At 40.2% G+C, this 72,089-nt stretch overlaps 1 protein-coding gene across 5 annotated transcripts; it reads left to right on the plus strand.

Annotated features, from left to right (window-relative positions):
• Positions 1 to 33,152: 33,152 nt before the first annotated feature.
• Positions 33,153 to 54,702, plus strand: LOC110795842 (uncharacterized). Of its 5 annotated transcripts, none has more exons than XM_056836693.1 (5): positions 33,153 to 33,674; positions 34,155 to 34,229; positions 34,710 to 34,813; positions 36,549 to 36,695; positions 37,092 to 45,399. In XM_056836693.1, exon 5 carries the CDS (start codon positions 42,044 to 42,046, stop codon positions 44,051 to 44,053), a length of 2,010 nt encoding a protein of 669 aa, XP_056692671.1. In that variant the 5' UTR covers positions 33,153 to 33,674; positions 34,155 to 34,229; positions 34,710 to 34,813; positions 36,549 to 36,695; positions 37,092 to 42,043; the 3' UTR covers positions 44,054 to 45,399. The 5 variants fall into 5 exon arrangements, 4 of the variants coding, with proteins under 4 accessions (XP_056692671.1, XP_056692673.1, XP_056692670.1 ...); XM_056836695.1 differs by having other exon boundaries at positions 33,153 to 33,411; XR_002535439.2 differs by lacking the exon at positions 34,155 to 34,229 and adding an exon at positions 54,423 to 54,702 and having other exon boundaries at positions 33,168 to 33,674; positions 37,092 to 37,247.
• Positions 54,703 to 72,089: the final 17,387 nt, after the last annotated feature.

The following is a 72,089-nucleotide window of genomic DNA, read 5'->3' on the forward strand; positions in this document are numbered from 1 at the left end:
GTCAAAGGTTTCCCTTAGATCAGTGAGGTGATTCTCACGCTGCTTGATTTTTACAATCATGTCATCAATATATGCTTCAATGTTGCGACCCAGCTGATTGGTAAAACAGTGTTCACTAATCGTTGAAAAGTTGTCAGTGCATTTTTCAGGCCTAATGGCATAACCTTGTAACAGTATAAACCTTGCTCAGTGACGAATGATGTTTTCTCTTGGTCATCCGGCCAGAGAGGGATTTGATGGAAACCCGAGTAAGCGTCCATAAATAACATCATGGCATGACCAGCAGTCGAGTCTACCAGTCGGTCTATCTTCGGCAATGGAAAATTGTCCTTAGGGCACGCCTTATTCAGATCTGTGTAGCCTACACACATTCTCCAAGAGCCGTTTGGTTTTGGAACTAACACCACATTTTCTACCCAGTCAGGGTATTGACTTAGGCGAATAAAATCAGCATCTAATCATTTCTTGACTTCTTCAGCCGCAGCCTTGTTTCTTTCCTCACCATGATTTCGTTTCTTCTAACGGACAGGTTTTTAGGTGTCATCTACATTGAGTTTGTGCGCGACCACATTTGGGTCTATGCCCAGCATTTCTTCTACAGTAAAAGCAAAGATGTCATGAAATTCTCTGAGGAGGAGGACTAGCTCTTCCCCAAGCTGATCGTCAGGAGAAACTCCTACAGGCACCGCCCTATCTGGACGTGATTCGTCGAGGAAAATCTCATAATGTCCTCCGACCGGCTCAGGCCGCCTAGTTCCATGTGAGCTGTAGCAATAGTGAATATTTCCTTTTTGATTTTGGCCTTTGTGTCGTCTATTTTCCTTTTGGAACCGGCCTTTCCTTCGTGGGAATTACCAGATCCCCATGCTTTTAGATTTAAGGTAGTCAAGTAGCAATCTCTTGGTTGCTTCTGATCACCATAAATAGTGCCAACCATCCCTTTATCACAAGCATATTTCATCAACATGAGATGAGTGACGACGATTGCCTTTGCCTGATTCAATGTAGGCCGTCCCAAGATAATGTTGTATGCTGTCAAGTCTTTTACAATCAAAAACCGGACGTTCAAGTTCCTGCTCCGGTGTCGTCCACCCACTCAAAGTGTAAGGGAAATAATGCCCTGGGGATGGATTATGCTGCCTCCAAACCCGATGATAGGATAATCAATTTTTTCAATCGTCTTAGGATCATGTTCAAGACGGTTTAGACATGCTAAACTAATAATGTCGGACGAACTTCCAATGTCCACTAGTATGCGCCTCACTTTTAGGTTTGCCACTTTCAATTCTATCACCTAGGGATCGTCATCCGGGGTTGCAATCTTTCCCCTGTAGGCTTCGCAAATATCTACTTTTAGAAAATGGTCCATGGGGGCCTTTCCAGATAACATAACCTGCCCCAGCCGGCTTGCATAATCCTTCTGCCCTCTCCTGGTCGGGCCGTCAGCGGCTAGACCACTAGAAGTAACTGCCACACACTCTGGATCAGTGTCATTGCGTTCACGACGGTATGAAGCTGACTTGCTCTTCTTGTAGAATTTCTTTCCAGATCCTCCGTCATTTGTACCGAGGTAGGCTTTTGGAAAACCTTTGGCAGCTAGCCCATCCAGTGCTCTACGCAAGCTCTTGCAATCCTTTGTGTCATGACCCACATCATAGTGAAATTCGCAATAGAGGGTACTGTCACGGGTCTCAACATGCGACTTCATATGAAATGGACAATCTAACAATATTGTATAAAGGTCGGTGTTATACTCAAATTTCTCCTTATCATAGGGTCATCCCCTCTTCTGCCCTGGTGACGAATTGGAACGATACCCTTTGCCTTCAATGGTCTAGGTCCCATTTGGACGAGCACTCTTTTTGTCAGATTTGTCTTTACGGTGATGGTTATCAGACGCTTTTGTTCCCTTTAACTCCTTTGGGGGGGAACAGATTTCCGTGGGATGGATAAAGAGCTCAGCCTCGTCCAGCGCATCAACCATGGTCCTTAAACTCTTCTTGACCAAATCAAATTTGAAGGAACCCTTCTTGAGACCTCGAAAGAAATTATCAAAAGCTACTCCATCCTGAAGATTTGGTATCTTCCCTGATTATAGGTTGAAACGTCACACATAGCTGCGAAGGGACTCATCCTTGCCCTGCTGGATGCGTCCCAGATGCATACTCGTCTTCTTTTCCTCTTTATAGGCCATGAACCTTGTCGAAAACAACATTTTTTCAACTCAGCGAAAGTATTAATGGTACCGGCTGACAACTTTTCAAACCATTTCGAGGCCACCCCTTTCGGAGTAGCAGGGAAATACTTACACTAGGTTGCTTCAGTGCTTCCTTTAACATACATGTGATGACGGTATGCAAGAAGATGCACATCAGGATCCGAGGTAACGTCATAAGCATCAATAGCCGGTGGCAACTTGGGTTCTTTTGGAGCATTCATAATATCAGCACAGAAGGGAGTAGTGTAATCTAGTATCAAACCAGCTACCCCTTGTTGAATGTGACAGATAGGATCCTGCCTTCTTGTTTGAGATGGTCTACGCTGTCCATTATCCACCTGGCTCAAGGTGGTTCTTGACGGCCGTCGAGAAAGTGAAGCCAATGGTGCATCATCCATGACGGAGTTGAACCTGTTTCTGAAAGTTCTGTCTATAGGGGGCGGTCAGACTGAGCTACGATGCCCTCCTGGACGGTCCGAGGTCAGGACGAGCAGGGACCAGGATGCGGCGCGGAGCCATAGGTAAATTCGAAGACCTTGTCCATTCAAAGCGCCTGTCTCGCTAGTCATTACGAGGCTGGTCCTGTCGCCAGACATTTGATCTGGTGACTCCATTCTGAAATGCAGTTCCCGTCTCGTAAGACTGAAAATGAACGGTTCGTATTTCTTCCTGGAGAGTTTCCATTTGAGCCTTGAATCCAGCCAACATATCCTTGAGTTGTCCAGCTGACACTGGAAAATCTTTGTTTTCTTCCATTACAGTGTCGACATCTTCTCTTAAATGTCCCCCCGGCGGAGTTTTAATCTGGCCGGCATCTTCATCTTCAATTATTACCGGCTCTGAGTGTTGTTGCTCAACCAGTGGACTATGATGAGCGCCTTGTCCTGCAGAATACGTGTTTCTATCGTCTCTCCCCCGAGGAGGACGTTCGTCAGTCGTTGATGCCTTATCCGTCTCGTCATGATTGGCATTCGGTGAGTTACCAGAGTGTTGGACGTCTACCATGATTCCTTACCTCCCCAAAGACAGCGCCAAATACTAGAGGGAAAAACCTCAAGTGAGGGCTCATTTTAAGGGGTTTAGTGCGGGCTTTTACATGTGCAGCACATGGCCTGCCCGCACTTGATGTTTCTCAAGTGCTGCCAAAATATGGAGTTTTTCCTTATGTTGCCGACGAGGAGGTATGCGGTCCAGGTAGAACGCGATCCACGTCATGTCCGGCCGAACTACCTGCAAAACTAGAATATTCTCGTAGGAATATTCCCTCCGATGCTTAAGTAAGATTGGGGTTTTTAGAAGAATAAGACAGTATTAAATTGAGAGAGAGAGTTTATGTAATAAATGATGAGGTATTTTCTGTGTTGAAACTTGTGCCACCTTTTCTTGGGAAATGGGGGTATTTATACTTGGTGTATTTATGGGTTTAACCCTAAATAGGTGGATCTTGATTGGCTAATTAATGAGAAGAGGACAAGTGTCTCTATCAGCGTATTCCTCTTTTGGGCCATGGGCCAAAGGAATTTATTGGGCATATTGCTTAATATTTGTCCCGTAAAGAGGGGAAAGGGAGCCAAGTGGCTTGCTGACATGTTTAAGTAGTGCCACGTGGCACTTAAGGGTTGGGCCACGTAGGCTGGGAAGATTTACCCACAACAGGTGCCATTAAAAAATAACGCCTACTTGGATAACCTTGACATAAATCTAGTAATAGTTTTCCGCCATAGCGAGGTGTTACTTATTGATTCTAAAGGGGTAAGGTACACAATAGTTGTGAGTACATGTTAGTTTTGGTAAAACTCAATGATATAAGTAAGGAGTCCTTTTATGTCGTGGCAAATGGGATAGGTTTACCTAATAAGTTCTTAGACGTACCTATCAACTAAGAGTAGTTTATAGACTATTAGCAAAGATTTGCTTACCTAAAATATTTTAGAATTAAGTCGAATCGTGCTTAATTTTTCAAGGATTTTGGGATTCATTTTATTCACACCTGCCGGAACTAAATATTTCGAATAAAATGCCAATGACTTGTTTAAATTGCATGATTGCTTTAATTTTCAAGTTATTACTCATGATAAATGTTTAGACTTTGCATGCTTCAATGTATGTTTTAATTATTGTTTATAATTAAATATCTTGCACTGCAGTAAATCCTTTTAGAAAGGTAACAGTAAATTTCCTCGATTGGTAGTGAATCCGTGAACGATTCACGGAAATGAGAGAAAATGAGCAATTTAAATGTACGTTTCTTATAGCAACTTTTATGGTTGTTTTCGAGTATCAAAGTCGAATGGCAAACCGATTGGTGCTTATGAATTCAAAATACAATGTATTTTTGAGATCATAAAACATTGAGTTTAATGCTCACCTTTACCAATGGTTAATAGCCTAATATCTTTTATCCATTTAATTCTCGAATGAGTCTAGCTACTATACATTCGAATAGATCGACGCTTAAAGAACTTTAGAAGCTTCTGGTAAGATCATCTAGTTGAAGCAAAATATTCAACATAAATAAAATGGTAAGAACTTTGTTGGAGTGACATTGGACATGTCTAACAAAGTATAAAAGTCAACACTGAAGAATTCAATTCTTAAGGCTATAAGAATGGGTACAAGAAATAGGAAAACAAGGAACAAGTGAAAGGAATTTACGATTTCGTTTCTACCTATAAGTTTATGTTTAAAGAGAAGTCACCTAGAAATCAAACTTCATTGGTATCATATACCGCTTGAGGTTCTTACTTCGGTAATAACTCAAACAATGGAAGCTAGGCTATACCAATGATCTACAAGTGGGAAATGAAGCATGGCATTGCTACATTAGTTGCAGGGTCATCTAGTTTGTTTTAAGCTAGTCCTTTTAAGGCTAGAACTTAATGGCTATTTTGTTCCATAATCAGCATACCTAAATTTCTGTTTTCAAACACAGAAAAACTCACATTCAATAAAAACAAAAACAATTTTTGTTTGTTTATTTGAATGAAATGGTCATTTAAGGGTTGAGTCAATATGCTTGATTAAAACAAAAACTCTTTAACAATAAAGAACTTTACTAGGTTCAAATCAATCTCTTGATTTGAGTTCCACTAATCTTTCGCATTATTACTTGGACCATATCAACAAGGTAACATTCTAAAGCTCTATTTTGATAGAATTTTAAAAGTTGATTGATTTCTAGATCATTCAATACAAGCTAGTCTTACTTGTTGAAAGTAACAAAAGATATGAACTATTGTTAGAACACCTAGACAATAAAGTTCAAAGCTAAAGAAATATTTTATGACCTTATTATATCACCTAGATTTGAGTGAATATTGGTTTATTTACTCAATGTGATATAAGTTTGAATCTTTTTGGCTAGTTCAAAGATTCAGAAGTATAAAATACACTTGGCAAGAAATCATAAAGATCTAGGTTAGATCATGTTGATGATTACTTATACCAAGAACGATCATCAATGATTGTGTGTTGTAATTTCACAATCTAACTCCATAAGATATGGTTTGTCTAAATTGGAATGATCGAAGTCAATTAGTACTTGATTCGATCAATGATGAATCATAGAGATTTTTTCCTATAATTTCTAAAGAAAATGCTCAACTACCACCAAACTAAACCAAATTCGTCAAAGATATTGAATAATTTCAGAATATCTTTTCAATAATATATATATCTAAAGAGATTCTAAACTCAGTGGGAGCTTAGTGTTTGTTATTCGACAAACTAAGGCCCAAGTATAGATATATGTTTCATTGTGATTTATTCAAATGAGACACAAGGGTATTGTTTCTACCATGAATTTTTGAAAACATAATGTTTGTTTGCTTGAAATAGTGTCCTTTTGGAGATTCGTTTCCAAAATGACAAGTGGGAGAAAATAGACCTCGAAAGTATTTGAGGCGAACAGCAAACATAAACGGACATTCCGAAGGATTTTAGAAGTTCTTTAGAAAATCCGAACACTTATTCTTTAAGGACTTTAGAAGTGGCTTTAAAGAATACACATCTCTTAGAAGACTTTACAAGTGCTTAAAGGAGAACAGAATATTCAAAGGACTTTCAAGTGTCTGTTGATATTCTATTGTTTGATGTTCTATACCCAAGTAGGCATAGAGTTCAGGTCACTGAAACTATGAGATTCTTATATTAGATAGTGAAGAAATCTACAACTTACAGTCAAACTATTATCATGTAGATTAATGAGTTTGTCACTTGTAAGAAAGCTATGATGAAACCCAGATTCCACAAAATGGTTAGAGGCCATATATAGACTCAATGTTTTAAATGGTGAAAGGCCATAAAATAGAATCAATGTTTTGATGACAAAATTGACATTTTGTTGATTTGCAAAAATGATTTACACCTATTGGTTGCAAATTGGTTTTAAGAATAAAAACCATCAAAACATGAAATTGTGTTCACATACAAAGCTAGATTAGTTGTTAGGTTATGATACATATGACAATTCATAAATCATGCGGAAAAACCATTTAGCCAGGAATACATATTATTTACACATAATCATATAGCATAGTTTAGATGCATACTCTTTGTTGCGTGCCTTCCCTAGCTGCGCCCGAACCGAACAAGAACAAGTCTTTAGGACTCCAAGTGTCGTCCCTCCGTAGATAGTCCACAGCACGTCCGGATCCGCCTTAAGATTGACCAACTAGAATCGCCCTTAAGGTACTAAAAATTTCGGCACTTTTGAGCAAGGAATGTGTCTGAATTTTTCTCTCAAAAACTCACTTTGAATACTTGAAAACTCGTTATAAATTGTGAACCCAGGCCACATATTTATAGGGGTATGGAAAGAGAATCGGAATCCTATTAGGATACGAATTAATTAAATTAGAATCCTAATGAAACTCTTATTTAATTAATTTATCAAATAGAATTAGGAATTTAATCATTAAACGAATCCTGTACGTTTTAGGTTTCGTATGTGAACACAAACACCCACGCACGCACATCAGCCCACGAGGGGCGCCATGCGCGCGCGCGCACAGCCCGAGCATCGCAGCCCACGACTGCCGCAGCCTTGGACGCGCGCTGGGCCTGCCTTGCGGTGGGCCTGGCGCAGCCTTGGGCTGGCGTGTTGTGGCGCGCGTTTCCCTTGCTGGACGTGGGCCTGGCTTCGTGCTGGGCCTTCGTCTAGTAAGCTCGTCCGATGCTAATTCGTACGACACGCTTCCGATTAATTTTCCGATTCCGGAATTCATTTCCGATACGAACAATATTTAACATTTCCGATTCCGGAATTAATTTCCGTTTCGAACAAATATTTAATATTTCCGTTTCCGGAATTATTTTCCGATTCCGATAATATTTCCGATTCAGACAATATTTCCGTTTCCGGCAATGTTTCCGATTCCGGCAATATTTCCATTTCCTATAATATTTTCCGATACGTACCATGTTTCCGTTTCCGGCAACATCTACGACTTGGATAATATTTATATTTCCGATACGATCCATATTTCCGTTTCCGGCAATATCATCGTTTCCGGAGTATTCATTTCTTGCCTGTGACGATCTCAGCTCCCACTGAAACCAAGATCCGTCGATTCCGAATATCCATAGATGGAGTAATTAATGCCATTAAATACTTGATCCGTTTACGTACTATTTGTGTGACCCTACGGGTTCAGTCAAGAGTAAGCTGTGGATTAATATCATTAATTCCACTTGAACTGAAGCGGCCTCTAGCTAGGCATTCAGCTCACTTGATCTCACTGAATTATTAACTTGTTAATTAATACTGAACCGCATTTATTAGACTTAACATTGAATGCATACTTGGACCAAGGGCATTATTTCCTTCAGTCTCCCACTTGTCCTTAGGGACAAGTGTGCATTTCCTAATTCCTTTGTCGCTCGATGCTTGCTCTTGAACATAAGGTAAGAGTTGTCATCCTTATTATGTCCAGAGGTGTTCCTCGGTTTCAGAGTTCAACTGATCAAATAAACAGATAATCATAGCCTATGATTCATCCGAGCACGGCCATGCATTTTACAGTTTCTAGCTCTCCGAGTGGCCTTGTACAACTTTTAAGCATCTCATCCCGATTTATGGGAGGACAATCCCAATCTTGCGATCTTGAGATTAGACTTCGTTTGATAGGTGATTACCTGAGCGTTGCCTTTATAGCCTCCTTTTACGGTGCGACGGTTGGTCAACGTCAAAGCAACCAGTTCTCAAACAAGTAATCTCAAATCACTCAGGTATTGAGGATTTAGTGTCTAATAATTTTAATGAAATTTACTTATGACAGATTTTCATCTCTTACAGTAAAGTTTCATAGGTCTTGTCCGATACTAGTCTTCACAAAGTAAGTATCTATGCAAATGATTATGACATTGCCATGTCCTCATAGTTCAAGAAACAGAACTACTAGTCATCTTGCATTCTAATCGTCTAACGTTTTCTATGCGTCCAATTTTATAGAAAACTCCGACTAGGGACCATTTTCAACCTTTGACATTCAAGTTCACTTGATAGACATTTCTTAGTCACAGGACTGGTCCTGACAGTCTATCTTGAATATATCGTCAAATTGAAGGGACCCATCATTTAATAAACCACAAATTAAATGGAAAAATGAGTTCTTTTCATTTATTGTGAATGATTAACCAATAATGTTTTACAAAGATTTAAACTCTAAAACTTTAAAACATTAAACAGAGATATCAAAGCCATTCTCTAATATGCTTGATTCCCATAGCTGCAGTGTGCGAGTTGTGCTTCGCCTGCGGCAGAGGTTTAGTCAATGGATCTGATATGTTGTCATCAGTTCCAATTTTGCTTATCTCGACTTCTTTTCTTTCAACGAACTCTCGTAGAAGGTGAAATCTACGAAGTACATGCTTGACTCTCTGGTGGTGTCTAGGCTCCTTTGCCTGTGCAATAGCTCCGTTATTATCACAATACAGAGCAATTGGTCCTTTAATGGAGGGGACTACACCAAGTTCACCAATGAACTTCCTTAGCCATATAGCTTCCTTTGCTGCTTCATGTGCAGCAATGTACTCCGCTTCAGTTGTAGAATCCGCAATGGTGCTTTGCTTAGCACTTTTCCAGCTTACTGCTCCTCCGTTGAGGCAGAAGACAAACCCAGATTGTGATCAGAAATCATCTTTGTCGGTTTGGAAACTTGCGTCCGTATAGCCTTTAACAATTAATTCATCATCTCCACCATAGACCAGGAAGTCATCTTTGTGCCTTTTCAGGTACTTCAGAATATTCTTGGCAGCAGTCCAATGCGCCTCTCCTGGGTCTGACTGGTATCTGCTCGTAGCACTGAGTGCGTACGCAACATCCGGGCGTGTACATATCATAGCATACATTATTGAACCAATCAATGATGCATATGGAATCCCATTCATTCGTCTACGCTCATCAAGTGTTTTTGGGCACTGAGTCTTGCTTAGAGTCATTCCATGAGACATGGGTAGGTAGCCTCGCTTGGAGTCCGCCATCTTGAACCTATCAAGCACCTTATTGATATAAGTGCTTTGACTAAGTCCAATCATCCTTTTAGATCTATCTCTGTAAATCTTGATGCCCAATATGTACTGTGCTTCTCCTAGATCTTTCATCGAAAAACATTTCCCAAGCCAAATCTTGACAGAGTTCAACATAGGAATGTCATTTCCGATAAGTAATATGTCGTCGACATATAATACTAGGAAAGCAATTTTGCTCCCACTGATCTTCTTGTATACACAAGATTCGTCTGCGTTCTTGATGAAACCAAAGTCACTGACTGCTTCATCAAAACGTATATTCCAGCTCCTGGATGCCTGCTTCAATCCGTAGATTGACTTCTTTAGCTTGCATACCTTTTTAGCATTCTTTGGATCCTCAAAACCTTCAGGCTGTGTCATAAACACAGTTTCTGTTAAAACGCCGTTTAAGAAAGCAGTTTTGACATCCATCTGCCATATTTCGTAATCGTAATATGCAGCGATTGCTAACATTATCCGAATAGACTTTAGCATTGCAACTGGTGAAAAGGTTTCATCGTAATCCACACCGTGGACTTGCCTGTAACCTTTTGCAACCAATCTAGCTTTGAAAACTTCAAGTTTCCCATCTTTGTCCTTTTTCAGTTTGAAAACCCATTTGCTTCCAATGGCTTGGTACCCATCTGGCAAATCGACCAAATCCCATACTTGGTTTTCAGACATGGAGTCTAATTCAGATTGCATGGCTTCTTGCCATTGCTTGGAGCTAGGGCTCGTCATAGCTTGTTTGTAAGTCGCAGGTTCATCACTTTCAAGTAATAGAACGTCATAGCTCTCGTTCGACAAAATACCTAAGTACCTTTCCGGTTGAGATCTATATCTTTGCGATCTACGCGGGGTAACATTTCTAGATTGACCATGATTCTCACCAGATTCTTCTAAAGATCTCTGAGTTTCATCCTGAATGTCATCTTGAGCATTCTCTAGAGTTTGTTGTTCGACTCGAATTTCTTCGAGGTCTACTTTTCTCCCACTTGTCATTTTGGAAATGTGATCTTTCTCCAAAAAGACACCATCTCGAGCAACAAACACCTTGTTCTCAGATGTATTGTAGAAGTAATACCCCTTTGTTTCCTTTGGATAGCCCACAAGGATACATTTGTCAGATTTTGGATGAAGTTTGTCTGAAATTAATCGTTTGACGTATACTTCACATCCCCAAATCTTAAGAAAAGACACATTTGGAGGCTTTCCAAACCATAATTCGTATGGAGTCTTTTCGACAGCTTTAGACGGAGCTCTATTTATAGTGAGTGCAGCTGTATTTAGTGCATGTCCCCAAAATTCTAATGGAAGATTGGCCTGACCCATCATTGACCTGACCATGTCTAGCAAGGTTCTGTTCCTCCGTTCCGACACACCGTTCCATTGTGGTGTTCCAGGAGGAGTCAATTCTGATAGAATTCCACATTCTTTCAGATGGTCATCAAATTCATAGCTCAGATATTCACTGCCTCTATCAGACCGCAGTGCCTTAATCTTCTTGCCTAATTGATTCTCTACTTCACTCTGAAATTCCTTGAATTTGTCAAAGGATTCAGACTTATGCTTCATTAGGTAGACATAACCATACCTACTGAAGTCATCAGTGAAAGTGATAAAGTAGCTGAAACCACCTCTAGCATTTGTACTAATTGGTCCACATACATCTGTATGGATTAAACCCAATAGTTCATTTGCTCTTTCTCCAACTTTAGAGAAAGGTTGCTTTGTCATTTTGCCAAGTAAACATGATTCGCATTTACCATAATCCTCTAAGTCAAATGGTTCTAGAATTCCTTCCTTTTGAAGTCTTTCTAAGCGTTTCAAGTTTATATGGCCTAATCGACAATGCCACAGATAGGTGAGATCTGAATCATCCTTTTTGGCCTTTTTGGTATTTATGTTATATACTTGTTTGTCGTGATCTAATAAATAAAGTCCATTGACTAATCTAGCAGATCCATAAAACATCTCTTTAAAATAAAACGAACAACTATTGTCTTTTATTAAAAAGGAAAATCCCTTAGCATCTAAGCAAGAAACTGAAATGATGTTTTTAGTAAGACTTGGAACATGGAAACATTCTTCCAGTTCCAAAACTAGCCCGGAGGGCAACGACAAATAGTAAGTTCCTACAGCTAATGCAGCAATCCGTGCTCCATTTCCCACTCGTAGGTCGACTTCACCCTTGCTTAACTTTCTACTTCTTCTTAGTCCCTGTGGATTGGAACATAAGTGTGAGCCACAACCTGTATCTAATACCCATGAAGTTGAATTAGCAAGTATACAGTCTATAACGAAAATACCTGAAGATGGAACGACTGTTCCGTTCTTCTGATCTTCTTTTAGCTTCAACCAATCTCTCTTCCAATGCCCCTTTTTCTTGCAGTAGAAGCATTCGGATTCAGAAGTGGGTTGACTGACCTTCCTCTTTACAGATTTGGCGCCAGTTTGCTTAGTTGGGCTGGCCTTGTTGCCACCTTTCTTAGCATTCCTCTTCTTTCCAGATTTCTTGAACTTGCCCCCACGCACCATAAGCACATCCTGCTTATCACTTTTGAGCGTCTTTTCAGCGGTCTTCAGCATACCGTGAAGCTCAGTGAGCGTTTTGTCCAGACTATTCATACTGTAGTTCAGTTTGAACTGATCATACCCGTTATGAAGAGAATGGAGATGGTGTCTATAGCCATTTCCTGAGAAAATTGCTGATCCAGCCGACTCATATTCTCAATGAGTCCAATCATTTTGAGAACATGTGGACTTACGGGCTCGCCTTTCTTAAGCTTGGTCTCAAGAATTTGCCTATGAGTCTCGAATCTTTCGACTCGAGCCAGATCTTGGAACATGTTCTTCAACTCACTGATGATTGTGAAAGCATCTGAGTTGATGAACGTTTTCTGCAGATCCGCACTCATGGTGGCGAGCATTAGACATTTCACATCCTTGTTGGCATCAATCCAACGATTGAGGGCTGCCTGAGTGACCCCGTCGCCTGCGGCTTCGGGCATCGCCTCTTCTAGGACATACTCCTTTTCTTCCTGCATAAGAACTATTTGCAAGTTCCTTTGCCAGTCAAGGAAGTTTTTCCCGTTCAACTTCTCCTTTTCGAGAATTGATCGAATGTTGAATGAATTGTTGTTTGCCATATTAAAAACTACAATTGAAAAGAATAAACAAATAAATAACCATTCACAGTTTCTCTTAATAAACTCAAATTCTAGCATACATGCATAATTCAATGTTTATTAAGCATTTTATTCAAGTTATGTGTTCCGGCAGGTGTGAATAAAATGATTCCAAGATCCTAAAATCATTGAAGAACTAAGCACAGTTTGTCGACTTAATCCTAAAACATCTTAGGTAAGCAAAAGCCTTTTGCTAATAGTCTAGAAACTATTCTTGGTTGATAGGTACGTCTAAGAACTTATTAGGTAAACCTATCGATTTTGCCACGACATAAAAGGACTCCTTACTTATATCGTTGAGTTTCACCAAAACTAACATGTACTCACAATTATTTGTGTACCTTGCCCCTTTAGGACCAATAAGTAACACCTCGCTGAGCGAAAACTATTACTAGATTGATGTAAAGGATATCCAAGCAAGTGTATATTTTGGCATGGCACCTTTTAACTCAATTTTTAAGTTTGGAACTTAAGGCTCTTACTATGTTGGTTAGATTTTAAGTGAACTAAAATCCTTAATCATGCAACATAATCAAGCTTTGATCTCATGCATTTTAAGACATATTTAAAAGCAATAAATAACTTAAAACATGCATAAGATAAATGTGATCTAGTATGGCCCGACTTCATCTTGAAGCTTTAACTTCAAAGTCCGTCTTGAAAATCTCCGTGGGAGGCACCATTTTCTTCAAATAGGATAAGCTATAATTAAAACTAATTACAACTATTTGATGGTATGCAGACCATATTTGAATTGAAAAACAACTTTGGTACTTTAGACCAATTACATTCAAATTAATGGTACGCAGACCATATTTTCTATCCTATTTGGGCCATACTAGTCACTTCATAACCTGCAAAACAGTACATATACAATATATACCATTCACCCATTCATTATCATGAATGGCCCACATAGCTGGTTAGTAAAACACATTATGCATCACGTAAACATTTGCAGCAATTAATCAAGGGCACCAATAATCTACCAATTATTCAGTCCTTATTAATTCTAATCAAGTTGTTTTAACCTTAAGGATTTGTAGACCTAATCAAGAGTTTATGACTAAAAGGGGCTCCCACTCAAACCAATAAATTCATATGCTTTACTAATTTTAAAACATAAAAATGTATTTCTAGTCTAACCGGAAACATACAAATTTAATTAAAATTTAAAGCTCATATAAATTTATAATTGAATCCAAAAAGTTTAATTTAATTTCAGTCGTATTTAAATTCATTCATGATTTTAATTTTAGTAAAATAATTAGAATAAATAAAATTTATTATAATTACAATATTCAAAATTAAAATCCAAGAAAATAATTTAAATTATTAATTTTAAAATTAATTAAAATTACGTAAACTGAAAATTCCAAATTAAACATTCAAAACGATCTAATCGCAACACAAACACCCTACGCATCGCACGCCCATGGGCCACACGCACAAAGCCATCGCTGGCCATGTGCGCGCAGCCCATGCGCTCGTCGCATAGCTGCTGCTTCTACCCTTCGCAAGCCATCGCACGAGTTGGTGCTCGCTGCGCGCGCGCCAGCGCTCGATGCACGCGAGCCATTGCTCGCTGTGCGCGCTCGCCAGCGCTCGCTTGATGCGAGCCAGCGCTCGCTGCGCGCGGCATCGACGCTGGGCGCAGCACTCGTGGCACGCGAGCTTGCGCTAGCTGCGCGCGAGGCTGCGCGCGCTTGCGCGAGGCAGTGCGCGTTGTGGCGCAGCTCGCTTGCTGCCCACACGCGACTGCCGTGCCTTGCCTTCGCCCATGCCCATTCGTCCATTGCTCGTAGCCCACGACACAAGGCAGGGCTGCTGCCTTGTGCTCGTGCACCATGCCCTTGCTCATTGCATACGTGCCGCATGGGCGACGAGCTCCCTTGCTCGTCGTCGCATGCCCGCACTATACAACACCCCTTAAGGGTAACACGTAGCGTCCATTGCTTTGTGCGTGCAAGTTATATGAACGAATCGCATAAAATTTAAAAAATTTATATTTAAAATTAATGACAAATTAATAAATTAATATTAATTTCATAATTTTAGGGCGAAAAATCGAAATTTTATTATTCAATTGATTTCCGATTATCATGGATTCAAGCCTAGGTCATAAAAATTTAAAATTTATCATAAATTTACAATTTTTATGGTGGTTTTTAATCATAGGTTTCTAATTAAATTATAATTAATTATGAAAATCAAATTAATTCTAAATTATTCTAATTTTCAACTAATTAATCATAATTACAAATTAGATTGCATAATTAACAAGGCTAGGCATTCAAACTTGTTAAACATATACAGTAGGTCAATCAAAAATTCAAGATTTATCAACAAGAATCGCAAATATTTAATTTATCATCTTAAATTTACGAAATTTTGCATTCGAAAAACTAAAACCCTCGAAAAGTCATAGTTAGGCTTCGAATTTGAGAATTCTGGGTTCGGCAGAAAATTACTATTTTTGTCAAAATTTTAGAATGCCTTTTACATGCGGAATTGACACAAAAATCACTCGATTTGGATGAGTAACGAAGAAACTGCCGAAAAACTGCGTACGTAAAATTAAATAAACGCAATTTGCAATTAATTAACAATTACGAAAATTAATCACCCCTTTTAATTCTTGCAAATTTGTAATATTTAACCATGTTCATGCAATTTAGATTATGAAAATAATAAGAGGCTCGTGATACCACTGTTAGGTTATGATACATATGACAATTCATAAATCATGCGGAAAAACCATTTAGCCAGGAATACATATTATTTACACATAATCATATAGCATAGTTTAGATGCATACTCTTTGTTGCGTGCCTTCCCTAGCTGCGCCCGAACCGAACAAGAACAAGTCTTTAGGACTGCAAGTGTCGTCCCTCCGTAGATAGTCCACGGCACGTCCGGATCCGCCTTAAGATTGACCAACTAGAATCGCCCTTAAGGTACTAAAAATTTCGGCACTTTTGAGCAAGGAATGTGTCTGAATTTTTCTCTCAAAAACTCACTTTGAATACTTGAAAACTCGTTATAAATTGTGAACCCAGGCCACATATTTATAGGGGTATGGAAAGAGAATCGGAATCCTATTAGGATACGAATTAATTAAATTAGAATCCTAATGAAACTCTTATTTAATTAATTTATCAAATAGAATTAGGAATTTAATCATTAAACGAATCCTGTACGTTTTAGGTTTCGTATGTGAACACAAACACCCACGCACGCACAGCAGCCCTCGAGGGGCGCCATGCGCGCGCGCGCACAGCCCGAGCATCGCAGCCCACGACTGCCGCAGCCTTGGGCGCGCGCTGGGCCTGCCTTGCGGTGGGCCTGGCGCAGCCTTGGGCTGGCGTGTTGTGGCGCGCGTTTCCCTTGCTGGACGTGGGCCTGGCTTCGTGCTGGGCCTTCGTCTAGTAAGCTCGTCCGATGCTAATTCGTACGACGCGCTTCCGATTAATTTTCCGATTCCGGAATTCATTTCCGATACGAACAATATTTAACATTTCCGATTCCGGAATTAATTTCCGTTTCGAACAAATATTTAATATTTCCGTTTCCGGAATTATTTTCTGATTCCGATAATATTTCCGATTCAGACAATATTTCCGATTCCGGCAATATTTCCATTTCCGGTAATATTTTCCGATACGTATCATGTTTCCGTTTCCGGCAACATCTACGACTTGGATAATATTTATATTTCCGATACGATCCATATTTCCGTTTCCGGCAATGTCATCGTTTCCGGAGTATTCATTTCTTGCCTGTGACGATCTCAGCTCCCACTGAAACCAAGATCCGTCGATTCCGAATATCCATAGATGGAGTATTTAATGTCATTAAATACTTGATCCGTTTACGTACTATTTGTGTGACCCTACGGGTTCAGTCAAGAGTAAGCTGTGGATTAATATCATTAATTCCACTTGAACTGAAGCGGCCTCTAGCTAGGCATTCAGCTCACTTGATCTCACTGAATTATTAACTCGTTAATTAATACTGAACCGCATTTATTAGACTTAACATTGAATGCATACTTGGACCAAGGGCATTATTTCCTTCATTAGTTGCTAAGGGTTACAAGGACATTCATGGTGTGGATTGTGTTGAAACCTCATGCATAATCGTAATGCTCAAGTCTATAAATCAAGCAATGAGGGCATATTGGTACATATGGCAGTTGGATGACAAAACATCTTCCTCAATCAAATGTTGGAAGAAACTATGTCATGGCATGTCATAGGATTTGTGGATCCAAATAAATACTTGAAAAGGAAAGCTAGATTATGAAATCTAAGTACAGATTTAAGCAAGCAATTGGGAATTGGAGCTGTATTTTAGTGAAGCTAATAAGTATTTTAGTTTCATAAAATGTACATGATTCTTATAGATATATAAGAAGTTTAGTGGGAGTAAAAACTTAATTGGTCCTATGTGTATCACACACATATCTCTCTATTGTGAAATAACATTCAAATGCTAATGACTTAGATTTGAAATTATTCATTAATGATGGACAAAGGCGAAACTTAGTACATACAGGGTATTAAGATCTATTTACAAAGATCTTATAATATTGATTTAGATTAAGTAATGGCATTTACTAAATCAAACACGAAAGACTCCATTGGAGACATTGGACTCATATGAATAAATCTAAGTAATAGATGTTTCAAACGGAAACATGGTTCGTATCGGAAAATATTATCGGAAATAGGAATAATGCCGGAATCGGAAATATTGCCGGAAACGGAAATATTACCATAATCGGAAATATTGTTGGAATAGGAAATTATTTCCGGAATCGGAAATATTTTGGGAAACGTAAATATTTGTTCGAGCAGAAATAGATTCCGGAATCGGACAACGAATCGGAAGCTCAACGAGCGACAAGCCGGCAAGCGAGCCGGCCCATCGCTCGACAAGCAAAAGGCCGAGCGCACAACACTGGGCGCGAAGCCCAGCACCAAACTCCCAGCCTTGTGCGATGGGCAGGGCAGAGAAATGAGCCGCGGCATGCCGTGGGTGAGCAGCAATCTAGCCGCACCAAGCAACGGGACAAAGGCCAACTGCAAGGCGCGCTTGGGCATGGTCAGGCGCGCGCCAAACGTGGGCCTTGTGGCTGCGTATGGGCGTGCGTCTTAGCCTTGTCCGATTTCTTAGTCGCCAAGAAACTTGGGTGTTAAGTTTAGTTTTCCTAGTCCTACTAGAATTGTTTTATTAGGAGTTTAATTATTCCTATAACTCTCATTGGTTAAGAATTACAATCCTAATAAGATTGGTAATTGTTTTCCTAGTGGGATTCAAATCCTTTTTCCTACCCTATAAATATGAGACTAGCCTCATAATTTAACAACCCCTATCATATTCTTTACTTAGATTGTGTTCAAGGGAGAACATAGTTTATAGCCTAACCCGAGTGCATAAAACCTTAGTGAATATCCTAGTTGGTTGAACCTAAGGCGGATTGACACTTGGAGCTCTAAAGACTTGTTCTTGTTCCGTTCGGGAGCATCTAGGGAAGGCACGCATCACATTTTATGTAACCTAAATTATGCTAATTGACTATGTGGCAATTAATTTGGACTCCTGGCTTTATGGTTTTTCCGCATGAATTATATTATTTGTATTATTCATAACCTTACAATAAAGCTATACTCGTAGCTAAGGGATACAATCAGAAGCATGGGATCGACTACATGGAGACCTTTTCCCCTGTTGTAAAAATACCAACAGTAAGATGTCTCTTGGCATTAGTTGCAAGTAGGGGCTAGAAACTCTTTCAATTATATGTAAATAATGCCTTCTTGCATGGTGAACTTGATGAAGAAGTTTTTATGAAACTTCCTGAAGGCTTTCCTAACCCAGGAAACAAAGTTTGCGAACTCACGAAATCACTATATGGTTTAAAACAAGTATCTTGGCAGTGGTTCGCGAAATTGGTCCAAGAACTTGCCGTTCAAGGGTTTGCCCAATCAAAGAACGACTACTCTCTGTTTATCAAGAAGCAGAATTCAAATATCACACTGGCAGTTGTATATGTTGGCGATATGATAGTTACAGGAGATGATATTGACAACATTGATCAGTTAAAGAATCACTTAGACAGTGTCGTTAGTATCAAAGACTTGGGAAAACTTGGTTTTTTCTTAGGGATTAAAGTGAGCCATTTGTCTACTGGGATTTGCAATGACACAAAAGAAGTTTACTAAAGAGTTGCTTGAAAGATCGGGTTTGTCCACATTTAAATCTACTGTAACACCCTTGCTTGTTAACTTGAAACTTCATGCTGATGAGGGCGACTTGCTAGATGATCCATCTTACTATAGATGCTTGGTAGGCAAGCTCAATTTCTTGACAAACACAAGGCCTGACTTATCATACACGATGCAAACTTTAAGTCAATACATACACGCACCAAGATCTTCTCATTTGTCGGCCTTACATCATGCTTTATGTTATGTACATCATACTATTGGCCATGGAATATTATTAAAGGCAACGGATCATTTAAAACTTCAAGCTTACTCAGATTCTGATTGGGCCTCTTTTTCGGATTCAGAGAGATTCATATCTGGGTATGTTCTACTTCTGGGTGACTCCCCTGTTAGTTGGAAGAGCAAGAAACAGGCAACCGTCTTTAGGTCTTGCTCGGAGGCCGAATATAGAGCCATGGCTGGTGTAGCCTCTGAAGTTACCTAGATGGTCAGAATTCTCAACGAAATCGGCGTTTTAAAAATGAAACCAGTCACACTTCATTGTGACAACCAATCAGCTTCACATATTTCCGGAAATCCTGTTTTTGCAGATGTGTTTACCAAGGTGCTTCCTTCAACTCAATTCAATTTGCTTTTGTCCAAGCTTGGCATGTGTTCCCCAATGCCGAGCTTGAGGGGGGATGTTGAAGATAGTGTTGCTGATGCACCGGCTACCAAAATGATATTTTTAGCAACTACAAAAGACAGTCTGGACAATAACAACTTCCCTTAATTCTAGGTTTTTAAGTTCTAATTATTATATTGTATTTAGGACACCTTCACAATATAAAAAGGATTTTGGTTGTTGTATTATTATTCAATTATTCTGATATAGAAATAAAGAAAGCTTTGAAGGAAATAATGCCCTTGGTCCAAGTATGCATTCTATGTTAAGTCTAATAAATGCGGTTCAGTATTAATTAACAAGTTAATAATTCAGTGAGATCAAGTGAGCTGAATGCCTAGCTAGAGGCCGCTTCAGTTCAAGTGGAATTAATGATATTAATCCACAGCTTACTCTTGACTGAACCCGTAGGGTCACACAAATAGTACGTAAACGGATCAAGTATTTAATGGCATTAAATACTCCATCTATGAATATTCGGAACCGACGGATCTTGGTTTCAGTGGGAGCTAAGATCGTCACAGGCAAGAAATGAATACTCCGGAAACGATGATATTGCCGGAAACGGAAATATGGATCGTATCGGAAATATGAATATTATCCAAGTCGTAGATGTTGCCGGAAACGGAAACATGGTACGTATCGGAAAATATTGTTGGAAATGGAAATATTACCAGAATCGGAAATATTGCCGGAAACGGAAATATTGTCAGAATCGGAAATATTACCGGAATCGGAAAATAATTCCGGAAACGGAAATATTAAATATTTGTTCGAAACGGAAATTAATTCCGGAATCGGAAATATTGAATATTGTTCGTATCGGAAATAGATTCCGGAAATGGAATTTTAATCGGAAGCGTATCGTACGAATTAGCATCGGACGAGGCCTGCCGGACGAAGGCCCAGCACGAAGCCAGGCCATCGCCCAGCAAGCACGCACGCCACAGCCCAGCGCGCACAAGGCCACGCATGCGTGGGCCGCGCTGCGTGGGCTGCTGCTCGCATGCGTGGGCAGCCCTTGTGGCTGCCGTGTGTGTGTGAGTTTGAGCTCATGCGAGATTCCTGAATCTGCAAGAGTCAGTGTATGATTAAATGTCTATTCCTATTGGATAAATTGATTAAGTAGAATTCATGTAGAATTCTAATTCCAATTAATTCGCATCCTACTAGGATTACGATTCCTTTTCCATAACTCTATAAATAAAGGCCTAGGGGTCATAATTTAAAAACAAGTTTTCAAAGTATTCAAAAGTGAGTTTTTTTGAGAGAAAATTCAAACACCCATCTTGCCCCAAAAGTGCCGAATTTTCTGAGTACCTTAAGGGCGATTCTAGTTGGTCAATCTTAAGGCGGATCCGGACGTGCTGTGGACTTTCTACGGAGGGACGACACTTGGAGTCCTAAAAGACTTGTTCTTGTTCGGTTCGGGCGCAGCTAGGGAAGGCACGCAACAAAGAGTATGCATCTAAACTATGCTAAATGATTATGTGTAAATAATATGTTTCCTGGGTTAATGGTTGTTTCCGCATGATCTATGTAATGTCATATGTATCATAACCTAACAGTGGTATCACGAGCCCCTTATTATTTTCATAATCTAAATTGCATGAACATGGTTAAATATTACAAATTTGCAAGAATTAAAAGGGGTGATTAATTTTCGTAATTGTTAATTAGTTGCAAATTGCGTTTATTTAATTATACGTACGCAGTTTTTCGGCAGTTTCTTCATTACTCATCCGAATTGAGTGATTTTTGTGTCAATTCCGCATGTAAAAGGCATTCTAAAATTTTGACAAAAATAGTATTTTTCTGCCGAACCCAGAATTCTCAAATTCGAAGCCTAACTATGACTTTTCGAAGGTTTTAGTTTTTCGAATGCAAAATTTCGTAAATTTAAGATGTTAAATTAAATATTTGCGATTCTTGTTGATAAATCTTGAATTTTTTATTGACCTATTGCATATGTTTAACAAGTTTGAATGCCTAGTCTTGTTAATTATGCAATCTAATTTGTAATTATGATTAATTTGTTGAAAATTAGAATAATTTAGAATTAATTTGATTTTCATAATTAATTGTAATTTAATTAGAAACCTATGATTAAAAACCACCATAAAAATTGTAAATTTACGATAAATTTTAAATTTTTATGACCTAGACTTGAATCCATATCAATCGGAAATCAATTGGATAATAAATTTTCGATTTTTTCGCCCTAAAATTATGAAATTAATATTATTTATTAATTTGTCATTAATTTTAAATATAAATTTTAAATTTTATGCGATTCGTTCAAATAACTTGCACGCGCGAAGCAATGGACGCTTCGTGTTACCCTTAAGGGGTGTTGTATAATGCGGGCATGCGACGACGAGCAAGGGAGCTCGTCGCCCGTGCGGCACGAATGCAATGAGCAAGGCCGTAGTGCACGAGCACAAGGCAGCAGCCCTGCCTTGTGTCGTGTGCCACGAGCAATGAACGTATGGGCATGGGCGAGGGGCGAGCCAAGGCAGTCGCGTGTGGGCAGCAAGCGAGCTGCGCCACAGCGCGCGCTGCCTCGCACAACAGCGCGCAGCCTCGTGCGCAGCGAGCGCAAGCTCGCGTGCCACGAGCGCTGCGCCCAGCATCACTCGCGCGCACCAGCGAGCGATCTCGCGCGCCAGCGCGCGATCTCGCGCGCCAGCGAGCGATGCAGCGCCCCAGCGAGCGATGGCTCGCGCGCACCAGCGAGTGATCTCGCGCGCCAGCGCGCGATCTCGCGCGCCAGCGAGCGATGCAGCGCCCCAGCGAGCGATGGCTCGCGCGCACCAGCGAGCGATCTCGCGCACCAGCGAGCGCGGTAACGCGCGCGCGCTGCGAGCGATAGCTCGCGTGCGGTGGGCGCTGTGCGGAGGCTTGCGTATGGGACAGCAGCAGCTATGCAACGAGCGCATGGGCTGCGCGCACATGGCCAGCAATGGCTGTGTGCGTACAGCCCATGGGCGTGCAACGCGTAGGGTGTTTGCGTTACGATTAGATCGTTTTGAATGTTTAATTTGAAAATTTCAGTTCACGTAATTTTTAATTGATTTTAAAATTAATAATTTGAATTAATTTCTTGGATTTTAATTTTGAATATTATAATTATAATAAATGGCATTTATTCTAATTATTTTACTAAAATTAAAATCATAAATTAATTTAAATGTGACTGAAATTAAAATTAAGTTTTTGGATTCAATTATAAATTTATATGAGCTTTAAATTTTAATTAAATTTGTATGTTTCCGGTTAGACTAGAAATACAATTTTATGTTTAAAATTAGTAAAGCATATGAATTTATTGGTTTGAGTGGGAGTGCTTTTAGTCATAAACTCTTGATTAGGTCTACAAATCCTTAAGGTTAAAACAACTCGATTAGAATTAATAAGGACTGAATAATTGGTAGATTATTGGTGCCCTTGATTAATTGCTGCAAATGTTTACGTGATGCATAATGTGTTTTACTAACCAGCTATGTGGGCCATTCATGATAATGAATGGGTGAATGGTATATATTGTATATGTACTGTTTTGCAGGTTATGAAGTGACTAGTATGGCCCAAATAGGATAGAAAATATGGTCTGCGTACCATTAATTTGAATGTAATTGGTCTAAAGCACCAAAGTTATTTTTCAATTCAAATATGGTCTGCGTACCATCAAATAGTTGTAATTAGTTATAGCTTATCCTATTTGAAGAAAATGGTGCCTCCCGCGGAGATTTTCAAGACGGACTTTGAAGTCAAAGCTTCAAGATGAAGTCGGGCCATACTAGATCACAAATATCTTATGCATGTTTTAAGTTATTTATTGCTTTAAATATGTCTTAAAATGCATGAGATCAAAAGCTTGATTATGTTGCATGATTAAGGATTTTAGTTCACTTAAAATCTAACCAACATAGTAAGAGCCTTAAGTTCCAAACTTAAAAATTGAGTTAAAAGGTGCCATGCCAAAATATACACTTGCTTGGATATCCTTTACATCAATCTAGTAATAGTTTTCGCTCAGCGAGGTGTTACTTATTGGTCCTAAAGGGGCAAGGTACACAAATAATTGTGAGTACATGTTAGTTTTGGTGAAACTCAACGATATAAGTAAGGAGTCCTTTTATGTCGTGGCAAAATCGATAGGTTTACCTAACAAGTTCTTAGACGTACCTATCAACCAAGAGTAGTTTCTAGACTATTAGCAAAAGGCTTTTGCTTACCTAAGATGTTTTAGGATTAAGTCGACAAACTGTGCTTAGTTCTTCAATGATTTTAGGATCTTGGAATCATTTTATTCACACCTGCCGGAACAATAAAATCGAATAAAATGCTAATAACTTGTTTGAATTGCATGGTTGCTTTAATTTCAAGTTATTATTCATGATAAATGTTTAGACTTTGCATGCTTCAATATATGTTTTAATTATTGTTTATAATTAAATATCTTGCACTGCAATAAATCCTTTTAGAAAGGTAACAGTAAATTTCCTCGATTGGTAGTGAATCCAAGAACGATTCACGGAAATGAGAGAAAGTGAGCAATTTAAAATGTACGTTTCTTATATCGACTTTTATGGTTGTTTTCGAGTATCAAAGTCGAATGGCAAACCGATTGGTGCTTGTGAATTCAAAATACAATGTGGTTTTGAGATCATAAAGCATTGAGTTTAAACGCTCAGCTTTACCAATGGTTAACAACCTAAAATCCTTTTTCCATTTAATTCTCGAATGAGTCTAGTTCCTAGACATTCGAATAGATCGATGCTTAGAGAACTTTAGAAGCTTCTGGTAAGATCATCTAGTTGAAACAGAATATTCAACATAAATTAAAATGGTAAAGAACCTTGTTGGTGACATTGGACATGTCTAACAAAGTATAAAAGTCAACACTAAAGAATTCAATTCTTAAGACTATAAGAAAGGGTACAAGAAATAGGAAAACGAGGAACAAATGAAAGGAATTTACGATTCCGTTTCTACCTATAAATTTATGTTTAAAGAGAAGTGACCTAGCAATCAAACTTCCTTGGTATCATATACCGCTTGAGGTTCTTACTTCGGTAATAACTCAAATAATGGAAGCTAGGATACACTAATGACCTACAAGTGGGAAATGAAGCATGGCAATGCTACATTAGTTGTAGGGTCATCTAGTTTGTTTTAAGTCCTTTCAAAGGCTGGAACTTAATGGCTATTTTGTTCCATAATCAGCATACCTAAATTTCTGCTTCAAACACAGAAAGACTCACATTCAGAAGAACAAAAACAATGCTTGTTTGTTTGTTTATTTGAATGAAATGGTCAATTACAGGTTGAGTCAATATGCTTGATTAAAACAAACAACTCTTTAAAGAACTTTACTAGGTTCAAATCAACCCCTTGATTTGAGTTCCACAAATCTTTGGCATTGTTGCTTAGACCATATCAACAAGTTAACATTCATAAGCTCTATTTTGATGGACTTCTGAAAGTTGGTTGATTTCTAGATCAACTTAAGACAAGCTAGTCTTACTTGTTGAAAGTAACAAAAAAAAATGAACTATTGTTAGAACGCCTAGACGATAGAGTTCAAAGCTAAAGAAAGGTTTTATGACTTTATTATTTCACATGGATTTGAGTGAATATAGGTTTATTTACTCAAATGTGATATAAGTTGAATCTGTTTGGCTAGTTCAAAGATTCAGAAGTATAAAATCCACTTGGCAAGAAATCATAAAGATCTAGGTTAGATCATGTTGATGATTACTTGAGACCAAATATGATCATCAATGATTGTGTGTTGTAATTTCACAATCTAGGTCCTTAAGATATGGCATATCTTAGTTGGAATAATCGAAGTCAATTAGTACTTGATTCGATCAATGATGGATCATAAAGACTATTCCTATAATTTCTAAAACAAAATGCTCAACTACCACCAAACTAAACCAAATTCGTCAAAGCTATTGAAAAGTAATTTCAGAATAACTTTTCATAAAATATATCTAGAGAGTTACTACACTCAGTGGGAGCTTAGTGTTTGTCATTCAACAAACTAAGGCCCAAGCATAGATATATGTTTCATTGTGATTTATTCAAATGAGACACAAGGGTATTGTTTCTACCACGAATTTTTGAGAACATAATGTTTGTTTGCTCGAAATAATGTCCTTTTGGAGATTCGTTTCCAAAATGACAAGTGGGAGAAAATAGACCTCGAAAGTTTTCGAGGCGAACAACAAACATAAACGGACATTCCGGAGGCTTTTCGAAGTGCTTCAGAAAATCCGAACTTATTCTGAAAGGACTTTAGAAGTAGCTTTTAAAGAATAGACATCTCTTAGAAGACTTTACAAGTGCTTCAAGGAGAACAGAATATTCAAAGGACTTTCAAGTGGCTATTGATATTCTATTGTTTGATGTTCTATACCCAAGTAGGCATAGAATTCAAGTCACTGGAACTATGAGATTCTTCTATTAGATAGTGAAGAAACATGGAGTTCAGGTCATTGAAGCTATGCGATTCTTCCACTAGATAGTGAAGAAACCTACAACTTGCAGTCAAACTATTATCATGTAGATTAATGAGTTTGTGACTTGTAAGAAAGCTATGACGAAACCCAGATTCCCTAAAAAGGTTAGAGGCCATATATAGACTCAAATGTTTTAAATGGTTAGAGGCCATAAAACATACTCAATGTTTTGATGACAAAATTGAAATTTTGTTGATTTGCAAGAATAGGTTCACACCTATTTGTTGCAAGTTTGTTTTAAGGATAAAAACCATCAAACATTGAATTGTGTTCACACGCAAAGCTAGATTAGTTGCTAAAGGTTACAAGCAAATTCATGACATGGATTGTGTTGAAACCTCATGCATAATCGTAATGCTCAAGTCTATAAATCAAGCAATGATTGCATATTGGTACATATGGCAATTGGATGACAAAACATTTTCCTCAATCAAATGTTGGAAGAAAACTATGTACATGGTATGTCATAGGATTTGTGGATCCAAATAAATGCTTGAAAAGAAAAGCTAGTTTATAAAATCTAAGTACAGATTTAAGCAAGCAATTGGGAATTGGAATTGTATTTCAGTGAAGCTAATAAGTATTTTAGTTTCATAAAATATACATGATTCTTATAGATATATAAGAAGTTTAGTGGGAGTACATAAAACTTAATTGGTCCTATGTGTATCACACACATATCTCTCTATTGTGAAATAACATTCAAATGCTAATGACTTAGATTTGAAATTATTCATCAATGATGGACCATGGCGAAACTTAGTACATACTGGGTATTAAGATCTATTTACAAAGATCTTATGATATTGTTTTGGATTAAGTAATGGCATTTACTAAATCAAACACGAAAGACTCCATTGGAGACATTCGACCCATATGAATAAATCTAAGTAAAGGATGTTTGAACTATGTATAAGCATTTACTAAGTTAAACATCAAAGAGTCTAAATGAGATTCTTAACCTATATTATATGTCAAAGAATTTAGCTGAATTTAGTATCTACTGAAACTAGATAAGCTAAAGTTACATGGATAGAATTCAATTGGGAATTATTCTGCAAAAGAATTTATCATGTATGATATAATATGAGGATCGCCAAAAACGTATCGTATGACTTTAGGCATGACGAACATATACCAATCTCTATTGACCTAAGTGAAGATCAACTAGATTGAGATCGAGAATACTTATGGTACTTGAAAAGGTACATAGGAATAGTTCTTGATTCAAGGAAATAAAGATACGCTAAATATTGATGCTACACGCATAAACACTGGCAAAGGATCAAGCAAGACCCTTTGGAGTTAACCATTGATAAAGACGAGCTATAGAGCATCGTGTTTTGAAATGGCAACATGGATTGGAGACCATGAGTTGTTGCGTGGGAAATTAAAATATTAATTTCTATGTTCTAAGATATAGTTGGAGAGTCTTCCACATATCTATGAACTGCTTGGATAGGTAAATCCAAACAAAGCATCACTAGCAACCTATACAGTTGAAGTAAAAGTAATTATTGCCTAAGAAGCAATAAAACAGGGTTGTTTAAAGTTCTTCACTGAACTTGGGTAGATCACCTATCTGCTGGCTTGATGGTTCTTCATTGAAAATGCGTAGAACCACTCTTGAAGCAAGAAAAACGTCTGCTAACTTGATGGTTTTTCATTGCAAAGTGAGTAAAACCACCATCGAAGTAAGAAAGACTAGATCACATAAAAAAAAAAAAACTCGAAAAGATCTTATCATCATATCTCGAAGAACATTCGATGAAAAGGATATTAAGATTGGCAAAGCATAATAACTAAACCTATGCAACAAGTGAGAGGCAACACTCACGTTGTAGCACTGGAAATCAAGCATAGCTTTGAATTCCATGAATTGTTTTAGAAGATGGGTTTGAGGCCCATGGTTATAAAACATTGGGGTTGAACATTTATCATATATGAAATGTATTTTCATATTCCATTTAATCTTGGTTTAGTATTAAATGATGAGTCCCTTCAAATTTGACGATATATTCAAGATAGACTGTCAGGACCAGTCCTGTGACTAAGAAATGTCTATCAAGTGAACTTGAATGTCAAAGGTTGAAAATGGTCCCTAATCGGAGTTTTCTATAAAATTGGACGCACAGAAAACGTTAGACGATTAGAATGCAAGATGACTAGTAGTTCTGTTTCTTGAACTATGTGGACATGGCAATGTCATAATCATTTGCATAGATACTTACTTTGGGAAGACTAGTATCGGACGAGACCTATGAAACTTTACTGTAAGAGATGAAAGTCTGTCATAAGTAAATTTCATTAAATTATTAGACACTAAATCCTCAATACCTGAGTGATTTGAGATTACTTGTTTGAGAACTGGTTGCTTTGACGTTGACCAACCGTCGCACCGTAAAAGGAGGCTATAAAGGCAACGCTCAGGTAATCACCTATCAAACGAAGTCTAATCTCAAGATCGCAAGATTGGGATTGTCCTCCCATAAATCGGGATGAGATGCTTAAAAGTTGTACAAGGCCACTCGGAGAGCTAGAAACTGTGAAATGCATGGCCGTGCTCGGATGAATCATAGGCTATGATTATCTGTTTATTTGATCAGTTGAACTCTGAAACCGAGGAACACCTCTGGACATAATAAGGATGACAACTCTTACCTTATGTTCAAGAGCAAGCATCGAGCGACAAAGGAATTAGGAAATGCACACTTGTCCCTAAGGACAAGTGGGAGACTGAAGGAAATAATGCCCTTGGTCCAAGTATGCATTCTATGTTAAGTCTAATAAATGCGGTTCAGTATTAATTAACAAGTTAATAATTCAGTGAGATCAAGTGAGCTGAATGCCTAGCTAGAGGCCGCTTCAGTTCAAGTGGAATTAATGATATTAATCCACAGCTTACTCTTGACTGAACCCGTAGGGTCACACAAATAGTACGTAAACGGATCAAGTATTTAATGGCATTAAATACTCCATCTATGAATATTCGGAACCGACGGATCTTGGTTTCAGTGGGAGCTAAGATCGTCACAGGCAAGAAATGAATACTCCGGAAACGATGATATTGCCGGAAACGGAAATATGGATCGTATCGGAAATATGAATATTATCCAAGTCGTAGATGTTGCCGGAAACGGAAACATGGTACGTATCGGAAAATATTGTTGGAAATGGAAATATTACCAGAATCGGAAATATTGCCGGAAACGGAAATATTGTCAGAATCGGAAATATTACCGGAATCGGAAAATAATTCCGGAAACGGAAATATTAAATATTTGTTCGAAACGGAAATTAATTCCGGAATCGGAAATATTGAATATTGTTCGTATCGGAAATAGATTCCGGAAATGGAATTTTAATCGGAAGCGTATCGTACGAATTAGCATCGGACGAGGCCTGCCGGACGAAGGCCCAGCACGAAGCCAGGCCATCGCCCAGCAAGCACGCACGCCACAGCCCAGCGCGCACAAGGCCACGCATGCGTGGGCCGCGCTGCGTGGGCTGCTGCTCGCATGCGTGGGCAGCCCTTGTGGCTGCCGTGTGTGTGTGAGTTTGAGCTCATGCGAGATTCCTGAATCTGCAAGAGTCAGTGTATGATTAAATGTCTATTCCTATTGGATAAATTGATTAAGTAGAATTCATGTAGAATTCTAATTCCAATTAATTCGCATCCTACTAGGATTACGATTCCTTTTCCATAACTCTATAAATAAAGGCCTAGGGGTCATAATTTAAAAACAAGTTTTCAAAGTATTCAAAAGTGAGTTTTTTTGAGAGAAAATTCAAACACCCATCTTGCCCCAAAAGTGCCGAATTTTCTGAGTACCTTAAGGGCGATTCTAGTTGGTCAATCTTAAGGCGGATCCGGACGTGCTGTGGACTTTCTACGGAGGGACGACACTTGGAGTCCTAAAAGACTTGTTCTTGTTCGGTTCGGGCGCAGCTAGGGAAGGCACGCAACAAAGAGTATGCATCTAAACTATGCTAAATGATTATGTGTAAATAATATGTTTCCTGGGTTAATGGTTGTTTCCGCATGATCTATGTAATGTCATATGTATCATAACCTAACAAGCTTCACGTTTTCTCTCTCCTTCTGTTTTAGCCTGCTGCTTATACCAAGCTTCAATGGTAACATTAGACCTGATCAAGACGAGCTCGGCCCGTCGGCCCGGCCCGACCCGCCCGAAATTTTGCGAGTTCGGGCAGAATTTTCCGGCCCGGCCCGAAAATTTTATTTTTTTGTGCGGGTTTGGGAAACACAAAAATACACTTTTTAGTTATAAATTTGGCCCGGCCCGAAAATAACCCGAAAAGCCCGGTATTTTAGGCCCGAAAATAGCGGGTTTGGGCACAAAATTTTGGCCCGAATCTTGGCCCGGCCCGAACCCGGCCCGGCCCGCCCTTTGAACAGGTCTAGGTAACATCCATGGTAGATTTCTCTAAACTTTGACACAACCTGATGCCAATATCAACTGGAATTTCCTAACCTTGAAAATTAAGGATACTATGCAGACAGCACAAGGCAATAGTGTAGGGGAATACAGTTAAATACATATAACATGTGCGGAACAATCCTCAAAGCCAGGAAACATGTATAAAGCACAGATTAAGTAAACTTACTTTCGAAGCGTGTTTTCCCGAGTTTATGATTCACGAACACGAACAAAGAACTCCAATCGTCGTTCCTCTATTTGGTTCACCGACACGTTCAGATCCGCCTTGAGATTCGTAGCTTAGACAATGCTCAAGAATGTTTTCTTTATGGGAAGAACAGCTTAGAGCGGAGAGCAAAAACTGAACGTACGTAATTATTTCAGAACTAGGTTAGGGTTGGAAAACATAAGTTGGAGTGTGGAATATAACCCTTAGGTTATATTGTGTAACCGGCCAAGGCACAAGGCCTTAACCAGCCACACGCATGCCCACACTCACCGAAGCCCAGGAGCAGCCGAGCATCGCAGCCGTGGGCTTGGGCCTCGCTGCTTTGCTCGCTGCACTGCTGCCCATTGCTGAGCGCATGTGCTGTGCCTGCGGGCTGGCTGCTTGCTGCACGCGAGTTCCTGGCTCGTTGGGCCTTGCGCGCATGCACGCTTGGCTCGATGGGCCGGCAGCTCCGTTGCGGCTCGTATTCGCGACGAACGCCTTACGGCTGTTATTTATCGTATCGTACACGACGAATCACCGTCGTACGATATGATTATTCGTTTCTCCCAGCTTACGAATATTCGCGATACGATATACGATTCCGATCCAACGTCATATCGTATATTATGTTTTTCCAAACTAATTCCCGAAAAGCTATTAAACGAATTTCCAATTCATTTAATCTGGTGATCTGTTACATGCCATTGGTGTGACTTTATAGGTTCAGTCAAGAGTAAGCTGTGAGTCTAATATTGATTAGAACTCACTGATTGGAAGCATTTCTCCAGCTAGCTGTTTCGATCACTTGATCTCACTGAATTAATTGTTCGTAATTAATCTGAACATTGGTATTAGACTAATGCACCTTGGGTGAAGGCCATATTTCCTTCAATCTCCCACCTTTCATTCAGATAAGTGTGCATTCCGATTCCTTTGTCTCTTGGTGTTACTTACTAAACATAAGGTAAGATCCAAGCCACCCTTATTAGGTCCAGAAGTGTTTCTCCAATTACGGAGTTCAACTGTTAAACTTTTACAGAAGGTTAAGCCTTAACGGCCATGCATTTTCACAGTATCTAACTCTTCGAGAGGCCTTTTACAACAACAACAACACCATATCCTATCAAAGATAGGAGGACAATCCCTTCTTGTAACTTATGAACAACTTACTTTGATTCATATTACGCCTAATAACTGCTTTTATAGCCTCCTTATACGGTGCGACGTTAAGCGAGCATTAAAGCGAACTAATTCTCAAACAAGCAGCCATAACTACTCAGGTTCTGAGGAATATGTTCCAATCACCATTAATGAGAACTACTTATGACATGACTTTAATCTCTTAAAGTGTTCTCATGGTCAATCCGATACAAGATCCAATAAGTATCTATGCAAATGATTTCTGACATCCGGTCCATCTAGTTCAAGAAACAGAACTATAAATCAACTTGCAATCTAATCTTCATTAGTCATTGCTCGTCCAACCTTTCAATGACCTGGATTAGGGATCCTTTTGTGATTTCAATATTCAAGTTTACTTATGGGTGTTTCTTTGTCAAAGAATCCATCTTGACATCCCATTTGAATGTTTTGAATCACTTGGACTTCATCATTTAATACTAAACCAAGATTAAATGATCTATGAAATATAGTTTCATAAATGATAAATCACTAGAGGAAAAATCCGCATAGGTGGCTCATCAAAGGTTGCCCTTATACAACAAGGGCCACTTTTAAGAGAAAAAAAAATTAATTTTTAATTAGGAAAATTTGGTAATATTAATCCAACCTTTGGCCGATTTTCTTTTATTAATCCCACCTACGACATATTTTTTAATAATCCCACCTTTACTACCCAACGACTTTTATTAGCCTTAAGTGACCGGTAATCGGTGAAAAAGTCATCGAGATGGTGATGAATTGATGATGATGACTTAATATATCGAGAGAGAGTACTTCCACGTAGGGACATATTACCGCCTACAATAGGTTTATGACGTGTTGGGCCCAATAAAAGTCGTTGGGTAGTAAAGGTGAGATTATTTAAAAATATGTCGTAGGTGGGCTTAATAAAAGAAAATCGGCCAAAGGTTGAATTAATATTACCAAATTTTCCTTTTTATTTTTCTAAAAAACAAAATTTTCCCTAAAGTTTCACAAGCGCAACCTTTAATGTAATTAAACCCAAACTCTCATTTTGTCAGCTTCCGTGTTCAGCTCGGGCACCCCATTGTCATCTCCCTGCTCGAGCTCTCATCTCCCTCCTCCTTCTCCACCGGCAAGCTCTCCCTCCTCCTTCTCCACCAGCAAGCACGCCCACTTTCGGGCTCTGTCTCTCCTCCCCATAAATACCCCCCTAAATCCTCCATAGATTTTCCAATAAACCAGAATTTAATCGAAGTTCGCTGCTGAATTCGTAAGCTTGGAAGTTTGTTCGAAAATTGCTTAATTTTTGTTGAAATCAAGTCAAATTCTGACTTTTTGGTTCATTTTTGCTCTCTTTCTCTCTCCTAATTTTTCAATTTCACATTCAAATTCCTTGAAATTTGGTCATAAACCCTAATTTAATGAAATTAGATCAAATTGATTTGCTTCTTTGGTTCGTTAGCTATATGTTTCATCAAAACCTACTGCTATCAATCATTAATTTCTCGAGAATTTCTCCAATCGCAATTACTGGTATCATTTATTTTGTTTGATTATTTCTAGTTCATCATTATTTGCTCGAATTCAATTTTTATTTTCTTATTTTTTTTGCGTTTCTTGCCTGATATTTGTTCGTATGTTTGATTCCTTCAAGATTTCTTCCATTGTTGTATGTATGATTCCTTCAGAATGTGATTCTAAACCCCTTCAATTTCTTCCACAGTCGTTGATTTGTATTTATCTAATGATTATTTTATGCCTTATTTATTTGATGTAATGGTGTTACTATACGATACTTTCATGTTGACACTATATCTTGAAGTTAGATATGTCTTTCTTTATAATATATTTTTTCCTTGCTAGATGCAGATTTATTGCTATAATCTTGTTTGAGGCTGTGGTCTTTGCCATTCTTGTCTGTCATGAGTCTGTTAATGGCTCTGATTATGTGCATAACTACATATTTGTTGGTGACCTTTATAGACCAGAAAGTTGCTCGATTCCATATTGCAGATTTGCATAATTGAATCAAACCAGAAAGTTTTGAGGAATTGGACTAAGAGAACCATTTTGAAGTTTTGACTAATGGTAAATGGATTTTAGGCCTAGGTGGAAACATTTTAATGGTTTGAATGGTTGATTCTATTTTGTTGAATATAATCAAGTTGTTCTTATTAGCATTATTTCATTTGAATGGTTACCACGAAGTATGTTGTAGTCATTCTTTAGTTTGTTTAATGATTTTTTGGTTGATTCTATTTTGTTGAACATAATCAAGTTGTTCTTATTAGCATTGTTTCATTTGAATGGTTACTATGATTTTGAATGGTGCTTCATATGCACAAATTAGAGGGTAGTTTATAGACTGGCATCGAACCATGTTTCTTTGAATGAAGGGAATGATGGAGGTAGAGAGTTTTTCATTATGTTTTGGGATATTATGTGTTATTAATTCTGAGTTCTGAATTATGCATTTTGTTAGTATCTTTCATTTCGAAATGTGTTGTTCGGAAATTGGAACACCTTAATCATAGGATTTTAACATTAGCTTGGATGGGTTTTCTGCAGGAACATGTTTGGAGGTAGTGATACTAATCCTATGCTTCCTATTCACATGGATGGTGTCAGGTTGCCGTACAATGCCAATGTAGTGCCATTGATGCAATTAGATGGTCAGTCTTGTTTAGCCATTTTCTTTTTGCCTACATGCTTATTGGCACTTTCATACTCTAATTATTGGTATTACTTGTTTGCTTGGACTCATGGTATGGTTGGTGTGAGGTTGTTTGAATCCATGTCTTATCTTGTCTAATGGAAGTTTTCTTCTTGCTCGCTTTTGTGTAAGCATTTTGTGATTTAGTAGTGAGTTACTGGTTTTCCGTGGAGATTTTTTGTTAGTTAGTTTGACAGTTGAGTTTTCCGTCTTGAATGTTTTAGTGAGGAATGTATATGACATGAGAATTTTCTCCCGCCCCATTCCCCCTATAAGTCATAAACTACTGAAAGTACACCGTATACTGCTATCCTTTGATGTCCAACCAGACAAGCTAAGTTTATCAAACTCAATTTATCAGCTAGCCAAGCTAAGGTTTGTAAGAAGATAATGGTTCATGACTTAGGAATTTGGTTTTCATCCATCATAGAATATACGAAGTATATGTCAAACTTGGTATTATAAAGTGGCGATATCCTCTAAGGCATGCCTAGGCACAAGGCATTTAGGTGCTAGTATCATTACCTCAAGCAACCCTAGGCCAAGTATGGGCAATGAGGTATTGGGCATAGCTGAAGAGTGTTAGGTGTTGTTATGCTGCACACATGAGTTGCTAAACTCGAAGGCATTATTCTTTGTTTGATTCCTCTCCCCACCCCCCACCCCCTCGTTTCCATGCTTGGGTGCTTCGTACAAAAACCCTTTCGTATGAGGATCGAGAGAATTTTCGCAAAGAAAATTGAATTTTAGTTGATGATGATGATCAACAAAAAAACTCGCATCTCGTGTTTGTGATTAATGATGATCAACATATCACCTTCTACTTCACCTCAGAGTAAATGGTGATCTTTGAAGCATAGATATGAAATTCTATTGTGCCACTGGACTTGAAACATAGATATGAAGTTCTATTCGTTAATATAATTTAGAAAATTCTGAAAAAGAGAGGGAAATAAGGTTAACTGTAAAAGTCTAATTTATTGAAAAAAAAATGGTCCATTATAAAATTAAGTCAACATGGGAAGCTGTAACATTTGGTACCTTATATTTCTGGAATCTATAGACAAGTTTCACGTCAAGCTGGAAGTTCAGAAATAGTACAAACTCTAGGAACATCTGTAAAGTAACAAAATATTGGTGATCAATGTCTTCTTACCACTAATCTGTTGACTGATCTGGGGCTGATTTGCACTGATCTGCGGTGACTGGTCTGTTGCTGAATGATCTGCATGATCTGTTGCTGACTAATCTGCATGATCTGAATTGTTTGAGTAAAGGAATCCGCTATGATTGTATCAACTAAAAATTTGAAAAATATTTCTGGATCTCCCTCTCGACTTTGGATCTTAGCACCCAAAAAGTTTTTATAATTTCTTCTCTAGCAGAATGCGAGAGATTGCCTATTCTGACTGCAAGCTTTTTCTATCCGTGAGGATCCCACCAGAGCAAAGTCGAAGAGTCGGCCCGATCATCTGCTGCTATGCGCGCTGCTGCTGACTGATCTGCTGCTACACTGCTGCTGCACTAGTGCAATGTTGATGGCTGCTGGATTATTGTTGCTGATGTTGCTTGATTATTGTTGTTGTTGCTGCTGCTTGATTATTGTTGTTGTTGCTGCTGTATTTTTTGTTGTTGGCTGCTTAACTTGTGTGAATGTTCTAACCGCCACATTTTGTATCTTGTACTTGATGCAGCAACACCCTAGGTACCGTGAATAATAACCAAATTGTGAAACGTGGATACTAGTTATGGGGGGAAAGATAAGGAAAGGGAGCATGGGACAAACATGAGTTTTTGTCTTGTGGTTCTCAGCAAGGAAATGAACGCTTTTAAATCTAAAGGTGTGTAATCTGTATGTCTATGTGGGTTTGTCATTGATTTTCTATGATTTATATTTGCCCATAGACTTTCAAACCCCTTTTTTTGGCTACTTTGAGCTAGCTGCTAAGAATATGGGAAGATTAAAGTTGGTGGACAATGTTTTTGACTTTCAGTAACACATGTTAGAGAAATTTCTTACTTTTGAATTGGACATTGTTTTTTACTTTCAATAACACATGTTAGAGAAGTTGGTGGACAATGTTTTTGAATTCATATTTTGTTAATGATAAAGGGGAAATAATGAATTACTCCGTATCCAAGATTTTTTTCATCAAATCCCAAAAAGCCCTTCAAGAATACACGATGCCTCTACGTGGTTTAATTTTTGGCTAACGTTATATTATTATTGATTGCAGAAACTGTGAAGCTTATCGCAGAGGTTGAACATATTGCAGGAAAGAAGGGCACATAACTTTATAGGACTCTTGTTGAACTAAAAGGTGGTGATTGGTTTCATAAAGTGGTTGCTTGGGTTGGAGGTAGAATTATTACAACGGAACATCATCCAACGGGTATAACTTCTGCTATTTTGTTACTATGTTCTAAGCCAATATTACATCCATAGAAAAATAGAGGATGCAAACTTAATCCAAAATGATGTGGCATCCATCACTCTATTAATAACAAAAAAAAACAATATATCATTTTTTTATTGTAAAAGCAATAATCATTTCAATTGAAGGAAATTTGTGATCCATTTCTAGCTTAACCAACCTCAACTCTTTCTACAATTGTGACTGAATTAACAGGGTATTAAAATTACAAATATAGAAAACATAACTTTAGTTGTGATTCATTGTAATTTCTTTCAATTACGTTGTCAATGTGTAATTTTTTTGTTGTAGCCGCTTAATTTCGGTTGAAAGAAGAAAACTAGCGAAATCTTTGCTTAAGACAACAAGGGGCCTAAACAAAAACATTTTTTTGTTGTAGCCGCTTGGGTTCATTTGTTGATATTTGGGATCAAAAATGCCATTTTTGGCAAAATATGACCTATATCGAGGCAAATGAGCCTTAGATGTGCATAAAGAACTTGAAATGAGTTTCATAAACATATAACTAATCATATGAATCATGAAAAACGTTTAGAATATGGAAATAGGTTCCTTTGTTGTTAGTTGGGATCGAAAATGCCATTTTTGTCCATAAATGACCTATATCGACCCAAATGACCCTTAGGGGTGCATAACAAACTTGAAATGAGATTCATAAACATATAACTAATCATATGAATCATGAAAAACGTTTAGAATATGGAAATAGGTTCATTTGTTGGAAGTTGGGATCGAAAATGCCATTTTTTTGCCATAAATGACCTATGTCGACCCAAATGACCCGTAGGCGTGCATAACAAACTTGAAATGAGTTTCATAATCATATAACTAACCATATGAATCATTGAAAAGGTTTTGAATTTGAATATAAGTTTGTTTGTTGATAGTTGGGATAGAAAATCCCATTTTTGGCCATAAATGACATATATCGACCCAAATGACCAATAGGCGTGCATAACGAACTTGAAATGAGTCTTATAATCATTTGACTAATCATATAAATCATGAAAAAGGGTTAAAATGCGGAAAGAGGTTCGTTTGGTGGTAGTTGGGTTCGAAAATGCCATTTTTGGCCATATATGACCTATATCGACTCAAATGACCCATAGGCGTGCATAACGAACTAAAAATGAGACTTATAAACATATAATTAATCATATGAATCATGAAAAACGTTTAGAATATGGAAATAGGTTCGTTTGTTGGTAGTTGGGATCGAAAATTCCATTTTTGGCCATAAATGACCTATATCGACCCAAATGACCCATAGGCGTGCAAAACGAACTTAAAATGAGTCTTATTAACATATAATTAATTATATGAATCATGAAAAACGCTTAGAATATGGAGATAGGTTCATTTGTTGGTAGTTGGGATCGAAAATGCCATTTTTGGCCATAAATGACCTATATCGACCCAAATGACCAATAGGCGTGCATAACGAACTTGAAATGAGTCTTATAATCATCTGACTAATCATATAAATCATGAAAGAGGGTTAGAATGTGGAAAGAGGTTCGTTTTTTATTAGTTGGGTTCAAAAATGCCATTTTTGGCCATAAATGACTTATATCGACCCAAATGACCCATAGGTGTAGACACCTACTTTTGTCCCCATTCCCGAAAGGGAAAAGTTCGATGATGAAAACATAAATCTCCACTTGACAACGCATCTCCTATAAAAATAACGAATCTCAATCACCTTCTCGTTTCACCCGAAACCTGCTATTTATAGAAACCTTCTATTTATGGAAACCTGCTTAAAATAGTAACTGCCGTAAAGGGTAGCTTCTGAAAATGGCAAGTCATAAAAGATAGACACCTGTCAGGATTAGGTGTTGCACTCCAACATAAAGCCTAAATGAGATAGAAAACTGCGAGAATCCCATGTTTCGGAAATAAGAGTTACGTATTAATTAAAATCCTAACGAGCCTAGAGTTCGTAACGGGCCCAGACGCATTCCGTCATGAAATTGATACGCACTAAAAGACTCGATTAAGTCTCAAACTCTACGGATTTCAGGAATCCGAATTTGACTAAGTAAACAGCCCATACCCTATTTTCAACGCCTGGCTCTGGGCGCCGAAATCTTCGGCGCCCAGGCCTGGGCGCTGAAAATACCTAGGTACGTGTTTTTTCCTAATTCTTTGTGGATTAGAACTCTGCAATGCTATCTTTCCACGAACTCTTCCCTATAAATACAGCCCCAAATTCGACGTGAAAAGAACACACAATTCATATTCTGAGTATTGACTCCAACCCTTAGCCTAAGCCTCTCGCTGCGAAATTGTTCACGCGTTCTGTCGCAATCGATCCATAAATCGAACAGAACGTATCCCGTCCCATAATTTGAGATTCGTTAAATAAAAAGGAGAAATAGCAAAGTCAAAGTGGTTAGTTTTCTGAGAACCGTGACGCACCTCTCAAGGGTGCGTCGTAATGTGTCCCTTTTCGATGATTTAATTGCTTTCCTCGCCCTTTTTATGAACTGTTAAACTAACTAAATCTGATTGTTCTACCACGCCTAACAAATATAATATTTTTGGGAAATTGGATTATCATGCTAGGTCCCTTAATGCTATTTAAATCAGATAATCGCGATCGATCTAGTATTATATGTTGCATATTGCTAAAATCAACTCAGATTAGTTTAATAGTTAACGCATGTCCCTTCAATTATTTATGCTGAGCTAGTAAGGATGTCCTGCCTCTGGAGTTATCGACGAGCGAGTACTCCTCTCGGTAGTTACAGTCCCCCAAACCCTCAATCTCTACCTTGCGGGTGTATGTTGAGAGATCCCCACACCAGGGATCACAAGAGAACCTACGGCCGTCGTGGTCAAACATAATTGTACTCCCTTTATGTCACGATAACCGGGTTTTGTCAGTTTTTCTCATTGTCGTTAAAAACTGAATGGCGACTCCTATATTACTAGTCAATTGGGTGTAAACTCACAGGAAATCCAATTACACTTGATTGAATAAAAAGAATCGTCACACCCACGAGGGACGAGGTCACGCATTAGCCTCGTGCTTTTTCGACCCCCTCACAGTGGCGACTCCACTGGGGATAGTGAAGGAAATACTCGTGCTTGTAGGTAATCAAAATAGCCGAAGGGTGAAACGATCCTACCCCGCGTTTATTTCCCCATCAAGTTGGGACGACCTGAAAATCAGCATATTAATGTGAACGGGCAGAACCGCATAACGAATCTCGGCTCCTTCGGGAGTTGGGACTAAGAATACCTTTTTTCGTCAATAGGGGGGTGCATACGCCGCGCATGTTGCCCACTCGGTACTTGTGCAGGTAGTACACCTATCCCGAACCCAATCGCTCGCTCATTAGGTCCCTCTCGCCTGCATGCCCCCTTGGCTTGCACTTGCGGGTTGGCCTCTTGAGCGAAATTCGTCTGTTGAAGACACTACCTCGACCGGGGCATGTGTTGGATCTACGATAGAAGCGGTATCAAGCCAGGCGAAAATAACTACCCATAGAAGCCTATCATAAACTACATGACATGTTATTATCGCCTCATGATGAATGTTAGTTATGTGTAGCAAAATATGTGATTGTGTGTGACAAACTATCCTAGAAACCAACAACCTTAAAAATTGCCCAAACATTCATAGACTAATTTGCCAAAGAATTATACCGAAATACGTGTTCCGCAAACCCGAACGATCGCCACAAAAATAAGCGACGCTCGGGATGGCCTGTAACGAATCCCACAAACGCTGCACAACGCGTAAAGGACGTTATTAGGCAAGCACGCAAAATCGAAGTTGCATAAACAAAAGTAGACGTAAACAGAAAACGAGAATCAGCCACGGACGCATTTTCAACACCCCTGGCTGGGCGCCCGAATTTCTCACGCCCCTCGCTGGGCGCCCGAATTTCTCACGCCCCTCGCTGGGCGCTGAAGTTGCTGCTTGGCCTTCTGGTCAGGCGCAGCAGCCTCGGTGCCCGCGCAAAAGGAAAATACGTAGCACAAAAAATATTCGTAAAAAGAATTGCTACGAGGGCGTAAGAAAAGCACTCGATTTCAAAAGCGACTCGTAAAAAATTAATAACTCTTTGCGTCGTTGTTAGGCCTCCTACGACGACAATCCTCGGCACTAAAAACCGAACATGCTAACAATTATGAATGTCACACGGGCAAGGGTTTCGAAAATCCAACGAATGACCAAAAGAAAAAAAAACCAAAAAGTGTACCAACAAAAGAAAGAGTGAAAAACCAATAGAGAGAGTCAAAGTCTAGACTAAATAATGCTTGAAACTTTGGGAACCTAAACTTTAGCTTATCTTATGCCTAGGACTGGTCCTGCCACTTGGTGCCGATCAGGGAATCAACGGTTAGTGCGTCTCGAAGATACATCGCCAATATCAGGTTTAGTGACTCCAAGCTCCGTCCGTCGTCCCTCATTTCAAGGATCTCCGCTTCCCAACCTCTATTCGCACCTTCAAACATGTCCATCGAAGATTTGCGAGACCAGATGGTCCAAATGACCCAACTTATGGGCCAATTGAAAATGGAAAATGAAGCTTTAGCTGCTGCGCAAGCCAAAAATGACCTCGATAACGAGAAGAGGATTGAAAAAATGGTCCTACAGCAAACCATGGGGATAAAATACTTCTCCCTCGATCCTGAACCTTTTTCCTGGCAAACTACCAGAAAAGTTCAGTTCATCTGACTTACCAAAGTTCAAGGCCACGGACAAACCCCGTGATCATCTACTGAGCTTTGTGAATGCCATGAACTTGAAAGGCGTGGACAAGTCCATGTATTTACCTGCCTTTCCTTTGTCCTTGGAACCTGTGCCGCTCAAATGGTACTATCACCAGGACCCTACGCTCTTCCCCACTTGGGAAGACTTTGTCAATGTCTTCATCAAGCAATACTCGTCGAACATGGATTTCCAATTCACCATGCGCGAGCTGGAAGTTCTCTTCCAAAAGAAAAATGAGGGTTTCACGACCTACTTTGCTAGATGGAGGGACCAGGCAGCCCAGCTAATCAATAGGCCTCCAGAAACAGAATTGGTCCAAAAATTCATTGACAACCTGGACCCGGCTTACAGACAACACCTTAGGTACCTGGGACTTGACACTTTCAAAAGAGTTTATGATGTGGGAATAAAGATCGAGGACGACCTCGCCAAAACCATACAAAGCAAACCCACATATAAAAACAACACCTATAATCGGGGTAACACATCCCAAGCCCAAAAAGTCCATGCTGTAGAAGAGACTCCCGCCCGAAGAAGCCATGGAAGATGGGTCCGAGACCGAAAGTTTGCCCCACTCGGGTCGACTTTGGTACAAACCTTTGAAAGACTAACCAATCAAGGAAAGTTGAGACCTATAGGCCCCACCCGTGACCCTCCTGTGAAGGGAAAATATTGGGTCGAAGGTACTTACTGCAAATTCCATCAAGGAAATGGGCATGACATTGAAAACTGCTGGAATCTAAAACATACAATCCAGGACATGATAGAGGATGAAGTGATACCTCTCCCTAACGTTGGCAAACCCAACAACAACAAGAGCCCACTCGGCTCTTGTCACATCTCTCTCGACCAACCAGAGAACTTCGTCCCCACGGTGTACATCACGCCTCAAGGTGCACCACTCGCTGTGGTCCCTATAGATCGAATCGAGAGAGAAGTGTGCGGTGTATGGGATGATGATGCTGAAGATATTTACCTATCTCAAGTGTCGGGCCAGGACCTCTTCACTGAAACTTGGCCCGGGTATGCTCTCATTGACACCACCCCTCAGGAGCCCAAGGTCGACAACCTCACCCGATCCGGAAGAACATACCAACCGGATATTCACCCACCTCCTATGGACGACATCCCAGTTAGGCAAACTCCCGAGAATGGACGGCACGCCACCGTTGCAGAAGTCATTGAAAATCCTCTCTTGAAACAACTAAAAAGAACCAAGGCCGAGATTACCATCTGGGATCTCATGTGTACTTCAAAGGAAAATCGCGAAAAGCTTATTTGCTCACTCGACCTCATCTCAGTACCTACAGATATCACACCTGACTCATTGGTTAGCCATGTCACGAGAGATGCCGGAGAAAAGGCCATAGTTTTCAATGATAAAGACTTGCCCAAAGAGGGGGGTGCTCACAATAAAGCCCTTTATCTAGTGGTTGGATGCAAAGGACAAAACATCCCCCTAGCGCTCGTAGATAATGGTTCGGCGGTTAATGTCTGCCCATTGCAAACCGCCCATTGCTTAGGGCTAGGAAACGATGACTTCCAAACCTCCATGCAAGGGGTACGAGCTTATGATAACTCCCCAAGGCTTGTATTGGGAAAAATCAACCTTACCATACAAACCGGGCCTGTGGCACGCACCACGGAGTTTCAAATAATCGACATCAAGCCCACTTTCAATCTCCTATTGGGGCGACCCTGGCTCCATGACTTAGGAGGTGTGGCTTCTACCCTGCACCAAATGGTTAAACTTAACCATAATGGGGTAATACTAGAAATCCGCGCCCCTCCTCTCGACATCAGTTGTACTATGGTTGGAACGGCCGAAACTGCAGACGACCTTTATGGGTTTCAAATGAAAGAAGCAATCCAGTTCATTGAAGACTATGATCCAGCATTCCTAGACCCGCATGCATCCCGGGTCATCCCTAGAATGCTGCTAGCTCAAGGTTATTTCCCAGGAACCCCATTGGGCATAAGGAAGAAAAATGCACATTCCATCCTTTTCCCAACAAATCTACTCCCTTTGGCTTAGGCTATGAACCAACGGAGGAAGATATTGCTAACCGCCTGTCTGGGCTACGCCTTAACAAAGCCAAACAAACCACCCTCCTTCCCCGTATCAAAGGACCCTTAACGGGATGTTCGTTCGGGAAGGAGAAGAACACCCATGCTGTGATTTCCCTGAACCCTTCGTTCAGGATGGCTTGCTAAAACCCGGATTTGAAATTTTCCATGACTGCCACACCTTGGATGAGGCACCCCACCTCACCAAGACTAAAACAGCTGAAATATTGGACAACCAGGCTCTATGGACATTGTTTAACGAATCGAGGCCTATGGAGAACGAGACTGTGATGACTACCCTAACTTTACAAGATGAAGGTTTCGATCCAACCCGGTTAATCTCTCCTGCATCAACACTAGAAGAGGTCGAGAACGGATGGGTGAAGACATATCAGTGGGTCAATGCAAAAGGAATAGAATTCAAGATGAGTACCGGTAAAGGACCAACATTTTACGAGACTAAACCCAAGGCTTGAGCCACATAGAGCACCTTGATAAAAAGTGCCTAGTAGTTCTTTAGATTGGTAGAAAAATAATAAAGACTTTAGATGGTCCTAAGACCCCTTAGAATATAGGTCAAGTTTATTTCAGTGTGTTTTCCTTACTTTCCAAATTAATAAAGGCGTAATATTCCTAAAAAAAAAAAACTTTATTTCTAACACTAAAAGAGCACCAAACGTACTTGCAAAGAGGCGGCCTACTCTAGGCCCAATAAAACAAGGCCCACTCGGTCTTGAATCGTGACATCGAAATTCATCAAACCCCAAAATCGAACCACATTATCATATTACCAAAACATGAGGGTCTAACCCACGCAACCCAAAGAAATCAAAAGGAAATCAAATTCAAATAATACAAAGGTTGCTCGAGAAAAAACTCATAAAAAATAGAGACCGCCTCCCGCATCAACACGCACCTCAATCCACCCAAAAAGCCTACACAAAGATCTTCATGTCTTCCACACCCTAACTCCATTTTCAAAGCCGTTTCGAGTCACGGATAGGAAAAATTAATCCGGACAAAAATGCATCTCACGCTAACAGTCAAAAAAGCCTCCGAAATAGCCTCAAAATCAATTTTTATACAAGTACAAAAGGCATAGCACTAAAACGAAAAAAAAAGAAATAAATGCAAGAACACGTGAAGCAAAGCGTCAAAAACGACCGCCCAAGTCATTTTCAGCGCCCAGGGCTGGGCGCCGAAATCTTTGACGCCCCAGCCTGGGCGTTGAAACTCTCTGCCTGCCTAAATTTTTTAGAAGTGCTCGTCATTTTATCCGCACATAACGGAAAAATAACGAACACTTGGGGGGTACAGCACGTATCCAAATGGGCTCACCAAAAAAATATAGCCATACAAAAAGTAGTCGAATTTCATTTTTATACGCGACTTACGGCAAACAAAAAAAAAACGGCAGACGAAAATAATGATAATACTTCACTCATTTGACCGGTTTAGTAATATGCTACCACCTCAGGGAATATCTATTAAAATCTGGCATCCTAGAACTTATTCTAGCTAGAACTACGCGCGACCTGATTCTGACAAGATGCGTAGGCATTCCTTACCAAGGATTCGGTCCAGTAAAAAAAAAAACATACATAAATTGTGCAAAAAGTATTAGACATATAAAAATATAGAAAAAAAGGAGAAACAAAAAAAATGAAAATGAAAAAATAAAATACGCCTTTATTGAACAATAATAAGAAGGAAAACAAAGTGCTAAGAAATGAGAAAACAAACACAACTGAAATAAATAAAGGGCACCTACACCCTAGCAAGAACTACACTACTCTAGTTCTTCCGGATCATCAAATAAAGTCTTGTAGAGGGCAATGTTCGCAGGATCCACCCCCACAGTCCTCTGCGCTGCCCCAATATCAGTCTCCATAAGAACCGGCTCCTGGACACTAACTTCCAAAGATGCCAAGGCTTCAGAAACATTCTCAGTTATAGCCCGCTCAGCCTCAAGGGCACAGACAATGGTGGGAGAAGGATTATTATCATCAACTAGACTAGCCACTGTTTCTACAGGCGGCTGAGCCTTCCTAACCCATACATTGTTCCGGCGACGATCTCCGCGAGAGCTTGCATTTTTTTAACAACAGCAGGCCCCTTCATATTAGGCATCTTTTTAGGCCTGAAACTGGAACGGGGAGGAACTTCCTTTCCCTTTCGATCTGGACGAGCTTTCACAGTCTTAATACCATAGGTACGAGGTTTGGCAGAATCAGGACCCTCATACTTAACACGAATACGAGGTATCAAAAGCTCAGCCGGCTCCCCATTTCGAGCCTCGGTCCTCACAGCTTTATCATCGGAACTCATCCACAACTTGTAGTTTTCAGAAAGACCCACAAAGCCATTTGTAGTTACGGCCCAACGCGGGAGACCATCATAATACTTAGCCCACGCTAGAACCCGTGCTTGTGAAAAGGCCGCTACTTTAGGTGGTACCGTATCAGAAAAGGGGATAGTCCGCCTCAAACCGTATTGACGCATGACTCGGTAAGGGAAAGTATAAATGGGCCGAGATAGCCCCAACAAAGAAACATAAACCGATACATCGGAACCCCCCGTCATAGTAGTCAAACCCCACAATGGTACCACCCACTTAATAGAACAAATGCCATAAGTAAAAAAGGAGGCCCATTCGGCCTCGTCCTGGCCTTGGTGCAAGTATTTTCGGTTACCCAGGGCTATAGGGCGATAATGTTTAGGTTCGGCAGGAGCTTCCAAGAGTCTAAGCCGTTCCACGAGCCAAATCTGCAAAAACGGGTACGATCAAAAAATAATAATAATAAGAAAACGGTTCCTGGGGCGCAGTTTCAACGCCCAGGACCAGGTGCCGAAAATTCCAGCGCCCAGCCCTGGGCGCTGAAACTCAGCCCCAAGGCAGGACGAATAAAAAATGTGTATGCAAAAAATGTGTACGTGCGCAAGAAAAAAATCGATTACCTGCAGTAATAGGGGGGCTTCCCTTAAAATATTCAATTTGGCATCCTTCTTCAGCTCATCCGCACTCAGCAAAGTCTCGGAAACAACCAACGGCATAATAGAATAACAACTTTCCATCTGGCTAATCAAGGGGATCAACCTTATGTCACCGAACTGACCATTGTTATTCGACAGCAAATAATGATTCAACAAGCAAAAAACAAGGGCTCGAATATTCAATTTCTGTTCGGTCATATTCTTACTAGGCCTAAAGTGGTGTTTTACAAGTTTTGCCAAATTAACCTCATCACCTACAACAACTTCAGCAAGCATGTTAGCATCTAGTCCTAGGAAACCCCCTATGGTTGTTTTACTCTCTTCAATAGTGCCAGGAGTGGCAGGGGTAGCATTAGTAGGATAACCAAGGATCACAGCAAATTCATCTGGCAAAGGACATATTTCGTTGCCCCGAAAGACAAAAACATGATGATCGGAATCCCAAAAGCTTAGGGCTGCGTGCAGAAAATTATAGTCAATGTTAATTTGTTGTAAGCCTAAAAGTGCCTCTAAGTGGTATTCTTTCAACAAAGCCTTTTCTGTAGGATTAAGGGCCCGTAGCCAACGCCTAACAGCCCGTTGGAGTGAGAAAGTGGGAATCGACATGACGAAAGCAAGGAGTAATTAAAACACAGCAAAGAAAGAAGGAAATTGAGAATGATGGAAAATAGGAACGCATCAAGTGACATCCTGATCCCATTCGGAAACGCGGATAAATCCGAAAGTCAAAATTCGCCAGGAAATGACTTTCAGCGCCCGAAGCTGGGCGCCGAAATATTTAACGCCCAGCCTTGGGCGCCGAAAATGCAGCCCAAGGCCCAGATTTCACAAAACGCGGAGCAGGAAAAGACTTAAAACCGTGTTGCTAGACACGAGGCCCTATGTACAATTAAGATCAAGCCCAAAAGCACCTTTAATCTCCCAATTAGCAAAAATGAATGGTAAAACTTGGTCGAAACTTAGACTTGTCTCAAGAAACATATATGTACACTTTTCAAAACAAAAAAATATCAAGGTAATTCTTCGAAACACCAAAAAACGTTGTTAAGTCGTTGGTTTCTCAAATAAAAATGTTTGTCTGTCAAAAGATTAAATCGGGTCAAGCTAAACCGAATGATATTAAACCTTGTCGCCCGAAGACTGAAGTCGCACCCCATGACTTCGCCAAAGTAGCACACCACTATGAAAGGTCGCTCGCACATACGAGCTCGACCCCAAACATGATTAAAAGACGTTATGAAGTATGCGAAAAATGACCACCAAAGCCCTAGTGCTTGGGGGCTCGCGAAAAGTATACTCCAACAGAGAGCGCGCAATCAAAATCACATTCCCGGGCTGCGCTATACGCCGCCCCATGTTTGGATGATCTCAAAAGAATAGGTTCGACCTCAGAAAAGGGTCGTCATTGACATTTGTACATGGTCCTCTGATCAAAGACCAAGTAGTGGCAAAAATTGAGCCATAAAGACTAGCTCAAAACCACGAAAGCAGACGGTCGCAAGACAAAGGTCCGTCTGAACACGTTGTCAGCCCACGTTTAGGTTACAACTAAATTCGAGCATCACTCGAAAGAATTCGCTCTTGCAAGAATGAATAAAAAGAAATTCTCAAAAGAAATCACAAAGAACAAAAGAAATAGGAACTCGCCCATCTTCAGTTGGCAAGATCGCGTCACAAACCACGCGAGGTTCCCAAATCGAAAAAACGAATTCAGGGATGTCCACCCTTAGCGGACAGGGCTCGCCCACCTTCAGCGGGCGGGGTCTGCGTCACTAGCCGAGCAGGTCTTCAGTTTTCCAAAAATGAAATTTTCAAAGTTCAAAATAAAACAGGCTCGCCATCTTCAGCCGGCGGGGTCTACGTCACAAGCCGCGTAGGTCCTTATTTTCAAGTTTCAAAAACAAGATTCGTCCACTTTTTCGGACGGGGCGTCCACCCTTAGCGGGCAGGCTCGCCACCTTTAGCCGGCAGGGTCTGCGTCACAAGACGCGCAGGTCCTTAGTCGCTGCAGCGATAACTTTTTCTGGTTTTCCCTTTTTCCGAAAATTAAAAGGATTGGTTTTCCGTTTTTTTTTCAAAAAAGGAGCGATGTGCTGGATTTTCCTTCGTTTTATATCCTGTAAAAACAAGGGGGTTTTCTCGTTTGGCTAGCCCTGAAAATGAGAATCTTTAAAAACATTTTTACCTTGTGGTTGGGCTTGGCCAGGCCCAATTACACTTTATAGCTTTGATTTTGAAAACATCTGTAGCTACTCCCAATGACAAAGTGAGGGAGTTTCTACGCCTCTTTAGATACTTCCAATGACAAAGTGAGGGAGTATTCTATACTATCCGTTGACAAATCCCAATGACACGTGAGGGATATGTCGACATTTCAAGTGATGACCCTTAAGTCAAATGTTATCACTCGGGGGCTCGTGAGACCCTCGCAAAACAGGTCACATACACTACAACATAAAAGATCAAAGAGGGCAAAATAAATCTCCCACTTTGATTAAATTATCGCCCTATTAGCCAACGGGGGCAATTTTTAACTCGCCCTCATGTCGCCCTCTTAGGCTCGTTGTATTAGCTTCTAAGGGCATCTTTGCAAAAGTCGCCCTCTTTGGTTCAGATCAAGGAAGGCGAAGTATCTCGCCCTCTTTGGATTATAGCAAAGATGGCAACTGTTTTCGCCCTTTTTGGTATCAAGCAAATAAGGCAAACTAAAAAACGGCCATCTTTGTTCTCAAACAAGGATGACAAGAAAATCAACTCGCCCTTTTTGTTTTCAGGCAAGGAAGACATTTTGAAAATCGTCCTCTTTGTTCATATTTACACAAAAATAATTCTAGTCTGAAGGCTTATTTTATTTTAATTTATTATTAAAAAAACAGTTTAAACAACACAACAAACAATTAAACCTACGTGGGATTTGAACCCACATCCTTTGTGCATATGCACAATGCTCTACCAATTGAGCTAGTAGGCTAGTTGCAAAGAATCAAGAGTGGATTCCTACTTCCTAAGGATTAGACCTTTAGAGACCTGCACTTTTTCCCAGTAAAAAAGAATGAACCCAACCAACCTCACTAGCTGTATCAAGATCACACAAATTTTCAGTTGCAACCTGAATGTTTAGGAATAGAACAATAAACAGTATAGTTTTAGGCAACTTACCAATAATCACATCATCTGCAACTACTAAAGTGAATCAACCCAACTTGGTATCGCAAAACGCAATTGAAAAAAAAAAGATGCAGGGAGCTTGATAGCATTCCAGTTTAGAACGTCTTGTATGGTCTATCAAGTAAATCCAGACTTTCTTCTACCAGGTGTGGTGGTCCTTAATAACTACTACGTACGAAGTAATGCGTACGTTTATAAAGAAAAACAAATGAAATATAATGTCTAGCATCAGGAATTCAGGAAGCAAAAGGTAGAAAGCCAACTGATTTAAAGCCACTAAGAGATTTTACAAATAACATAATGGCTAGTAATTCATAGTACCAACATTTTTATGGCCATTACCAAAGTTGATGGTTTGAGCTGAACACTGGTTCCAACATATTAAGACAAACATTAGCAGAAATATAATGTTTTTACAGGAAGAGAGCACATGAACAGAGTCTTACCTGCTGAACCAAAACTCTCAGACGAGCAAGCAAAGCAAGAATCACCATAGAGAACCCCATGAAAAATGAAGTATGAACGAGAGAGAAAAGTAGATATTTCGCTGTAAGAAAGTCAAGGAAGTCTCCAAGTAAAAGAAAAATACAGTAATAATGTGTGGATGTCATGGATGTGAGGACATGAACAATTGAATTTCTGAATGTAAGATAACAAGATAAAATGGTTCATTTTATCAAAGAAAAAAAACACAAAGGATGCATAGCTGCCTTCAGTGTAGGTTCGACCATCTGCACAACCAAAATTTACCACGGTATAAGAACACGTCATTAACAAGTTATCTTGCATAGCTGTATGCCACAAGGGAATTCGCTTCATTATCAAACAACAACAACATATAACAATACAAAGATTCAGTAAATTTCAAGAGAAAGACCTCATCAAGAGTGGATTTGAGGATGAAATTGGGTCAACATGGGATGTGAGTTTTTGCTAACTCATTGTAAGGAATAACTGCTTAACTAGCACGAGTCTTACTTACTATGAGCAAAGAACCAAGTTGAACAGCTGAACCTGCAAAAGCATAATAACATATTAACAATATACAAAACAAACATGAAAACTACAGCCCCCGCAACGATGAAAGATGCACCAGTAAATAACCACATCATTGGAATAAAAGGTCTCATGAAAGCCCGGGCATTATATTCCGTGGCCTTAACAGGGGCTACAATAACTAGACCTGACTCAAAGAAAGATGCTTAAGAAAATCCATATACTACTGCTATGTCATTGCTACTGCTTGTAGTTGTAGTTGTCTATACTACTCGATTTTTGTTCACAGATTGCAACTGCAGCACCACCTTGCTATCAAATTAACCAATTAAAGTAAAGAAATTGACAAGATTAACCATATCAAAAGTGAAAGAACGCAGCTAACCTTGAATTGGGAGTTTGAGTTTAGCAGAATCATAAACTATTCCAACAGGTTCCTTGACTAACATTACAGAGGGAAAAAAAACTAGGAATCAGAGAAAGAACTACTACGTACACTGTAACCCTAATCTCACACCAAGTAACCAAAGAATAAATAAAAAAAATCCAAATCAATAACGAAATTACAACATTTTAATCAAATTAATATAATTAACACAAATAAATCGCAATGATTGAATCACAAACAACTTAGAGCATTAAATTATATAACATAAAACCCGCAAAATTTCAATCGAATCAGTAAACCAATACAATTTCAACGAGAAATCAATCAGCACAAATTAATAGAAGCAAATACGGCATTGAAATCACTAAATACATAAATTACCACAAAAATAAGCATAATAATCAATCGATCTCATACTGAAAAATCGACAAACCTAAAACAAAAAATAATGAAAAAAGCTGAAAAACAACAAAAGAGTCCAAGTAAAGAGAAAAATGGAAAACCAGAAGCAGAAATGCTTACAGAGGAGTAATCGCCACTATCGTCTATCGATGAAGGACAGGGAGGAGAGAGAATAAGGGAGTCGGAGCCATGGCAATCGCCGATGCAAGGAGCTTGGAGATATCACTAGCTAGAAGGTGAAGAGAAAGAGATAAATGAATCAAACGAGTAATGAAGTCAAAATATATCGTTTTAACAAATAAGGCGACCCATTTACATTCGCCCTGCTTGATTATTCCTCTTACCAAAGAGGGCGACATTTACGAAATTGCCCTTTTATGTGATTTTAAACGAAGGCAATTTACAATCCGCCCTGTTTGTTACTGTCAAAGAAGACGATTTTTTAATGTCGTATTTGATCCTATTTATTAAGGCAAACTTAGAGTTGCCTCCGTTGTTGCAAAATGGTCGCCCTCTTAATTTGGTTATATTTCTTGTAGTGATACACCATGGCTTGTGTGACGCACTCCGTCTAGTACTTTGACCATCGTCTTACTCCAAGACTCAGTCAAAGTGGGGGCTAACTGTAGACACCTACTTTTGTCCCCATTCCCGAAAGGGAAAGGTTCGATGATGAAAACATAAATCTCCACTTGACAACGCATCTCCTATAAAAATAACGAATCTCAATCACCCTTCTCGTTTCACCCGAAATCTGCTATTTATAGAAACCTGCTATTTATGGAAACCTGCTAAAAATAGTAACTGTCGTAAAGGGTAGCTTCTAAAAATGGCAAGTCATAAAAGATAGAAACCTGTCAGAATTAGGTGTTGCACTCCAACATAAATCCTAAATGAGATAGAAAACTGCGAGAATCCTATTCCTAATATGATTCGGAACTAAGAGTTACGTATTAATTAAAATCCTAACGAGCCTAGAGTTCGTAACAAGCCCAGACGCATTCCGTCATGAAATTGATACGCACTAAAAGAATCGATTAAGTCTCAAACACTACGGATTTCAGGAATCCGAATCTGACTAAGAAAACAGCCCAGACCCTATTTTCAACGCCTGGCTCTGGGCGCCGAAATCTTCGGCGCCCAGGCCTGGGCGCTGGAATTACCTAGGTACGTGTTTTTTCCTAATTCTTTGTGGATTAGAACTCTGCAATTCTATCTTTCCACGAACTCTTCCCTATAAATACAGCCCCAAATTCGACGTGAAAAGAACACACAATTCATATTCTGAGTATTGACTCCAACCCTTAGCCTAAGCCTCTCGCTGCGAAATTGTTCACGCGTTCTGTCGCAATCGATCCATAAATCGAACAGAACGTATCCCGTCCCATAATTTGAGATTCGTTAAATAAAAAGGAGAAATAGCAAAGTCAAAGTGGTTAGTTTTCTGAGAACCGTGACGCACCTCTCAAGGGTGCGTCGTAATGTGTCCCTTTTCGATGATTTAATTGCTTTCCTCGCCCTTTTTATGAACTGTTAAACTAACTAAATCTGATTGTTCTACCATGCCTAACAAATATAATATTTTTGGGAAATTGGATTATCATGCTAGGTCCCTTAATGCTATTTAAATCAGATAATCGCGATCGATCTATTATTATATGTCGCATATTGCTAAAATCAACTCAGATTAGTTTAATAGTTAACGCATGTCCCTTCAATTATTTATGTTGAGCTTGTAAGGATATCCTGCCTCTGGAGTTATCGATGAGCGAGTACTCCTCTCGGTAGTTACAGTCCCCCGAACCCTCAATCTCTACCTTGCGGGTGTATGTTGAGAGATCCCCACACCAGGGATCACAAGGGAACCTACGGTCGTCGTGGTCAAACATAATTGCACGTTCTTTATGTCACGATAACCGGGTTTTGTCAGTTTTTCTCATTGTCGTTAAAAACTGAATGGCGACTCCTATATTACTAGTCAATTGGGTGTAAACTCACAGGAAATCCAATTACACTTGATTGAATAAAAAGAATCGTCACACCGACGAGGGACGAGGTCACGCATTAGCCTCGTGCTTTTTCGACCCCCACACAATAGGCGTGAATAACGAACTTGAAATGATTCTTATAAACATATAACTAATCATATGAATCATGAAAAAGATTTAGAAAGTGTCCTTAGGTTCATTTGAAGATATTTGGGATCGAAAATGACATTTTTGGCCAAATATGATCTATATCGAGCCAAATGAGCCTTAGATATGCATAAAGAACTTGAAATGAATCTTAGTACACTCAGAAAGTTGTTTTCGCGACCAATATAATTTTTGTTTTCGCATATGAAACTTAATTTAATTTATTGGTTTGCATGTACGTTGTTCTTTTAAAGGTTTTCAAAACGGCCAAGGGGGGGCCCTTTACCAAAGAGGAGTTGGATGAAGTTCGAGACAAGTGGGCTACTTACTTCAACGATTGTGAACTACCCTCAGTGTAATAAATAGAGCAGGCTTGTTGTTATCCGTGACTCTTATATCATTTTTTTATTTATCGATTTAATTAAATACATTTGAATTAATTCGGTAATATTATTTGAAATTTGAAATTTATATCGTTTTTGAGGAATGTCAAGCTGATGTTTGGTGAAACAGTATTCTATAAATTATAATGCAGAATTTAATACTGCAAAATCAGAAATTATATTGCAGAATATCAGGAATTATATTGCAGATTTTTTTTTTTTTTTTAAAACAAAAAAAACTCAAAAGTTGCCCTTGTTTGCAACAAGAGCAACTTATGTGAAGCTTATAAGTTGCCCTTGTTGCAAACAAGAGCAACTTATGTGAAGCTTATAAGTTGCCCTTGTTTGCAACAAGGGCAACTTATAAGTTTCACATAAGTTGCCCTTGTTAAGGGCAACTTTTGATAATTTTACAAAAGTGACCCCCCCCCATAGGTGGCACTTATGAAGGGCAACTTATAAGCCTATTTTAAGGGCAACTAATGATGTTTTTTCCTCTAGTGAATGTTGAAACCAAATGCTTACCAATTTGTGGGCCTCTAACCCAAAATCAAGCATTTAACGTTTTGCAGATATAGGCCTTTCACCCAATACTTAAAAACATTCATGGAAATCAAACTTGATTCCATTTCTGCATATGAGTGTTGTATCTAATTCCATACAGAGGTTTAGTTTATCATACTTTGTTATTCTTAGCATCTTTTCTATCGAAAGCCTTTCATTGCAAGATGAAAATATCTTTGAATATGTTTATGTAGACACCTACTTTTGTCCCCGTTCCCGCAAGGGAAAGGTTCGATGATGAAAGCATAAAAACTCCACTTGACAACGCATCTCCTATAAAATAAGCGATTCTCGATTCCTCATTTCATTTCACCCGAAACCTGCTATTTATGGAAACCTGCTAAAAATAGTAACTGCCGTAAAAGGTAGCTTCTAAAAGTGGCAAATCATAAAAGATAGAACCCTGTCAGAATTAGGTGTTGCATTCCAACATAAGTCCTAAATGAGATAGAAAACCGCGAGAATCCTATTCCTAATAGGATTCGGAAATAAGAGTTACGTATCAATAAAAATCCTAACGAGCCTAGAGTTCGTAACGGGCCCAGACGCATTCCGTCATAAAATTGATACGCGCTAAAAGACTCGAATTAATCTCAAACTCTACGGATTTCAGGAATCCAAATCTGACTAAAGAAAACTGCCCATACCCTATTTTCAACGCCTGGCTCTAGGCGCCGAAATCTTCGGCGCCCAGGCCTGGGCGCTGAAAATACCTGGTTACGTGTTTTTTCCTAATTCTTTGTGGATTAGAACTCTGCAATTCTATCTTTCCACGAACTCTTCCCTATAAATAGGCCCCTAATTTCGACGTGAAAGAACACACAATAACACATAATTATATTCTGAGTATTGACTCCAACCCTTAGCCTAAGCCTCTCGCTGCGAAACTGTTCACGCGTTCTGTCGCAATCGATCCATAAATCGAACAGAACGTATCCTGTCCCATAATTGAGATTCGTTAAATAAAAAGGAGAAATAGCAAAGTCAAAGTGGTTAGTTTTCTGAGAACCGTGACGCACCTCTCAAGGGTGCGTCGTAATGTGTCCCTTTTCGATGATTTAACTGCTTTCCTCGCCCTTTTTATGAACTGTTAAACTAACCTAATCTGATTGTTCTATCACGCCTAACAAATATATTATTTTTGGGAAATCGGATTATCATGCTAGGTCCCTTAATTCTATTTAAATCAGATAACCACGATCGAATTAGTATTATATGTTTCATATTGCTAAAATCAACCCAGATTAGTTTAATAGTTAACGCATGTCCCTTCAATTATTTATGCTGAGCTAGTAAGGATATCCTGCCTCTGGAGTTATCGACGAGCGAAGTACTCCTCTCGGTAGTTACAGTCCCCCGAACCCTCAATCTCTACCTTGCGGGTGTATATTGAGAGATCCCCACACCAGGGATCACAAGGGAACCTACGGCCGTCGTGGTCAAACATAATTGCACTCCCTTTATGTCACGATAACCGGGTTTTGTCAGTTTTTCTCATTGTCGTTAAAAACTGAATGTCGACTCCTATATTACTAGTCAATTGGGTGTATACTCACAGGAAATCTAATTACACTTGATTGAGTAAAAAGAATCGTCACACCCACGAGGGACAAGGTGACGCATTAGCCTCGCGCTTTTTCGACCCCCTCACAGTGGCGACTCCGCTGGGGATAGTGAAGGAAATACTCGTGCTTGTAGGTAATCAAAATAGCCGAAGGGTGAAACGATCCTACCCCGCGTTTATTTCTCCATCAAGTTGGGACGACCTGAAAATCAGCATATTAATGTGAACGGGCAGAACATCATAACGAATCTCGGCTCCCTCGGGAGTTGGGACTAAGGATACCTTTTTTCGCCAATAGGGGGGTGCATACGCCGCGCATGTTTCCCACTCGGTACTTGTGCAGGTAGTACACCTATCCCGAACCCAATCGCTCGCCCATTAGGTCCCTCTCGCCTGCATGCCCCCTTGGCTTGCACTTGCGGGTTGGCCTCTTGAGCGAAATTCGTCTGTTGAAGACACTACCTCGACCAGGGCATGTGTTGGATCTACGATAGAAGCGGTACCAAGCCAGGCGCAAATAAACTACCCATAGAAGCCTATCATAAACTACATGGCATATTTAATTTTCAAATCCATGTTTGTAATGTAGTTATGTGTAGCGAAATATGTGATTGTGTGTGACAAACTATCCTAGAACACCAAAGACCTTAAAAACTGCCCAAACATTCGTAGACTAATTTACCAAAGAGTTATATAAAAACACGTGTTTTGCAAACCCGAATGATCGCCACAAAATAAGCGACGCTCGGAATGGCCTGTAACAAATCCCACAAACGCTGTTACGCGTAAAGGACGTTATTAGGCAAGCACGCAAGTCGAAGTCGCATAAACAGAAGACAGAAAATGAGAACCAGCCAGGGACGCATTTTCAACGCCCCTGGCTGGGCGCCAGAATTTCTCACGCCCCTAGCTGGGCGCTGAAGTTGCTGCTTGGCCTTCTGGTCAGGCGCAGCAGCCTCGGTGCCCGAACGAAAGGAAAATACGTAGCAAAAAAAAAATGTTCATCAAAAGGATCGCTACGAGGGCATAAGAAAAGCACTCGATTTCAAAAAGCGACTCGTGAAAAAATAACTCTTTGTGTCGTTGTTGGGCCTCCTACGACGGTAATGCTCGGCACCAAAACCGAACATGCTAACAACTATGAATGTCACACGGGCAAGTGTTTCGAAAATCCAAAGAATGACCAAAATAAAAAAAAAACCAAAAAGTGTACCGACAAAAGAAAAGGTGAAAAACCAACTTAGAGAGTCGAAGTCTAGACTAAGTGATGCTTGAAACTTTGGGAACCCAAACTTTAGCTTATCTTATGCCTAGGACTGGTCCTGCCACTTGGTGCCGATCAGGGAATCAACGGTTAGTGCGTCTCGAAGATACATCGCCAACACCAGGTTTAGTAACTCCAAGCTCTGTCCGTCGTCCCTCATTTCAAGGATCTCCGCTTCCCCAACCTCGATTCGCACCTTCAAACATGTCCATCGAAGATTTGCGAGACCAGATGGTCCAGATGACCCAACTTATGGGTCAACTGAAAATGGAAAATGAAGCTTTAGCGGCTGCACAAGCCAAAAATGACCTCGAAAACGAGAAGAGGATTGAAAAAATGGTCCTACAGCAAACCATGGGGAGCAAATACTTCTCCCTCGATCCTGAACCTTTTCCTGGCAAATTACCAGAAAAGTTCAGTTCATCTGACTTACCAAAGTTCAAGGCCACGGACAACCCCCGTGATCATCTACTGAGCTTTGTGAATACCATGAACTTGAAAGGCGTGGACAAGTCCATGTACTTACCTGCCTTTCCTTTGTCCTTGGAACCTGTGCCGCTCAAATGGTACTATCACCAGGACCCTAAGCTCTTCCCCACTTGGGAAGACTTCGTCAATGTCTTCATCAAGCAATACTCGTCGAACATGGATTTCCAAGTCACCATGCGCGAGCTGGAAGTTCTCTTCCAAAAGAAAAATGAGGGTTTCACAACCTACATTGCTAGATGGAGGGACCAGGCGGCCCAGCTAATCAATAGGCCTCCCGAAACAGAATTGGTCCAAAAATTCATTGACAACCTGGACCCGGCTTACAGACAACACCTTAGGTACCTGGGACTCGACACTTTCAAAAAAGTTTATGATGTGGGAATAAAGATCGAGGACGACCTCGCCAAAACCATACAGAGAAAACCCACATATAAGACCAACACCTATAATCGGGGTAACACATCCCAAGCCCAAGAAGTCCATGCTGTAGAAGAGGCTCCCGCCCGAAGAAACCCTGTAAGATGGGTCCGAGACCGAAAGTTTTCCCCACTCGGGTCAACTTTGGTACAAGCCTTTGAAAGACTAACCAATCAAGGAAAGTTGAGACCTATAGGCCCCACCCGTGACCCTCCTGTCAAAAACAAATATTGGGTCGAAGGTACTTACTGCAAATTCCATCAAGGAAATGGGCATGACACTGAAAACTGCTGGACTCTAAAACATACGATCCAGGACATGATAGACGATGAAGTAATACCTCTCCCTAACGTTGGCAAACCCAACAACAACAAGAGCCCACTCGGCTCTTGTCACATCTCTCTCGACCAACAAGAGAATTTCGACCCCACGGTGTATATTACACCTCAAGGTGCCTCACTCGCTGTGGTCCCTATGGATCGAATCGAGAGGGAAGTGTGCGGTGTGTGGAACGATGATGCTGAAGATATTTACCTATCTCAAGTCTCGGGCCAGGACCTCTTCACTGAAACTTGGCCCGGGTATGCTCTCATTGACACCACTCCTCAGGAGTCCGAGGTCGACAACCTCACCCGATCCGGAAGGATATACCAACCGGATATTCACCCACCTCCTACGGACGACATCCCGGTCAGGCAAACTCCTGAGAACGGGCGGCACGACACCGTCGCGGAAGTCATTAAAAATCCTCTCCTGAAACAACTAAAAAGAACCAAGGCTGAGATTACCATCTGGGATCTTATGTGTACTTCAAAGGAACATCGCGAAAAGCTTATTCGCTCACTTGACCTCATCTCAGTACCTACAGATATCACACCTGACTCATTGGTTAGCCATGTCACGAGAGATGCCGGAGAAAAGGCCATAGTTTTCACTGATAAAGACTTACCCAAAGAGGGGGGTGCTCACAATAAAGCCCTTTACCTAGTGGTTGGATGCAAAGGACAAAACATCGCCCTAGCGCTCGTAGATAATGGTTCGGCGGTTAATGTCTGCCCATTGCGAACCGCCCATTGCTTGGGGCTAGGAAACGATGATTTCCAAACCTCCACGCAAGGGGTACGAGCTTATGATAACTCCCGAAGGCCTGTATTGGGAAAAATCAACCTTACCATACAAACCGGGCCTGTGGCACGCACCACGAAGTTTCAAATTATCGACATCAAGCCCACTTTCAACCCCCTCTTGGGGCGACCTTGGCTCCATGACTTAGGAGGTGTGGCTTCTACCTTGCACCAAATGGTTAAACTTAACCATAACGGGGTAATACTAGAAATCCGCGCCCCTCCTCTCGACGTCAGTTGTACTATGGTTGGAACAGCCGAAACTGCAGACGACCTTTATGGGTTTCAAATGGAAGAAACAATCCAGTTCATCGAAGATTATGATCCAGCATTCCTAGACCCGCATGCATCCCGAGTCATCCCTAGAATGCTGTTAGCTCAAGGCTATTTTCCAGGAACCCCATTGGGCATAAGGAAGAAGGATTTCACATTCCATCCTTTTCCCGACAAATCTACTCCCTTTGGCTTAGGTTATGAACCAACAGAGGAAGATATTGTTGACCGCCTATCTAGGCTACGCCTTAACAAAACCAAACAAACCACCCTCCTTCCCCCATATCAAAGGACCCTTAACGGGATGTTCATTCGGGAAGGAGAAGAACACCCATGCTGTGATTTCCCTGAACCCTTCGTTCAGGATGGCTTGCTAAAACCCGGATTTGAAATTTTCCATGACTGCCACACCTTGGATGAGGCACCCCACCTCACCAAGACTAAAACAGCTGAAATATTGGACATTGTTTAACGAATCGAGGCCTATGGAGGACGAGACTGTGATGACTACCCTAGCTTTACAAGATGAAGGTTTCGATCCAACACGGTTAATCTCTCCTACATCAACACTAGAAGAGGTCGAGAACGGATGGGTGAAGACATATCAGTGGGTCAACGCAAAAGGAATGGAATTCAAGATGAGTACCGGTGAAGGACCGAAGTTTTATGAGACTAAACCCCAGGCTTGAGCCACATAGAGCACCATTAGTAAAAAGCGCCTAGTAGTTCTTTAGATTGATAGAAAAAATAATAGAGACTTTAGATGGTCCTAAGGCCCTTTAGAATATGGGTCAGTTTTATTTCAGTGTGTTTTCCTTACTTTCCGAATCAAACAAGGCGTAATATTTCTCCTGAAAATTTTATTCTAACACTAAATAAACACCAAATGTACTTGCAAAATAAAAATAATAAAGAAGCGGCCCACTATAGGCCCAACAAACAAAGCCCACTCGGTTTTGAAATAGTGCCATGAGAATCAATACCCGAAACCCACAAAATAAACCACACTATCCCATTCATATCCCCAAAACCTAAAAAGGCAACCAGTGTCAGAACCAATCCATGCAACCTAAAATCAAAGGAAATCAAAAATTTAAAAAAATGCAAATGTTACCAAAAAAACAGATTCATAAAACATAGATTCCATCATACCCTTCACTAACAACCCACCTCCAAAGCCTACACAAAGATCTTCATAAATTCCACACCCTAACTCCATTTTCAAAACTGTTTTGAGTCGCCAATAGAAAAAATTAATCTGGACAAAAATGCGTTTCACGCTAACAGTCAAAAAGCCTCCAAAATAACCTCAAAATTAACTTTAAAAGCAAAATATCAAGGCACAAAAAAAAAAGAAATAGAAATAAACGCAGGAACATGTGAAGCAAAGCGTCAAATAAATGACCGCCCAAGTCATTTTCAGCGCCCAGGGCTGGGCGCCGAAATTTCTGACGCTCCAGCCTGGGCGTTGAAACTCTCTGCCTGCCAAAAGTTTTCTTTTTCGAAAGTGCTCGTCATTTTATCCGCACACAACGGAAAAATAACGAACACTTGGGGGGTACAATACGTATCCAAATAGGTTTACCAAGAATACAACTATACAAATTGGTCGAATTTTACGCAACCTATGGCAAAAAAAACGGCAGATGAAAATAATGGAAAATACTTCACTCATTTGACCAATTAAGTAATATGTTTCCACTTCAGGACATATCTACCAAAATCCGGCATACTAGAACTTATTCTAAAGCTAGAACTACGCGCGACCTGATTCTGACAAGATACGTACGCAATCCTTACCAAGGATTCGGTCCAAATAAAAAAATATTCTTTGCAATAAGTGTTAGACATATAAAATACATAAAAAAAGAGGAGAAACAAAAATAAATAAAAACTAAAAATACGCCTTTATTAAAATATAATAAGAAGGAAAACAAAGTGCTAGGAATAAAAAACAAACACAACTGAAATAAATAAAGGGCGCCTAAACCCTAGCAAAGAACTACACTACTCTAGTTCTTCTGGATCATCAAATAAAGTCTTGTAGAGAGCAATGTTCGCAGGATCCACCCCCATAGTCTTCTACGCTGCCCCAATATCAATCTCCATAAGAACCGGCTCCTGGACACTAACTTCCAAAGATGTCAAGGCTTCAGAAACATTCTCAATTATAGCCCGCTCAGCCTCGAAGGCACAGGCAATGGTGGGAGAAGGGTTATTATCATCAACTAGACTAGCCACTGTTTCTACAGGCGGCTGAACCTTTCTAACCCATACATTGTTCCGGCGACGATCTCCGCGAGAGCTTGCATTTCTTTTAACAAAAGCAGGCCCCTTCATGTTAGGCATCTTTTTAGGCCTGAAACTGGAACAGGGAGGAACTTCCTATCGCTTTCGATCAGGACGAGCTTTCACAGTCTTAAAACTATAGGTACGAGGTGTGGCAGAATCAGGACCCTCATACTTAACACGAATACGAGGTATCAAAAGCTCAGCCGGCTCCCCATTTCGAGCCTCGGTCCTCACATCTTTGTCATCGGAGCTCATCCACAACTTGTAGTTTTCAGAAAGACCCACAAAGCCATTTGTACATACGGTCCAACGCGGGAGGCCATCATAATACTTGGCCCACGCTAGGACCCGTGTTTGTGCAAAGGCCGCCTTAGGTGGTACCGTATCAAAAAAGGGGATAGTCTGCCTTAAACCATATTGACGCATGACTCGGTAAGGGAAAATATAAATGGGACGAGATAGCCCCAACAAAGAAACATAAACCGATACATCAGACCCCCCTGTCATGGTAGTCAATCCCCACCATGGTACCACCCACTTCATAGAACAAATGGCATAAGTAAAAAAGGAGGTCCATTCGGCCTCGTCCTGGCCTTGGTGCAAGTATTTTCGGTTACCCAAAGCTATAGGGCGATAATGTTTAGGATCGGCAGGAGCTTCCAAAAGTCTAAGCCGTTCCGCAAGCCAAATCTGCAAAAACAGGTACGATAGAATCAAAAGAATGAAAAGAAAGAAAAAAAGGTTCCTGGGGCGCAGTTTCAACGCCCAGGACCAGGCGCCAAATATTCCAGCGCCCAGCCCTGGGCGCTGAAACTCAGCCCCAGGCCGAAAGAAATATGTGCAAAAAAAAAAACATACATGTGCACAAGGAAAAGATCGATTACCTGCAGCAATAGGGGGCTCCCCTTAAAATATTCAGATTTGGCGCCTTTCTTCAGTTCATCCGCACTCAGCAAAGTCTCAGCAACAACCAACGGCATAATAGAATAGCAACTTTCCATCTGGCTAATCAAGGGGATCAACCTTATGTCACCAAACTCACCATTGTTATTCGACAGCAAATAATGATTCAACAAGCAAAATATAAGGGCTCGAATATTCAATATCTGTTCGGTCATATTCTTGCTAGGCCTAAAATGATGTTTTACAAGTTTTGCCAAGTTAACCTTATCATCTACAACAATTTCAGCAAACATGTTATCATCTAGCCCTAGGAAAGCCCTTATGGTTGTTTTACCCTCTTCAATAGTGCCAGGGGTAACAGGAGTAGCATTAGTAGGATAACCAAGGATCGCAGCAAATTCATCAGGCAAAGGACATATTTCATTGCCCCGAAAGGAAAAAACATGATGATCGGAGTCCCAAAAGCTTAGGGCAGCATGCAGAAAATTATAATAGAGACTTTAGATGGTCCTAAGGCCCTTTAGAATATGGGTCAGTTTTATTTCAGTGTGTTTTCCTTACTTTCGAATCAATAAAGGCGTAATATTTCTCCTGAAAATTTTATTCTAACACTAAATAAACACCAAATGTACTTGCAAAATAAAAAAAATGAAGAAGCGGCCAACTATAGGCCCAACAAATAAAGCCCACTCGGTTTTGAAATAGTGCCATGAGAATCAATTCCCGAAACCCACAAAATAAACCACACTATCCCATTCATATCCCCAAAACCTAAAAAGCCAACCAGTGTCAGAACCAATCCATGCAACCTAAAATCAAAGGAATTCAAAAATTTAAAACAAAGCAAATGTTACCAAAAAAACAGATTCATAAAACATAGATTCCATCATACCCTTCACTAACAACCCACCTCCAAAGCCTACACAAAGATCTTCATAAATTCCACACCCTAACTCCATTTTCAAAACTGTTTTGGGTCGCCAATAGAAAAAATTAATCTGGACAAAAATGCGTTTCACGCTAACAGTCAAAAAGCCTCCAAAATAACCTCAAAATTAACTTTAAAAGCAAAATATCAAGGCACAAAAAAAAAAAAAAATAGAAATAAACGCAGGAACATGTGAAGCAAAGCGTCAAATAAATGACCGCCCAAGTCATTTTCAGCGCCCAGGGCTGGGCGCCGAAATTTCTAACGCCCCAGCCTGGGCGTTGAAACTCTCTGCCTGCCAAAAGTTTTCTTTTTCGAAAGTGCTCGTCATTTTATCCGCACACAACGGAAAAATAACGAACACTTGGGGAGTACAATACGTATCCAAATAGGTTTACCAAGAATACAGCTATACAAATTGGTCGAATTTTACGCAACCTATGGCAAAAAAAAAACGGCAGAAGAAAATAATGGCAAATACTTCACTCATTTGACCAATTAAGTAATATGTTTCCACTTCAGGACATATCTACCAAAATCCGGCATACTAGAACTTATTCTAAAGCTAGAACTACGCGCGACCTGATTCTGACAAGATACGTAGGCAATCCATACCAAGGATTCGGTCCAAATAAAAAAATATTCTTTGCAATAAGTGTTAGACATATAAAATACATAAAAAAGAGGAGAAACAAAAATAAATAAAAACTAAAAATACGCCTTTATTAAAATATAATCAGAAGGAAAACAAAGTGCTAGGAATAAAAAACAAACACAACTGAAATAAATAAAGGGCACCTACACCCTAGCAAAGAACTACACTACTCTAGTTCTTCCGGATCATCAAATAAAGTCTTGTAGAGAGCAATGTTCGCAGGATCCACCCCCATAGTCTTCTGCGCTGCCCTAATATCAATCTCCATAAGAACCGGCTCCTGGACACTAACTTCCAAAGATGTCAAGGCTTCAGAAACATTCTCAATTATAGCCCGCTCAGCCTCGAAGGCACAGGCAATGGTGGGAGAAGGGTTATTATCATTAACTAGACTAGCCACTGTTTCTACAGGCGGCTGAGCCTTTCTAACCCATACATTGTTCCGGCGACGATCTCCGCGAGAGCCTGCATTTCTTTTAACAACAGCAGGCCCCTTCATGTTAGGCATCTTTTTAGGCCTGAAACTGGAACGGGGAGGAACTTCCTTTCGCTTTCGATCAGGACGAGCTTTCACAGTCTTAAAACTATAGGTACGAGGTCTGGCAGAATCAGGACCCTCATACTTAACACGAATACGAGGTATCAAAAGCTCAGCCGGCTCCCCATTTCGAGCCTCGGTCCTCACATCTTTGTCATCGGAGCTCATCCACAACTTGTAGTTTTCAGAAAGACCCACAAAGCCATTTGTAGCTACAGCCCAACGCGGGAGGCCATCATAATACTTGGCCCACGCTAGGACCCGTGTTTGTGCAAAGGCCGCTACCTTAGGTGGTACCGTATCAGAAAAGGGGATAGTCTGCCTTAAACCATATTGACGCATGACTCGGTAAGGGAAAATATAAATGGGACGAGATAGCCCCAACAAAGAAACATAAACCGATACATCAGACCCCCCTGTCATGGTAGTCAAACCCCACCATGGTACAACCCACTTAATAGAACAAATGGCATAAGTAAAAAAGGAGGTCCTTTCGGCCTCGTCCTGGCCTTGGTGCAAGTATTTTCGGTTACCCAAAGCTATAGGGCGATAATGTTTAGGATCGGCAGGAGCTTCCAAAAGTCTAAGCCGTTCCGCAAGCCAAATCTGCAAAAACAGGTACGATTGAATCAAAAGAATGAAAAGAAAGAAAGGTTCCTGGGGCGCAGTTTCAACGCCCAGGACCAGGCGCCGAATATTCCAGCGCCCAGCCCTGGGCGCTGAAACTCAGCCCTAGGCAGAAAGAAATATGTTCAAAAAAAAAACATACATGTGCGCAAGGAAAAGATCTATTACCTGCAGCAATAGGGGGCTCCCCTTAAAATATTCAGATTTGGCGCCTTTCTTCAGTTCATCCGCACTCAGCAAAGTCTCAGCAACAACCAACGGCATAATAGAATAGCAACTTTCCATCTGGCTAATCAAGGGGATCAACCTTATGTCACCGAACTCACCATTGTTATTCGACAGCAAATAATGATTCAACAAGCAAAATATAAGGGCTCGAATATTCAATTTCTGTTCGGTCATATTCTTGCTAGGCCTAAAATGATGTTTTACAAGTTTTGCCAAGTTAACCTTATCATCTACAACAATTTCAGCAAACATGTTATCATCTAGCCCTAGGAAAGACCTTATGGTTGTTTTACCCTCTTCAATAGTGCCAGGGGTAACAGGAGTAGCATTAGTAGGATAACCAAGGATCGCAGCAAATTCATCAGGCAAAGGACATATTTCATTGCCCCGAAAGGAAAAAACATGATGATCGGAGTCCCAAAAGCTTAGGGCAGCATGCAGAAAATTATAATAGAGACTTTAGATGGTCCTAAGGCCCTTTAGAATATGGGTCAGTTTTATTTCAGTGTGTTTTCCTTACTTTTCGAATCAATAAAGGCGTAATATTTCTCCTGAAAATTTTATTCTAACACTAAATAAACACCAAATGTACTTGCAAAATAAAAAAAATAAAGAAGCGGCCCACTATAGGCCCAACAAACAAAGCCCACTCGGTTTTGAAATAGTGCCATGAGAATCAATTCCCTAAACCCACAAAATAAACCACACTATCCCATTCATATCCCCAAAACCTAAAAAGCCAACCAGTGTCAGAACCAATCCATGCAACCTAAAATCAAAGGAAATCAAAAATTTAAAACAAAGCAAATGTTACCAAAAAAAACAGATTCATAAAACATAGATTCCATCATACCCTTCACTAACAACCCACCTCCAAAGCCTACACAAAGATCTTTATAAATTCCACACCCTAACTCCATTTTCAAAACTGTTATGAGTCGCCAATAGAAAAAATTAATCTGGACAAAAATGCGTTTCACGCTAACAGTCAAAAAGCCTCCAAAATAACCTCAAAATTAACTTTAAAAGCAAAATATCAAGGCACAAAAAAAAAAGAAATAGAAATAAACGCAGGAACATGTGAAGCAAAGCGTCAAATAAATGACCGCCCAAGTTATATTCAGCGCCCAGGGCTGGGCGCCAAAATTTCTGACGCCCCAGCCTGGGCGTTGAAACTCTCTGCCTGCCAAAAGTTTTCTTTTTCGAAAGTGCTCGTCATTTTATCCGCACACAACGGAAAAATAACGAACACTTGGGGGGTACAATACGTATCCAAATAGGTTTACCAAGAATACAGCTATACAAATTTGTCGAATTTTACGCAACCTATGGCAAAAAAAAACGGCAGATGAAAATAATGGCAAATACTTCACTCATTTGACCAATTAAGTAATATGTTTCCACTTCAGGACATATCTACCAAAATCCGGCATACTAGAACTTATTCTAAAGCTAGAACTACGCGCGACCTGATTCTGACAAGATACGTAGGCAATCCTTACCAAGGATTCGGTCCAAATAAAAAAATATTCTTTGCAATAAGTGTTAGACATATAAAATACATAAAAAGAGGAGAAACAAAAATAAATAAAAACTAAAAATACGCCTTTATTAAAATATAATAAGAAGGAAAACAAAGTGCTAGGAATAAAAAACAAACACAACTGAAATAAATAAAGGGCACCTACACCCTAGCAAAGAACTACACTACTCTAGTTCTTCCGGATCATCAAATAAAGTCTTGTAGAGAGCAATGTTCGCAGGATCCACCCCCATAGTCTTCTGCGCTACCCAAATATCAATCTCCATAAGAACCGGCTCCTGGACACTAACTTCCAAAGATGTCAAGGCTTCAGAAACATTCTCAATTATAGCCCGCCCAGCCTCGAAGGCACAGGCAATGGTGGGAGAAGGGTTATTATCATCAACTAGACTAGCCACTGTTTCTACAGGCGGCTGAGCCTTTCTAACCCATACATTGTTCCGGCAACGATCTCCGCGAGAGCTTGCATTTCTTTTAACAACAGCAGGCCCCTTCATGCTAGGCATCTTTTTAGGCCTGAAACTGGAACGGGGAGGAACTTCCTTTCGCTTTCGATCAGGACGAGCTTTCACAGCCTTAAAACTATAGGTACGAGGTCTGGCAGAATCAGGACCCTCATACTTAACACGAATACGAGGTATCAAAAGCTCAGCCGGCGCCTCATTTCGAGCCTCAGTCCTCACATCTTTGTCATCGGAGCTCATCCACAACTTGTAGTTTTCAGAAAGACCCACAAAGCCATTTGTAGCTACGGCCCAACTCGGGAGACCATCATAATACTTGGCCCATGCTAGGACCCGTGTTTGTGCAAAGGCCGCTACCTTAGGTGGTACCGTATCAGAAAAGGGGATAGTCAGCCTTAAACCATATTGACGCATGACTCGGTAAGGGAAAATATAAAGGGGACGAGATATCCCCAACAAAGAAACATAAACCGATACATCAGACCCCCCTGTCATGGTAGTCAAACCCCACCATGGTACCACCCACTTAATAGAACAAATGGCATAAGTAAAAAAGGAGGTCCATTCGGCCTCGTCCTGGCCTTGGTGCAAGTATTTTCGGTTACCCAAAGCTTTAGGGCGATAATGTTTAGGATCGTTCCGCAAGCCAAATCTGCAAAAACAGGTACGATCGAATCAAAAGAATGAAAAGAAAGAAAAAAAGGTTCCTGGGGCGCAGTTTCAACGCCCAGGACCAGGCGCCGAATATTCTAGCGCCCAGCCCTGGGCGCTGAAACTCAGCCCCAGGCAGAAAGAAATATGTGCAAAAAAAAAACATACATGTGCGCAAGGAAAAGATCGATTACCTGCAGCAATAGGGGGCTCCCCTTAAATATTCAGATTTGGCGCCTTTCTTCAGTTCATCCGCACTCAGCAAAGTCTCAGCAACAACCAACGGCATAATAGAATAGCAACTTTCCATCTGGCTAGTCAAGGGGATCAACCTTATGTCACCGAACTCACCATTGTTATTCGACAGCAAATAATGATTCAACAAGCAAAATATAAGGGCTCGAATATTCAATTTCTGTTCGGTCATATTCTTGCTAGGCCTAAAATGATGTTTTACAAGTTTTGCCAAGTTAACCTTATCATCTACAACAATTTCAGCAAACATGTTATCATCTAGCCCTAGGAAAGCCCTTATGGTTGTTTTACCCTCTTCAATAGTGCCAGGGGTAACAGAAGTAGCATTAGTAGGATAACCAAGGATCGCAGCAAATTCATCAGGCAAAGGACATATTTCATTGCCCCGAAAGGAAAAAACATGATGATCGGAGTCCCAAAAGCTTAGGGCAGCATGCAGAAAATTATAATCAATATTAATTTGTTGTAAGCCTAAAAATGTCTCTAAGTGGTATTCTTTTAACAAAGCTTTTTCTGTGGGAGTAAGAGCTCGTAGCCAACGCCTAACAGTCCGTTGGAGTAAGAAAGTAGGGATCGACATGGCAAAAGCAGTAAATAATTAGAGCACAGCAAAAAGAGAGAAAGAATTTGAGAGTGATGGAAAATAAGTACGTATCTAGCCCCTATATATAGCTGAACGCACCCCATGACATCCTGATCCCATTCGGAAACGTGTTAGGAAATCCGAAAGTCAAATATTACCAGGAAAGGACTTTCAGCGCCCACGCCTGGGCGCCGAAATGTTTGACGCCTGAACTTGGGCGCTGAAAATGCGGCCCAAGGCCCAGATTTCACAAAACATGGAATAGGAAAAGACTTAAGACCGTGTTGCTAAAACACGAGGCCCTATTGCAAGAAGGATCAAGCCCAAAGCACCTTTAGCTCCCAAATAAGCAAGAAAAAAATAATAACATTAAAACTTGGTCGAAACTTAGACTCGTCTCAGAAAATGCTTATGTACACTTTCAAAAAAAAAGCAAGTTAAATATCATGGTCATTCTTCGAAACACCAAAAATATGTGTCGTCAAGTCATTGGTTTTCCAAATAGAAAATGTCTGTCTGTCAAAGGGATAATCCGGGCCAAGCCAAAACCGGATGTCGCCTGAAAACTAAAGTCGCACTCCACGGCTTCGCTAAAATAGCACACTACTATAGGAGGTCGCTCGCACATACGAGCGTGACCCCAAACATGATTACAAGATACAAAAAACAACCGACGAGCCCCAACGCTTGGGGGCTCGCAAAAAATGGACTCCAACAAGGAGTGCGCAATCAAACTCACATTCCCAGACTGCGCCACACACCATATCATGTTTGGATATCTCAAAAAAAAAAATTGTTAAACAAAAATATACACAGTGTTGACCCACTTATAGGACACATCTAATCAGGAAATATTACGACCCACCAACAGGTTGTAATCACAAAAGCCCTTCTACATAGGCAAAATAAGAAATTCAAAATGGGCTCGCCCACCCTCAGCGGGCGGGGTCTGCGTCACTAGCCGCGCAGGTCCTCAGTTTTCGAAAGAAATAAAATCTTCAAATTTAAAATAGGCTCGCCATCTTCAGCTGGCGGGGTCTACGGCGCAAACCACGTAGGTCCTTATTTTCAAAAAAGCAAAATAAATTTCAAAACAGATTCGTCCACTTCTATCGGACGGGGCGTCCACCCTCAGCGGACATGTTCGCCATCTTCAGCCGGCGGGGTCTACGCCACAAACCGCGTAGGTCCTTATTTTCAAAACATCAAAACAGATTCGTCCACTTCTATCGGACGGGGCGTCCACCCTCAGCGGACAGGCTCGCCATCTTCAGCCGGCGGGGTCTGCGTCACTAACCGCGCAGGTCCTTAGTCGCTGCAGCGATAACTTTTTCGGTTTTCCCTTTTTCCAAAAAATAAAGGATTGGTTTTCCGTTTTTCCAAAAAAGAACGATGTGCTGGATTTTCCTTTTTTTTACGTCCTATAAAAACAAGGGGGTTTTCTCGTTTAGCTAGCCCTGAAAATGAGAATCTTTAAAAACGTTTTACCTCGTGATTGGGCTTGGCCAGGCCCAATTACACTTTACAGCTTTGATTTCGAAAACATCTGTAGCTACTCCCGATGACAAAGTGAGGGAGTTTCTACGCACCTTTAGATCCTTCCAATGACAAAGTGAGGAAGTTTCTATACTATCAGTTGACAAATCTCAATGACACGTGAGGGATATGTCGACGCTTCAAGTGATGACCCTTAAGTCAAATGTTATCACTCGGGGGCTCGTGAGACCCTCGCAAAGCAAGTCACATACACCATGGCTTGTGTGACGCACTCCGTCTAATACTTTGACCATCGTCTTACTCCAAGACTCAGTCAAAGTGGGGGCTAACTGTAGACACCTACTTTTGTCCCCGTTCCTGCAAGGGAAAGGTTCGATGATGAAAGCATAAAAACTCCATTTGACAACGCATCTCCTATAAAATAAACGAATCTCGATTCCCCATTTCATTTCACCCGAAACCTGCTATTTATGGAAACCTGCTAAAAATAGTAACTGCCGTAAAAGGTAGCTTCCAAAAGTGGCAAATCATAAAAGATAGAACCCTGTCAGAATTAGGTGTTGCATTCCAACATAATTCCTAAATGAGATAGAAAACCGCGAGAATCCTATTCCTAATAGGATTCGGAAATAAGAGTTACGTATCAATTAAAATCCTAACGAGCCTAGAGTTCGTAACG

This window comes from Spinacia oleracea, chromosome 2 (assembly GCF_020520425.1).
Source record: "Spinacia oleracea cultivar Varoflay chromosome 2, BTI_SOV_V1, whole genome shotgun sequence".
NCBI lineage: Eukaryota > Viridiplantae > Streptophyta > Magnoliopsida > Caryophyllales > Amaranthaceae > Spinacia > Spinacia oleracea.

Bases quoted from the DNA above. Each gene is read 5' to 3' on its own strand.
- LOC110795842 (XM_056836693.1), top strand. From the start codon at position 42,044: ATGAACTTGAAAGGCGTGGACAAGTCCATGTATTTACCTGCCTTTCCT.